Source organism: Abramis brama (assembly GCF_963993115.1).
Source record: "Abramis brama genome assembly, chromosome: 22".
NCBI classification, from domain to species: Eukaryota; Metazoa; Chordata; class Actinopteri; order Cypriniformes; family Leuciscidae; genus Abramis; species Abramis brama.
In genome coordinates, this window is record NC_139984.1 from 14,002,106 (window position 1) to 14,074,194 (window position 72,089).

General features: G+C 37.4%; 3 protein-coding genes across 10 annotated transcripts in view; 1 reads left to right on the plus strand and 2 right to left on the minus strand.

Annotated features, from left to right (window-relative positions):
- tcea2 (transcription elongation factor A (SII), 2) overlaps positions 1–4,585 on the plus strand; it is an 8,933-nt gene extending 4,348 nt beyond the window's left edge. Inside the window, exons 6-10 of the mRNA XM_084098821.1 lie at positions 1,461–1,517; positions 2,049–2,203; positions 2,557–2,703; positions 3,002–3,073; positions 3,931–4,585. Of these exons, the coding sequence (XP_083954947.1) occupies positions 1,461–1,517; positions 2,049–2,203; positions 2,557–2,703; positions 3,002–3,073; positions 3,931–3,939 (440 nt within the window). The 3' untranslated portion in view covers positions 3,940–4,585. The remainder of the gene's footprint in view (positions 1–1,460; positions 1,518–2,048; positions 2,204–2,556; positions 2,704–3,001; positions 3,074–3,930) is intronic.
- A 6,568-nt stretch (positions 4,586–11,153) lies between these two features.
- Positions 11,154–49,112, minus strand: rgs19 (regulator of G protein signaling 19). Of its 8 annotated transcripts, none has more exons than XM_084098004.1 (7): positions 48,940–49,102; positions 40,519–40,555; positions 37,159–37,269; positions 21,017–21,156; positions 19,153–19,236; positions 18,758–18,992; positions 11,154–15,910 (listed from the first exon to the last, which is right to left on the minus strand). In XM_084098004.1, the coding sequence occupies exons 3-7, from the start codon at positions 37,171–37,173 to the stop codon at positions 15,722–15,724; spliced, it is 663 nt and encodes a 220-aa protein (XP_083954130.1). In that variant the 5' UTR covers positions 37,174–37,269; positions 40,519–40,555; positions 48,940–49,102; the 3' UTR covers positions 11,154–15,721. The 8 variants fall into 8 exon arrangements, with proteins under 8 accessions (XP_083954130.1, XP_083954131.1, XP_083954127.1 ...); XM_084098005.1 differs by having other exon boundaries at positions 19,153–19,224; positions 48,940–49,101; XM_084098001.1 differs by lacking the exon at positions 37,159–37,269 and having other exon boundaries at positions 48,940–49,112.
- Positions 49,113–51,830: 2,718 nt separating this feature from the next.
- LOC311073165 (protein LKAAEAR1-like) lies at positions 51,831–55,831 on the minus strand (the record flags this gene model as incomplete). Its single annotated transcript, XM_084098647.1, has 3 exons — positions 51,831–51,941; positions 53,536–53,658; positions 55,556–55,831. The coding sequence occupies 3 exons, from the start codon at positions 55,829–55,831 to the stop codon at positions 51,882–51,884; spliced, it is 459 nt and encodes a 152-aa protein (XP_083954773.1). The 3' UTR covers positions 51,831–51,881.
- Positions 55,832–72,089: the final 16,258 nt, after the last annotated feature.

Sequence of the window (72,089 nt, forward strand, 5' to 3'; positions counted from 1 at the left end):
AGGTCTTTACTATAAATTTATTTATAAGTTATATATAATATGTAATTTTATTATATTAAGTCCTGGTTTTACTGATAGAACCTAGATTAAACCAGGATTATTATGCTTTTTCAAATATGACCTTTTGTGCAGTGTGTAATAAAGTTGTTTGTGAATGTGAAAGATTTGAAAAGTTTTAAAGATCAAAGTGCACGACAAATAAAGTTATTGTGTCCTAATAGAAATAATCGGTTCTGAACTGGTGAAATGAGTCGTCAGCAATTCCAGTCTCACTTCCTGTTCAAACCTACGTAACAATGTAACAAATTAGCATAATACCAGCCTATGGTTTTCATTGGCTGCCCGCGAACGACGTCTACTTTGACCCGCCCTCAAACACTGTAGTTGTAACTGAGGACTGGAAGAGTTTGGTTTGTGTTTCGACCATAGACAGTAAAAGAAATGGACACAGCGACCCCATAGACTTCAACGGAGACCAATGAAGTCGATTAGAAGCACTCTCTTCCTGATGGCTGAGCGTACTGCGCAGACTCAAACTGAGCTTGACGACGTAGATGTGACGTGAGCAACCTGTCTGACAGTTGTAAGTCTTCTAGTAGCTGTGCCGAGAGAAATCTGAATCATTCCCTTCCGAATCTTGTAGAGACGGAGAGTGTGAGTAGGAGTTGTCCATGAGCTAGGAGCAGGAGCAACTTTATGACTCTCTATGGGCTTCTCCCTTGACTTTATCGGACTTTATGCCTCCACGTCCCCCCGACTGCTTGCGAGCTTCTCCTCCTGTCTATACGGTAATTTCTCTACTGTGCGACAGAGAGTCGTGTGGTTATGACGCAATTGTTAGCCTATTTTTACAAAAACGGCTTCTACGGGGCCATAACGTAAGATACAAGGTAATGGAGCCTTTTATACATTGTCGTGTTTCTTTAGAAATAAACAGTGGACAAATGGGGTCTTTAAACGCCTCAGATGTAAAGTTGTTTGCTGTCAAAGTGACGCCAAAATGAATGGGAGTCAATGAAATGCTAACAGCAGGTGATGGCTTGTTAGCCAATGGATGCCCCCATAGAAGGTACACTTTCCGGGTGCTGGATTACCCCCTTGGTTTCGACATGTCGAGAAGATGCTGTTTTCAGCGCTGCAAGTCCACTTTGCTGCTCTTCAAAAGGATGACGATTCCCGTTGGAATTAATATGGAAAAACCAGCGCCACCATAACAGTTTGTATCACTGTGTGTGTATCAAGCGCTGAGGAAGCCTCCGGAGCTGAAATTCAGATAATAGGTGTTTCTTTTCTGACACGCGCTGAAAGCAGTAGACCAATCACAACAGACTGATCTGTAGGAGACCATGAAGGAGACCTCCAAAATAAAATTAGAAACAATTAAAATAGCATAATAGAGGCATGTTCAGCATAAACTGGTTTTACATTTAAGGAAGTTATTCTTTGTATTAATTTCTCAGGTGATCACCAGACAATCGGAGCAGACTGTGAACACCTGGCAGCACAGATTGAAGATTATATCCTTCTCATTACCAAAGTTAGTTGGTAAAACAGTAATGTTCTGAAATATTTGTACAATAAAAAAAAAAAAAGAAGTTTATTTAAATATATTTTTGGAAACCATGATAAATTTTTTGGATGAATAAAGAGCAGCATTTATTTTAAATTGAAATATTTGTTACAATGTAAATGTCTTTACTGTCACTTTTTAATAATGTGTCCTTTCAAAAAAAAAAAAAAGTACTATTTTGAATACACAAAAACTGAATAGATAAAGATGCATTTTGCCTGCATATTGTGTAGTTACATCTACCAGCAGGGGACGTGATTATCAGCCAAACCTTGCCCTATTACCCTAAACAATGTTTTGATAGCACCACAGTGTTTACACTTTCCATTTGAAATTCGCCAACAAATGGTTTACTTGCAGTAGTCTCTGCATATTAAACTGCGAGAGAAGAAAATATTTGAAATATTTGAAAAATGTCTTGCTTTGGAGAATGTAAAATAAAGACTTTGTGCTTCCTTGACTGGACTTCATGGCACACGTATCTACCAGGAGTTCAAATCCACTGACATAAAGTACAAGACCAGACTGAGGAGTCGCATTTCCAACCTCAAGGACCAGAAAAACCCAGACTTACGCCGGAACGTCTTGTGTGGCAACATCTCGCCAGACCGCATCGCCAGTATGACGGCAGAGGTACGTCTGGATCTGATTTTGGCTTGAGAAGTGTTAAAGTCGCCATGAGATTAAAATGACAATTCTTATTTTTTTATGGAATATTGCATCTATTTTCTCTGATGACATGTTTACTGGTGTGAGGGCAGGACAACCTGCCACTCACATGACATCACAGCAATAGCAAACCACAATGATCCAATCAATCCCCAATTGACAAAATCAAGTCCTGCCCTCGATTTTTTTTTCTTTTTTTTTTTTTCTGGTTCGATAGGCCGTTTCACTCCAATATAGCCTAAGTCACAATAGGAAAGAAAAGCCTATCTGCCATTTAAGGGTGTGAAGCGTGTTTGTGTGAATTGCGTGTTTGGCAGGAGATGGCAAGCGCAGAGCTGAAAGAGATCAGGAAAGCGCTGACCAAGGAGTCCATTCGAGAGCATCAGCTCTCCAAAGTGGGCGGCACGGAGACTGACATGTTCATCTGTGGAAAATGCAGGGGCAAGAACTGCACTTACACTCAGGTATGCCGTGAGCAACTTCTAACCAGCCTTTAGGACTGTTTCATAACCAGATGCCATCATTATAAAAAAACAAAACAGCTATCAATCTGAGCTTGACACAGGGTTACACAAGCATTTGTATACTTAAGCCACGCTTTAAAACAAGAAAATGGGGGCGGATCAAGTTTCTGAAACACAAAAAGCCCCACATTTCTGTGCTTTGATCCGTTTGCATGTCTGAAAGGAAGTTTGCAAGTGGGCTAAAGCTGCATTGAAGCGTGAAACAAGCAGGAATGTAACACGCAGTCTCTCCCCGCAGGTCCAGACACGCAGTGCAGATGAACCCATGACCACCTTCGTGCTGTGCAACGAGTGTGGAAACCGGTGGAAGGTAAGAATCTCCCTACACGCCTTGCAGTGCAAAAGCCATTGGTTGACTTGAGTAATCTGGGTTACTGAAGACCTAAAAACTGTCAAATCCATTATGCGACTGATAAACACGTGCGTTTTGAACTAATGTTACAATGTCGCCACATGGTGGCAGTATTTATTCGCTGTAATCTAACCTTAAAGCGGTACTTCATTCAAAGTTTACCAGCATTACTGATCAATTTAAGGAGGTTTATATTTCAAACAATGACAATGGAACAAGATAAAATATAGAGAGGAGAATGGGGTTAGTTGTCACAGGGTTTATGTTTCAGTAACTATTAGATCAGAAGGAAAATTACACATGCTGGTGTTCCCTAGTTAGCAGATGTCAGTTTCAATCTCCTGTTTAAATATTTCAATATTTTATTTTAAATATTTAATTCATATTAAATATTTTATGTATATTTTTTGCTATAGCTGTTGAGCACACAATAAAACCTCACTGGCTTACATTAAAATAAACTATATAATGATATTAAACTATATTAACTGAACCGCGAAAAACACAAAGGAAACTTTTCTTTTTTTAGTACATATTTGTCGTGTAATCGTACCCTAAGAAATTTACAAAGTGATTACTAGCCCCACTGTATGCATAATCGATATTCAACGTATCTGAAAAAAGGTCTTAAACATCTTGCAGTTCTGCTATTTTGTTTTGCAGGTAAATGTTTTAAGGATGTTTTGATATCCTTATTAGAAAACAAGATATTCAATATATTCCACTAGTTATCACTCTTCATTTACAGGGGCGAGGGGGAAACATGTTTTGAATACTGTACTGTATTTATTGTCTTCTGTTTTCTCTTTTCATAGTTTTGCTAAAGACTAACGTGAGCAGGATTCTTCATATGAAGAGATGACCTGAATTCATAGTGAAAGGAACTGTTTTTTTTTTTCTTTTGAGAAAAAAAAATCTGATGTCTTTTTTTGATACATTCATTTTCATAGCTTTGTAATATATGAGTGTTGCTACTTCAAAAACCTGCTCTGTATTATTTTTTATTATTGTTTTATTTTTTACTGCTGTAATATCATTGCCTTTCATGCACGGCCGATAACTTAGACTCAGTAAGTCAGCTGGCTTGTTCATTCTTGCTTTGCCTTTTGATATAGCACGCTTGTGCCTTTTTGCTCTGAGTGCCAAGTAATTGCTGAAAGAATTTGTACCCATTCATACAATTTTGTTTGTTTGTTTGTTTGTTTTGAACGTGTGCTTTTCATATGTATATGCAGTTTATGCACTTAGCAGATGATTTATTTAACCAAATCTTGAAAGGTTGGTTGCTTTTCCAGAGTTTAGGAAGTCTTAAAGGATTATAGTTAATATTTGAGTCTTAATGTAGGCGGTAGTTTGCTTCTTGTAGACAGCCAGACAAAGAGAAAAACAGAATGTGGTACATGATTGAAGGTTCATATGTATTATATGAATAATTTGACTGTTTTGCCTCAGTAAATTTGACTAGAAATATTTTGTGGATTGAGTGTTTTTTTTTTGTTTTTTTACTTCGTTTTTACTGTATGACTCCCTCCATGAATAAAGCTAATGTTTTAGCAGCTCTTCCATACCATAAAATTCAACAGGGAATAGCAACAAACCATAGGGTCAAACTTAAAAAATAAATAAATAAAATAAAATAAAAATTATGATTGCACAGTATTTTTAGTCATTCTCAAGTCATTTGTTTTGTGGAAATCATACTTTTTTTATGAATATAAAGTTAAAAGACCAATTTATTTTATATATATATATATATATATACACTCACCTAAAGGATTATTAGGAACACCATACTAATACTGTGTTTGACCCCCTTTCGCCTTCAGAACTGCCTTAATTCTACGTGGCATTGATTCAACAAGGTGCTGAAAGCATTCTTTAGAAATGTTGGCCCATATTGATTGAATAGCATCTTGCAGTTGATGCAGATTTGTGGGATGCACATCCAGGGCACGAAGCTCCCGTTCCACCACATCCCAAAGATGCTCTATTGGGTTGAGATCTGGTGACTGTGGGGGCCATTTTAGTACAGTGAACTCATTGTCATGTTCAAGAAACCAATTTGAAATGATTCGAGTTTTGTGACATGGTGCATTATCCTGCTGGAAGTAGCCATCAGAGGATGGGTACATGGTGGTCATAAAGGGATGGACATGGTCAGAAACAATGCTCAGGTAGGCCGTGGCATTTAAACGATGCCCAGTTGGCACTAAGGGGCCTAAAGTGTGCCAAGAAAACATCCCCCACACCATTACACCACCACCACCAGCCTGCACAGTGGTAACAAGGCATGATGGATCCATGTTCTCATTCTGTTTACGCCAAATTCTGACTCTACCATTTGAATGTCTCAACAGAAATCGAGACTCATCAGACCAGGAAATATTTTTCCAGTCTTCAACTGTCCAATTTTGGTGAGCTCGTGCAAATTGTAGCCTCTTTTTCCTATTTGTAGTGGAGATGAGTGGTACCCGGTGGGGTCTTCTGCTGTTGTAGCCCATCCGTCTCAAGGTTGTGCGTGTTGTGGCTTCACAAATGCTTTGCTGCATACCTCGGTTGTGACGAGTGGTTATTTCAGTCAAAGTTGCTCTTCTATCAGCTTGAATCAGTCGGCCCATTCTTCTCTGACCTCTAGCATCAACAAGGCATTTTCGCCCACAGGACTGCCGCATACTGGATGTTTTTCCCTTTTCACACCATTCTTTGTAAACCCTAGAAATGGTTGTGCGTGAAAATGCCAGTAACTGAGCAGATTGTGAAATACTCAGACCGGCCTATCTGGCACCAACAACCATGCCACGCTCAAAATTGCTTAAATCACCTTTCTTTCCCATTCTGACATTCAGTTTGGAGTTCAGGAGATTGTCTTGACCAGGACCACACCCCTAAATGCATTGAAGCAACTGCCAAGTGATTGCTTGATTAGATAATTGCATTAATGAGAAATTGAACAGGTGTTCCTAATAATCCTTTAGGTGAGTGTGTATATATATATATATATATATATATATATATATATATATATATATATATATATATATATATATATATATATATATATAAAATATAATATAATATAATATAATTTATTTATTTATTTTTTTTATTTTTTTTGTAGCATTATACATATATTTACGGTCAATTATGATCCAAAAATCCATTTTGATTTAATGCGTTCTTGCTAAATAAAAGTATTAAAGGGACTATGTGTAGCTTTTTAGGTATTTTATTATCTAAAATCAATATTTTTATTAATAAATATGCCCTCAATGGTGTACAAATACCTATGCCAATGATCAGACTAATCCTCGTAAATGAAGAATTTATTATCTTTATATACATGGGACGGGTAGGTCCACGGAGTCTTCCATGTAGTTCCGCCATCTTGAAAAACTATAATAGCAGAGAGGGACAAAAAGTACTAGGCCAACGCGTTTTCACAACGCGTTTTCGTTCAGAACCAGCGTCACGTGACTGAAGCCAGCAGAAACGGAGGAGCAGAGCAGTGAGAGGCGCTTGTCACTGCCGCGGCAAGTTTAAAAGGATGCACTGCACGGTTATTTAAACACCGTTCATTCATACATATGCTGAGTCACAGGATGAGTCCTCGTCGTCGAAAAAGTCCAAAATAGACCGTAAAAGGAAACGTGACCGGAGATTACAAAAACAAGGGCTAATGTCGGGATAGCTAATGCAGGAGAAAGCTTTCAAAAGAGACCCTGAAGTTGCCTGCTTTCTTCTCGACAGGTAAGTCAATGTTACGGTCTTAATTACAAGCTTTTTTTTCATTGCTTGGTTGTGTACTTTATTATATAGACAGAAGAACATTTATAGTTAAAAGTTAAACAGGCTCTTTGATGAATAGCAGCTATTGAGTAAAGTAACGTTAGAGAAGGCTCTGATGATGATGATATCTAACAATGCATGTACTTCAAAAAATATAACGAGTAAAGAAGGCATTACTACTAATTACCATAGTTAATGCTTTTCACAGTCAGTAATTCATACTGTAGCATTCTTTTTTTTTGTTGTTTCAAGTTTCAGTTTGTTTTAAATAACAAACCTGTTCACCCGAAGAAAAACTCGAAGTGCTATTATAAGACATCCTGTCATAGCTTTTTGGTACATAACGGCTACCGTAGATGCAACGCGCATTTGAAAAAGTGAGGCGCTGGAGAGCATTATTCGTTTGAATGCAAAATACAATTTCACCACTAGATGGGAGAAATTCCTACACACAGTCCCTTTAAATATATAAAACTCCTTACTACTGACCCCAATCTTTTGAACAGTAGGGTGTCAATGGTTTTCAAATATGGTGCTGAGACACATCACAACAGGTTTGACATCAATGACAATTGGAACCAATGATGTTTAATATTGTTTTGATGTTGATGTATTGTTAAACCACTTACATTGCGGTATCACTGGTATATGAGTTGCACGGGTCACATTTTGGAGCTCAATTGCCCTCATCTGCATTGACTATATCATTGTATAGAAGACACTATGGAATGTTTTCCATAATATAATCAAATGGTCACATTTGAAAAACATGGATGTGAGTAAATTAATTTTAAGATATTCTATATTTAGTCTGCTACTGCTTTTTATTGTGCTTCAGATGTTTTCCACTAGAGGGAGCAGTCAGACAATACTCAGAACAAACACTCAACAACTGTGTTCCACTGACATCATATGTGTGATGTATTAACAGGAATATGATGTTTTAATCCAGTGTTTGATGTCTTTGATCCTGAGGACTTGCACATAAAACTGGTCCTATATTTTGGGAACTTCTCAACAGTGTCCTCATATCTTAATCAAATCTGAGAATAGAACTGACCCTTTTTGACTTGCATAAGACACAGCTGGTGAAAAATGTCTGGCCTTTGCCCGAGCAGTAATTTGCTAAGAGCTGTCACAACATTTCTTAATTATGTTGACCAAAAATAAATGCTGTGAGATCTGGTTTTGAATTGAAGGGATCATGGAAGGTGCTCCTAAATAACAGCACATATGGGTTTAGTACCTGCCAGAACATTAAGAAAACAAAGCTTTGAACGTGTGATGGGTTGGAGAATACGGTGGGAATCTCCCAAGCAACTGTCTCTCTCCACAGAGGGGCGTTCGAGGGACAAAATAGCCCCGAGTCATGGGGGAATTAAAGGGTCACTAAGCAAGCATTTAGATCTGCTGATTTCAAATGAATGGCTGGGTTATTTAAAATGCGCAGTGTTTGGAGGAAGTTTCCAGGCCTTTCAAGGGAGTAAACCATGAATGTATAGTCTGTAGGACTGAGCCTCAGGTGAAGAAGAAAGGATTGTAACGTAGTCTACATGTTACAATCCTCCTTTCTGAAAAATGAGTTGTTCATCACAAACACTGATCTCAGTCTCCATATCCAAATGTAAACACATTCGTTGAAGACAACAGTGTAAATAATGGGAATGAGCTGATCAGTTCATGCAAAGATTTCAAACCATTTGTTTATTTATGTTTTGCTGTTCAGACTACAAATAACGGAAAGGCTTGAATTATCTTTTATTTTATTTCTAGTTTGTTATTTTTTGTTTATTTTAAGTGATGTTATGTTTTTGTATTAAAAAAATAAATAAATACTGCTATGCATTTTATTTATTTTTTCAGTTTTAGTTTTCCTTTATTTCCAGTTAATAATTGTAGTGCTTTAACTTAAACTTATTTCAGTTTATTGCCAAGGCAACATTTCAAAGTTTTTCAACTAATATTTATATTTTATTTTATTTGTGAAAGTAAAAGTTCTGCAATGTTTTAAAGATCAAAGTGCACTAAAAATAAAGTTATTGTCTCCTAAAAGAAAAGAGTAAAAGAAATACTAACAGTGTAATAAATTAGCATAATGCCAGCCTATGGTTTTCATTGGCTGCCCGCGAACGACGTCTACTTTGACCCGCCCTCAATCACTGTAGATGTAACTGAGAGCTGTAAGAGTTTGGTTTGTGTTTTGACATGTCGAGAAGACGCTGTTTTCAGCGCTGCAAGTCCACTTTGCTGACGATTTTCACTAAAATTGATATGGAAAAACCGACGCCACAATTACCATTGGTATCACTGTGTATCAACTGCTGAGGAAGCCTCCGGAGCTGAAATTCATGGGTGTTTCTTTTCTGAATCACAACAGACTGAGCCATCTGACCAATCAGAGCAGAGTAGACCAATCACAACATACTGGGCCATCTGACCAATCAGAGCAGAGGAAGCTCTCTCTTTGAACAAACTGTTTTCAGACTGTGAGAAATGATGTGATGCTTCAATGTATATTATGAGACAATTAAAGTGATTTTTTGATTCATGTAAACCTGTAGGAGACCTCCAAAACAAAATTAGGAACCTTTAAAAATAGCATAATAGGGACATTAAAAAATAAAAATAAAAGAAACACATGGATGAATCATTTACAATAATTTAAATAGGCTAGGCTACTATGCATTTACAAAATATATGTAAAATTTATTTCGTGTCAACTTAAACCTACACAGAGCAAGTTTCTCATTTATTTGTCTATAAAGGGTCTGTTTCTGTTACCATTATCTGTTATAATGAGTGTTTCTTGAAGAGTTACTCATCTCTGTCCAGATGACGGGTCACTCTCTTTCTCACCGTCAGATTCATGTCGGAATGGCAGCGTGAACTGAGCCTCATGTTCAACTCCAGGAATGTTTGTGGAACTTAAAGGGGGAGGGAAAAATGTCTGTGTTGGTATTTCCGTCTCACGTTTTAAACCATTTGTTTTTTCCCTACTAAATACATTCAAACTTTATGCGACACAGATGTTTGAAGAGTGCTGATATATGTGCAAGAAGCACATTCGCTGTTTCAGTCAGCGGTCACTTACACGGCAGAGTCGCCTGACTGATATCGATGTTTGTTTTGGCAATATGACATATTTCCATACATGCTCTCAGCGATGGCAACAAGAACAACGATAAAGCCAGAGAAAATCCCTGAGCATTTAAGGATACTAACTTGGCATTTCACACTGGTTTCAATAATGTATGCGGTCACGGTTAGCCCAGAGTTGAAAGGATCAAGCCAACACAATAATGAGACATGTGACATGTATAACTAACTGATAGTAACGCGAGGAAGACAGTCTAGAGCTCTTAATGCTCTACAAAAAAAAAAAAAAAAAAAAAAAAAAAAAAAAAATCCCAGTCAACTTCGTTAAAGTAAAACCAGATGTGCAGAAGGGGGTCAAGTTAAGTATAAATACTATTTAGATGGATACTTAGATCATATTACTTTATATGGGCTTTTCACATTTAAAATTAAACACAAGTGATTCTGCAGCCTGGGTTAATGTTATTCTTTTCCATATTTCTCACTAATTTGACTGAAGGTTATGAATACATGTATAATTTGGACTTGATTTTGATTGGATCATTGTGGTTTGCTATTGATGTGATGTCATGTGAGTGACAGGTTGTCCCGCCATCACACCAGTAAACGCATCATCAGAGAAGAGAAGAGAAGAGAAGAGAAGAGAAGAGAAGAGAAGAGAAGAGAAGAGGGGAAGTTATTTTGATTAAATATTACGAGGGCACGTGAATTAAATATTCTGAAAAAAAGAAAAAAAAAGAAATAGTCAGTTTAGATTTTTATAGTGACTTTAAGCAGTTAAGGGTTCAGTACAGTTTGAAAAGCCTTCTGGAGGCTGCAGTAAAATTAAATATCTTGGCAAGCTGTAAATTAATAATAACACAAACATATTTATTATTATCACTATAGTCATATCCTCTCTTTAAAAAAACATTAAAAAAAATCTGAAAAAAAAAAAAAAAATCAAAAGTTATGGAATATTACAGACGGGTCCTTGATTAAATCATCTCCGGCAATGAGCTGGCCTGGGATAAAAGGGATCTCAATTCGGCCCCAACCACAACCTGAAGAGGGCGTCCTGCTACGGCACCCAAGGGCGAGGGGAGGTTACACAGTAATGGTCACAGACTTGAAGAGGAACAAAAAAATAATAAATTGGTCCAGAAATCCATAAACATACTCTTTAAAACATAACTTGATTTATTTTAATACAAAATATAATGATAATGTCAATAAATAAGTGTCCATAGAAGTCCATGAGTCAGGGACCGATCTCACTGCTGTATGTCATGGCACTGCAAATCTCGTGAGAATACACGCCAAAGAGAAAACCTCACAGAGTGACCGGAGAGAACGTAAGAAAGAGTGAGGGAAGGCCGATGAGATGCCAAGACCTTGAGGCTAGCGTGTGTGAGGTGACAACAAAACCAAAACATATTGTAACAAAGTAACCATTTGATGATGGCGTAATGCAGATGATGGAAACAAGCACGCATCAGTTATTGACAGACTCACTCCCTCCACACAAATGTCCTTAGTTTGAGACTGTTAGAAGGCTAGATTCATTTTGGCACCTTAAAGAAATTTATGTAAACATAAGCAGCTCTAGGTCACAGTCTCTGTCTCCAATCAAATACAAGTATGTGAAAGTCTATCTGTTCTGTGCAGCTGTCGAAAGAACACGATGCAACAGATTCAAACATGCATTCATTTTGCGTTTTTTTTCTATATGCATGGAATATTGGAACCATATTGGCAGATATTAGAGAATTTATATTTATATTGTGATGTTCGTTTCCCCTATTTTTACATATACAGACAAACAAATATTTAGGCCTGAATATGCATTAATTGCATGTAAAATATTCATCCATTCGGATTACACAGTTTTAATATAAACTATCAAACTTAGATGTGATGCATATTTCTCAGTCATAAATTAAACAGGTAAGACATCTGTAATAGTAATAATAGTGAATGTGATTTAAATACACAATAACCAGGTTTACACATTCATCGTCAATAAATCCAGTTTGTTTCAATCTGATACATTTGAACTAATTTAATATTGCTTGTTCCACAGCTAGCCATATGTTAACCATGTTCATATTTTTAATGGAATAAATGTAATTGGTTTCACAAGATTCAAAGCAATCTGAATAAATGCATTTTGATAATATGATTATTTAAATTAAATTAAATAGATGCAAATAGCTCAAATCAATTCCTGTTACATTTACTGTATGTATAACTGACAAATATGCGTCACAATAATTATTTTTTTATTTAGTTAAAAATGTGTAATCCAAATGGATGAAAATTTTAAATGCAATTCAATTACATAAATCTTAAAAGTATGCCCTTTTTTGAGTGTAGATTCATCTTTAAAAATACTAATAATTTAATATCACTGATTAATGTAATCTTTGGCATCAAATATCCACAACTCAACATTATACTGTTGTGATGCCTTAGTTCACTTGTATAATTTAACCAATTCATTTTAGTGTTTTATCTTTAATATTTATTTAGACAAAATAGTATCGAATTTTAATATCAGCCATGACATGACAAAGATCAGCTTATCGGTTTTGGGAACGTTTAAATCTGTTGCATCGCATTGGTTACAAAGCGTTCACACTGACAGCGATTTGCAAAGCAATCTGAATTAACTTTCAATGTGACTTGGCAATTTGAGTTGACGTGAGTGACAGTTTAACATTATGCAAAAATGAACAGTGACAACCAGGAGTGAACAGTGGTGCTCATTTGATCAGCTGATACAGTACAGTAAAGTGACCTCTAAATCGCTTTCAGTGTGAACGCAAAGTGCAAGTGATGTGAAATTTTAAGAGGTCCACCAGCAAGCTTCCCTCATTGAGTGTGTCTTTAAAGAGCTTTGTGTAACTGTGAATATCCCTGTGTAATTGAGTGTTTGCTGTCAAAGGCCGCAATGACATTGACATCTCTCTCCTATTGTCTTAAGTAAGTTCACTTAACTTTTACCACACACACACACGCACACACGCACACACACACACACACACACACACACACTCTCTATCTGGCTTAAGTTAGACTGGTCACATCATGTCGGACAATAAGAGCAATACTAAATATATGTTCATATATAACCATATACACACATATTTTACACACATATTCCAAAATGTACATCTTCATGCACAACTGATGGAAGAAAAAAAAAAAGGCATCAGTCATTTTTTTTTTTTTTTGGTACTACAGTACATGAAGTTCCTCTAAATTTACACATGACTCTTGAAATCTCACCACTAGAGTCCTCAATTCAATATACATTTATTTTCTGTACGTATATATTTACAAAGAACCAAATCCTGAAAGTACCAGGCGGATGTGGATGATTTACCTCATTTCAATGTGAAATGAAAGATCTGATATTAAGACTTATTTGCTCAAACCAAAAGAACTACTTAAGGAAGGAGAATATTCAGGGGAAATATGAACACCAGATTTTCAGATCAGTGCTGATATAAAAAGACCAAGTCTATAACAAAACTCTATTATTGTGGACCCACTCGCACAGTACTGGTTGGTTTCATATGCACATTATGAAATATTTAATGATGCATACGTTTGGAGTGGTATCACAGCTCACAGTGTTAACATCAATCAAACCGGTTACTCTCCGATATTCCTATTTTCTTAAAGGGATAGTTCACCCAAAAATGAAAATTCTGTCGTTCCAAACCCGTAAGAGTCTTGTTCATCTTCGGAACACAAATGAAGATCTTTTTGATGAAATCTGAGAGCTTTTTAAACTGCTCAATTCATATGTAACTTTTTAAAGCGTCTAGTTGTGCAGCTGTCAATGGAGGGACAGAAATCTCTCAGATTTCATTAAACAGACCTTCATATGTGTTCCGAAGATGAACGAAAGTCTTACGGGTTTGGAACGACATGAGGGTGAGTAAATGATGACAGAATTCTCATTTTTGGGTGAACTATCCTTTAATATCAAGTGGGTTCAGAGGCTGTTGAAGGCATCTGTAAAAGAAATGAGTTTAAGCATAAGTGCAGATGTAACACCGAGCATTAAACGTGAATAAATGAAGTGTACTGGACCAGTGAAATCAATGAGGGATCGAGAGGATTTTAAAATGGATTTTACAGCAGATAATGGCTTCTATTTTTAAAAGGTTTCTGTACAATACTATAAAATACTTTTTCTTGTTCTGACACATAAGAGATATTCTGCTTAAAATGTACATTGTGTGAAAAACACAGAAAAAACACTGATGACTTGATAATGCAAAAAGCGAGATGTTAAAATAATTTCCAATGGAAGTATAACGCTTAAATTCAAATGCGTTATTCGCTATTAACTTATTATATTATTTATTAACTTTTATTACAACAACATAAATTGGGAATTAAATAAATGTATTTAATTTTGCCAAGTTTTTACATTTACCAAGACAAACTATTTTCTGTGGAATAATGTGCACTGACTATTAAAGTAGTTAAAGTTATTTTGGATTTTATGTCGACTAAGAGCATCTGCTTTTGCCTTTCCGACTGAAGAAAAGGCAGGAACATTGAGAAACAGCTCCGCAGAACTGAAGCGAATCAGCTTGCAGAACTGCAGTACCTGAAACTGCTTTTCAGGAGGCGCCAGAGAGACTTGTGATTTTCACACCATACAACCACATGCTTGAACACAGAGAAACAGCGCGATTGAGCACTCACCACTAACAGTTTGCTCGGTATGGCGTATAAGTTCCAGGTTTCAAATAAAAAAATCAAATCAGGTCATAGTTTAACAAAATAAATAACATTAAAAAACTCTTTTTAAAATGTGAGTGACCAGTCTAATTAAGACCATGGCATTCTCTCACCTCTGTCGTGTTTGTTTTATTTAATATCTCTAAAAATGGTGTTCCTCCTCTCTCTCCTATGTTGTTAAGTTGTTGTTATCTGTTGTTTAAAATAAACAGGCCCAAACGAAATCTGTAATACACAGAAATCTGAAACATAATTTAAGTTGATAATGTTTTCAGCTAACAGTATTAGTACACTTAAAAAAAAAATCATATTTAAATTAATTCCACAGATTTTCCCTCAAAATCAGAGCAGAAAATCCGGAAAGTTCCAGAGATTCCGCCTGGGCCTGGAAATTGATTTGCTTTCGAAACAGTGGGTGGATATTTTTGTACCCATTTGTTTAACACCTGGAAAAAGTGCTGTCCCTCTCTTTTACGATGCCACCAATCACCTCTAGACCCCTCGCCTCAAAGAGCCAATCAGAGCACAGAGACAGTGGACAGGTCAGGGTGAAGAGAGAGGAGCAGATTGGTCAGGCCACTCCAGTGTATGTTATTGCAGAGGCCCTCTCAGCTCTCTTCAACTAGAAACGTCAGGAGATATAAGTGAAGCATGTTTGCTTGAAAAAAAAGAAGAAAAAAAAGAAAGATTGCTATGAAAATCAGTAGTTGATGCTGGAACGAGGGGAGGAAAAAGAGGATTTGAAAAATGAAAACTGCATTTTCAACCCTGTGTCTTCCAGTTTCAGTCTGTGCAGGTTCAGAAGAAATGTGGGATTCCCTCAAAAATGAGAGAGGAACATGGACTGAGCAAAAAACAAAAATGATAATCCAATCGTGATGACACGAAAAAGGAGTACTTTCTCCTCGAGTGGTTGTGCAATGAGCGGGATGGAGAGAAATGGGATGGAGAGAATGAGAGAAAGAGGTGGGGGTCGGGGGTCTATGACTCAGACGAGGAGCGCGACCCCCCCTGCACCAGTGATCTGTAGACGGAGGAGTTGAGGAATCGTGGGTAGGAGTCTCTGTGCATGAGGGTGTAGATCTGCAGCTGTGCATCCTCAAATATGTGAGGGGTGGGATCCTGTAACCTCCTGTTGATCACTTCCCTCACGCGAGAGTCCAGACTCACCTTCAAGACAGAAAGACAGCATTGTGAATATTAAAATACAAGGCTTAAAAAAAAGAAAAAAAAGAGATCACTTCATTGCCGTTTTTATGCTAAAACTCAGGGTTAAGAAAGTCCGATTTTAGGATTTGGGTTAATGTCTTTTTAAGCCTGTGTTAAACAATGTTTCAGACTTTTGAAAGGGGTTATGAAGGTTTGTTTCGAATTTCGTATGCAAGAATACAGTTAACCAATCAGAAACTAAACTAATTAAATATTAGTGCACTTTGTCGCAAGAAACATTTACATTTACAAGTTTACTTTTAGCGGATAAGGAAAACATGAAAAATATGATGAACAGTGACGCTTCTCCTACCACCCTTTTTTGATCAATGAATTTTGATTACTAACTGCATAAGTATTTTTAAAATCATTTCATAGAGAAACAGGTTGCAGTCGTACCTAAATCAAGGAGTATTCAAAGCCAAAGAGAACAAATAAGTCTTCACGGTTTCCACAAAAATATGAAGCAGCACAACTGTTTTCAACACAATAATAAGAAATGTTTCTTGAGCATCAAATCAGCATATTAGAATGATTTCTGAAGGATCATGTGACAAGTATTGATGCTGAAAATTCAGCTTTGCCATCACAGAAAGAAATTAAATTTTAAATGTATTCAAATAGAAAACAGTTATTTTAAATTGTAATGATATTTCACCTCAAATGAATAAAATCAGCCTTGGTGATCATAAGAGACTTCTGCAAATACATTAAAAAGTCTTACCGACCCTAAACGTTTGAATTGTAGTGTACCTCAAAATGTCTTGAACATCTTTAAAAAAAAATCACCGTTAGTCCAATGGCTGACACTACCGCTCTAGTTTACTTTCTTCCATGACTCTATTTAATGATTCCTTTCATTCTCAGACTAGACACTCAAGAGCTCGTACACTCTACTGGAACTAGGAGTTCAGGGCAAAACAAAGCTCATCCATCCGAAGTCACTCACTCCCTCTTGCACTCTACAGCCTATTTATATAACCACTTTACAGTAGAGCGTCCAGCAGGGATCAATTTATAGCTTCCTTTGCTCAACCTTTGCTCATTAATTTACTTACTCAGCTGCCTCTAGAAAGTGGCGGAGTTTGAAGGTGTGAGTTCTGACTCCGATGATGAAAAAGTCACATTTAACACGTCAACACAATTAATTAAAGCGCATACCAGCAGCACACGTGCGCACCGAGAACGCAACAAGCATGTACAATTCATGCACACCCCGCCGTCTCACACCGTCAGGAGGCAAAACATAAACAGCTCATAATAGAAAGCAGGATCGACCGCCACATATGGTGCTAGAGGCCTGTATCTCAGGAAATGAGCCTTATAAAACATTAGGCTTCAATCATACATCTGGCAGAATTCCTTCACAACTCGTTTCTTTGTCACAGATGATCTTTAAATGGTGTGAAGTTCAAGTCAAGCTTCCAAATAAGTTTACTTTAAGATAAGTCCCTAGTTGCTTCTCATTGGTCAGAACACAGCCAATCACAGACCTGCGCAGAGGCTGAAATCTGCATTCCACAAAGAAGAGACAAGACAGAGGTGATAAAGAACAGCCACCAATCTTTCCATTGCAGTTACTGCAAACTGGACTTTTTATGGACAATGTATTCGGTGGCTGATTAGAAAGGATGTACATATATATATTTAAGTTTAATTTAATTTAAAGGTGCATTATGTAATATTGACAGGTAGTGGTTGAAATGGTACTTCAGTCCAAATTCAAAATATTGGAGAGAGTTGTTTCCCCCACCGCCTCCTGCTCAGACTCGACACTCACACTGGTTGCCAGATTGAGGACACGCAACAGGAACGAGCTCGATTTACAATGGAAGGCGACGAGCCTTACACTGTATGTTTATGAGTTGATTTATTTGGGTTTTAATATGCCTCTCATAGAGCTTCTTAGATGGATGCTGAGGCTTTTAGGTTGGGTAGAATCTGCGATCTCTGAACCTGCGAGTTCATTTGCTGGCTTCCGTTGCAACGATACGCTGTGTTTCCCGCCAACTGGCAACCATGGGTGTCGAAATACTACTGGGTAAAACGAATGTGTGGGGGATCACACAGACCAAAACAAAAACAGACATTCCGACACGAACATACATTTCAAAGTAAAATAACTGGCTGTAGCGTTGTTTTTCGGAGAAACAAGTATGTGAACTTGTCATGTTTCCTAAATCTCAAATCCAGTGAGTACTTAAATCCTCAAATCTCAAGTCTGTTGTCAATTCTGATATAAACATATTTTAATTATAATTACTTTAGACAAACCCTAAACCAAACCAACAGAAAACTTTGTGAATTTTCAGAGTAAAGAAAAAAAACCCTCTTAAAATGTAACTTGCTTTTCTTATGAATTTCTCTAAATAAGTACATTCCTAGATTCACTTAAAGGGTTTTGTCAGATTTATAGAACTTCTAATATTTTCGAAATATTAACATTTTTCCACAAACTCCGCATTTAGGTTTTACCTTTACAACCTGACCTGATAACACATGTACATTGACAGCATATCGGAGGGATGTGAGAGTTTTGTCCTTTTCATTGTCATGTGTGATGAGCAGACTTTCTCTCATCTGCAAAACGGCGTTAAACGGTTGTGTGTTTCAAGGGCTGTTTTTGCGATTTTTTGTGGATATTTTTTTACGTTTATCAAAAGTACACAAATAAGAGGTTTAAAAGAACACAATGATTTCCAATTATGCACCCTCTCACAGATGTGCTTACAGGATCAAATTCCTGCTATAAAGACAGCAAAGAAGTTTACTCTGAACCATTGTGCTGGGGTGTGTGTGTGTGTGTACCTCTTTGGGTGAGAGGATCGAGATGTAGTCTTCGTAGATCAAACGTGTCTTCTCCTCGATGGCACTCTTGTTGATCTCCTTCTTCAGGTCTTCGCAGGCCAGCCAGAAGAGCATGTTCTCCTCGCTGTACTCCGTCCGCAGGAACTCACGGAACTTGTTCCGCCCTGCCGGGTTCTTCATCAGCTTATCGAAAGACTGTGCCCACAGTTTGATCTCCTCCATCGTCGGTTTGGGGCTGAGAGACAGAGAGAGAGACATTGGGTACATTCGCATCCCTAATAAACATAATAATCCATGATGACTTGGTTAAGAGAAAGAGCTCAACCCTCATGATAAAAAAAGTATATGGGATTGTATGTCTATGGCAATGTATAACTGTGAGTATGTGTTCTCACCAAGTTTCACATGGAAAGGGCTCCAGCTTTGTCTCCTGGGTTTTCCTCCGCCCACGCTTGTCATCTTCACTCCTAACAGTGAGACTAGAAGGTGGTAAAACGGCATTGAGAAATAACAGCAGTGCCTAAACAAAACAACACAACCTACACGCATACAACACACTCACATTCAACATGCAAGGCCCTTCAACTTCATGGTCAGGTAAATTCATGTGAGCCAAGACAGAGGATGTTTTATTTTCTGACATGATTATGAACTTTGTCTCATGTTTCTCTAGTCACACCATATGGCTTTGAATCACTAAAAAGAACCAGTTCCTAAGAGTCATTTGTTTGGGGAATCGATCGGATTACATTGTCTGATTTAAATGACTAAAAAGAACTGGTTCATAAGAGTAAATTGTTCAGGAACAAGTAAGACTACACCGGTCACACCACATTGTTTTGAATCACTAAATATAACCGCTTAATAAGAGTAATTTAAGGAATGAGTTGGAGTACAAATCATTAAAAAAAGAGCCTGTTCATGAGAGTAATTTGTTTGGGACAACACTGGTCATGGTTTACGGCTTTGAATTACTAATAATAACTGGTTAATAAGAGTCATGCATCTGGTAATCGGTCGGACTACGGTCATTGCACTGTACAGTTAATTAATTAATGTCATTAGTTTGGGAATCAGTTTGACTACACTGGACTCACTGTATGGTTTTGGATCACAAAAACAAAAAAATTATTCTTAAGAGTCATTCATTTGGTAATCGTTGGATTACACTGGTTATATGGCTTTAAATCACTGAAAAGAACCAGTTCAAAAGAGTTGTGCTGTATTCTGAGTCACTAAAAAGCACCGGTTCATTTGAGTAATTCATTCGGGAATCAGTTGGACTGGATTCTTTTGCATCTCTAAAAAGAACTGGTTCATTAGAGTTATTAGTTAATGAATCGATTGGACCACACTGGTTGCACTATGGTTTTGAATCACTGAATCAAGAACTGAAACATAAAAGTTATTTGTTCGGAAATCGACGGACTACACTGGTCGCACTGTATGGCTTTGAAACGCTAAAAAGAACCAGTTCATAAGAATCATTCAATTGGCATCGGTTTCTGAAGTATCTACAGAAGCAGCTCTAATGAAGCTCTGTCATTAAGAGGACATCAGAGTTTGGACCTTGACTGTCTCTACTAACGGCTATGTGAAAATGGCATGCTTGAACAATGAGTGCGATTATTTTCTCCAACCACGTTTATTCTCCTGACTGACAGTACACTTGAATGTGTATATCACATGATCTCAATCACACACTTATAAAAATAACTGAATGTGGTGATGAGGGATCTTCTTGATATGACAGTACGAGGGAGAGCTTTATAACATATTCAACTTAATGGTGCATTATTTCCAAATGAAACTGAATATTTGTCCGGAAATAACAGCATTGATTTTTCACGGGAATTTAATTGTATTGTAAAAAGTAGACTATGATATTATTATACTATTATTAAGCTTAATGGTGGTGACACTGAAGTAATGCGGTTGTAGTGTAGTTTGTTTATAGCCTATGTTTAGTTTTTTACTTCTGGTGATTCAAAAAGTTGTGTTCATTTTTGAAGACGGTGAACATGTGAAATGTGTAAAAATTCTAAACTTTTGTTGGTCACAGAGCTTGTTTTCTGCAATAATCCAAAAGCCAATGGAAAAATCCTATTGGGTTTTTGTTGAGGGAAGCAGGGTGATGCTAACTTCCAGTTAGCCTACAAAATTGCGTCCTGAAGGAGAATATAATCTCCGTGAAGGACGTGGAATGTAAGACTAGCTGCGCTGATGAGTGGAATGTACCATGTGGAGAGTGGGTCGTACCATGAGCAGCTACAGCAGCAGCACCAGCAGAAGCAGCAGGTGTTGGGTTTCTGTGAGGGGGAGGGATGCTGGGCACGGCTGGGGGACGTCTCGCTCCGCGTCATCGGAGACTCGCGGTCTGCCGGGACAGGGCCTGTGTACTGAGACATATTAGAGTAAATACCAAACCCTGTGCAGAAACACACACACACAATGGAAACCCTCTACATCGGATGACTTGAGTTTGGAAATTATCATGCACGTGGTCATGAGGTCATAATCGGTCCATCTAAACAACCCCACATAATCATAATCTTCTAACAAACAGAGGTGAGTGGTGAAGCATTTACATTTTTTTTTTTTAAATGTACTTGTAAGAATAGGCTTTACTGGCCATACTTGTACTCAAGTTAATTTTTAATTACAGAAATGTACTTTTACTTAGCTACATTCAGTGATGTTCCTCCCATTAATGTTAAATAATAATGAATGTATAATTTTAATAGTTTATATTACGTACAGGCTACGCTGCATGTTCTGAATGCTCACTTTTGAACGGGCTCAGTTCTGGAAGATAGGGCCAAGGAGAGGAAAAAAGAGTTTGTATCGATGGAGGCAAGGCACCCATGGCCTTACATTCAATCAATCGATCTTCTCACTCCAAGTAGCTATTTAATGCAATGCCTGCTATGTGCACCAAAACAAGTTATCTCTGCGTACAAGAATTCCAGCTCTAACTTAAAAAAACACATGGCGGTAAGTGTCACGACGATGCCTATTATAGTAGGGGTGTGAATTGTCACTAGTCTCACGATTCAATACCATTACCATTATCATGTCAACGATTCGATTTGAAATCACAAAGCATTACGATGCGTTGCAATATTACTGGACATGGCTACATTTTCATTAATGAATACAAGCAGCGTATGTGGCGAATGACGTCAGAGAAATGTCAGTAAGCTATAACGGCTATAGTCGATTATGGTCTATTACTGCATCTATGCAGAATCGGCCATGTCCGCATCGCAATGCATCATAGAAACAATTAATTTAATATTATATTATAATTTTGTAGCTATGGGCACTTTATTTTAATTAATATATATATATATATATACAAAAAAACATTTGTTTTTTCTTCTGTTTTTACATGTAATCGATTTCTCACGTTTTTGTTTTGTTTTCTTATATATGATCTAGCACCAGCGATAATAAATATGTCAGCTCTAGAAACAACATACATTTAAATGTTTATTCCAAACGGTCAGCATTTGCAAAATGTGTAGTAAAACAAGCAGGTAACTGGCTGGTCTGCACTGCAGCACGTGCAACGAGACGGAATAGGAACTCCGAATATTCTTTATTTAAACTTTATAACACTCAGGAACACACAGGGAAACGTAGGAGAAATCGCAAACCATTAAACACATACAAGAACCGACAAGGGACTGAACATAACAGGAGGTTTAAATACAAGACGAGCATAATGACTACCAGGTGATTATTATTCATAACCATAGAATCAAATGAAGAGATAATCAGTAACCAAGGAAACCGGGAACTAAACAGAGCGGGACAACAGGAACTAAGGAAGCAGAACAGAATATCAAAATAGAAGACCACAATTGTGACAGTCAGCCTTGGCTTTTGAACCCTGAGTGTAAATTTCAGTTCCTGCATCAGACCCGCTGGAACTCACTGGTCCTTGCTGTAGAAAGGGTGGTGTGCATCCAGAAGGAACAAGGAGAACAAGGAATTTGAAATGCATGCACAGCATTAAAGATAAAAATGTAAGTTGTAAGACATGTTAGCATTTAAAAGATATTCTAATGTTTATAGTGTTAGTGTGTGTGTGTGTACTCTATAATTACACAGCTAAACTACAATACCATTATTGTTGTTATTATTATTATTAGCTATTTGTGGTTTTTTGTGCAGACTGAGTACACTGCTGTAATGAAGCCTGTTGCAATGGCCCTCAAATACTCCAAGGGGAATCATCTGTCCTGCTGCCAACTCTTTACTAACTGCTGAACAAGCTGAAGAGGCTGGAGTCAACCTGTAAAGTCTGTAAACCCCTCCTTAAGGCCCTAAAAGAAGGAATCCTGAAACGCCTTGGAAAGGTCATGGAGGAACCAGAGCTGATTGCTGCAGATATACTGCTTCCAAAAATTCAGAACCTCCTGGATAATAGAGCATCTTGAGAACTGGTAATACTGCTATGTGTGTCAATTCGAAAGTCTTTTTTGTTTGTTTGTTTCCTTCAGAACACCAAGCACAACCCAGGCAGTGTCATTCATTCGGGAGGAGAGCAGAAGGTACAGGGAAGGCTTCCTTTATTGACCAGGTCTGTACATTTCGAAAGGAGCACGAGAAAATGCTGGCTGATGTGGGCAAACAACTCAGTAAATTGTCAGTAAAGACCAGACCTGGTATTGTGGTTCAGCACCCTGCACACTGTGTATTTCATTGAATAGACTACACTGGGAGGATGCTACTGAGGAAGCAAATAAGAGGAAGAGGTTTCGGTACACGGAGATGGCAGCGGATGCTCAGCAAAAAGGATGGAAAGCATTGGTCCTTCCGGTAGAGATTGGCTGCAGGGGCTTTGTGGCAACATCGACCATCAGGCTGTGGAAAGAGCTGGGAATCCACGGCCAAGCCCTGCACCAGACCATCAAAGAAACAGCAACTACTGTAGAACGCTGCAGTCAGTGGCTTTTGGATCAGGCGTAAAGACCCCAGTTGGGCCCCAAGATGATGGGGACACATACCCGGGCCTGATCTTTTCAGTCATGCAGGACTCCTGCTCACAGCTAAAAGATCAATACTGAAATGTATATACAGTACCTTGCGAGCCAATTATGGTTGAAATTCAACAATAAAATTCAGTAAGACTAACAAACATGCTACACTCTCTCTCTCTCTCTCTCTCTCTCTCTCTCTCTCTCTCTCTCTCTCTCTCTCTCTCTCTCTTTACACATACTTTCTCTTCTGTTCTGTTCTTTTGTTGCCCTGTTTAAAGGAGAACTCCGGTCAATTTTAACATTGAGCTCATTTTTTTGTAAATTTGGAGTGCTGTCAATACAGAGAACAACGACAAAAATCGGTGTTGCCTACACCGTGTTATCCTCTTTTTAAAATTTGCACCCTGTTGACTTCAATGGGGCAAGTTTTAAACCTGCTTTTAGGCCTCTTAACATCCTTGATGTGTCATTACAAGTGCACAGCCAATGTGAGTGATTCCTTCAGAGTGAACGCGGGTGAATCTGACTGCAGTAGATGTGAAAGATATGAATAAAAATTATAATAATTCAGCCAGCGCTCATACCTGTATTTACATCCTGTTTTCGGTCGAAGTCCACAGTAATCGATTGTCGAGTTCACGCGCATATGTTTAGTTACCTATGATCACGCGCGTGAACTCGACAATCGATTACTATGGACTTCGACCGAAAACAGGATGTAAATAAACCTGAGAGAAACCCCAGTATAAACCAACCACAGTTTAAGGCCTTGTCCACACTAATGCGTTTTCAAACGAAAATCTTTTTCTCTCCGTTTTGGCCTTCCGTCCACACTGAGACAGCATTTTTATTAACGAAAACAAAGCTTTTTGAAAACACTCTCCAAAGTGGATAGAAGTAAAAGTAGTGTGGGTTACACTTTATTTTAAGGTGTCATTGTTACAGTGTAATTATATATTTAAGTACTGAGTAATATTAAGTAACTGCATGTACTTACTATAGGGTTAGGGTAGGATTAGGGTTTGGTTTAGGGTTAATTGCATGTAATTATGCATAATTTACTGTTATTACTACAGTAATTACATGTAACATACAATGACACTGTAAAATAAAGTGTTACCGTAGTGTGGACTGTGAAAACAGAGGTATTTGAAAACGATGACACATGTCTAGTCATGTGACGCATATTGTACCGATATGTTTATACCGGTATTGTGCCTGTTATAGCCTAAGTGTGCTTCTACATTACTGTATAACTATGAACTGTGACTGTGACTATGAACTGTGTATACTGTGAACTTCTAAACTCATAAAAACACACTTTTTACACTCATTAGTTTAATCTGTTGACTAACAGGGTGGATGTACATATATTGCACATCAGAGAACTTTTTTTTTTTTGAAAGTCATGAAAATGACCACCATATCTCAACTGATGTATTGAGTTTACCAGCAGTCTGTGGTACAAATTACATTGTATGGTTTGATTGGAAAAAAATGGGGGCAGTTGTGGCCACGGTTTGCAGTGTGTGTGTTCATTACTCACTACTCCTAATGTGTGTGCACTAACCTGGATGGGTTAAATGCAGAGGACAAATTCTGAGTATGGGTTACCATACTTGGCCTTCACATTTCAAGCAAGCAAGCAAGAATGTTTTTTTGTTTGTTTTTTTTGTAAAAAATGCCAGAGAGACCATTAGACCATTTACTTTATTTTGGAAATTTCCTAAGGTACATTTGTTTTGAGAGAAAACAGAATGTTATTTACATAAAGAAGCTAGGATTGCAGTAAATCTTGTAGAAGCTGATGTGATTTTTAGATGTTTCTTGATGAATCCAGTCTTTATTGGATTTGATTGTTAATTATATGAATTATTGGATTTAATTATTGTATTATATTCATTAAGTCAATTGGAACTAATTTGTTTTATTTTTTATTTTTATGTTTGAACAATTTAAATGTTAAACATATTTGGAATTTATATTAAAACATATTTGGAAATCTAAAATTAAAATCTTGAAAGCAATACAAACCAAAAGCAAAGTTTTTATGTGATTATTTTTGTTGATTTCTAATATTTCTAGATATCCCTGACATGTTAGGTTATATGCACACTTCTGTGTACAATACACATGGTTCTAAAAAAATTGGATTAAAACAGATGACTTTGTCAGACTAATGTCATTGCTAACTGTTTATGCATCCTAAATATAGGAAATTATATATATATATATTCTCACAGTTTTCAGTACTTAACAAAGTTTGCCTGGAAATGGCACAAGAGTGCATTACAATAAATGTGATTTCTCTGCTTTTATCAAACTGAGAGACAAGTCAATGGTTTTCTGTGGTAATCGACAGCATGAACCAGTATCGAACCCGGAACATTCCTTTAAAGTGGAACAGAGAGTGGGGTGGTGTGTTTAAACTCTCCTCTCCTCCCCCATATGACCTTCTCAATTCAGAGGTTATTTTTAATTCACTAAAAGGACTAAGCCATAATTCTTTTCCAATTACATTTGGGCCAGCTGTCCTAAATAGAGAGGCCCTATCCCACTGCATACCGAACATCTCTAATGCCATCACAATAGACACACAAACATACTGTACATGTGTGTATGTGTGTGTTGAGAAAGAGAACCACACAGCATTAAAACAAAAGGCTTTTGTGTTGTTTGATGACAACTTCAGAGAGCACGGTCATATTCACATGCATGGAGAGCATTTTAAAATCAAAACTTCCATACACACAGACACACAACCACTCCACAGTTTCAGAAACTTCCACAGCCTCTGGCAAAACCAACAACAAACCCCTGAGTGTCTCTACAAGACTGAGTGCCAGCCTGGGAGTGAAGAAAAACTGTTCACTGTAATGAGGAAACCAAAGTTACAGCAACAAGAGGAAGTGTGCATGAGGGTGACAGCGAAGTAGAACTTCATACCCAAAATGGCAGCAAATGTCTACACCTTGATGGAAGAAACCAGGAGTATGGAGCCTTTTGAGGCAGGTTGTCATGATATCAACCATGTCGAGATGCAACTGTCCCATTTGAGACATTTTCATTTTATAAATCAATCACAAATGCACCTGCGAATAAAGTATTTCTAAAATGGCATCTAGTAAATAAAAACATTAGGTTTGGTAAAAAAAAATAAAGGCTCCAAAGGGGTTTTCGCAGCAATGCCATAGAAAAAAAATGTTGTGTCCCCCCCCCAAAAAAATCTTTCAGTGAACAGTTCTTAAAAGGAACATTTTTTTTTTATTTTTCCTTAGTGTTAAAAGAACATCTTAATAATCTAAACAACCTTGTTCTACTATAAATAACCTTTTGTGCAATGAAAAGGTTCTATGGATGTAAACGGTTCTTCATGGAATCACAGATTCCAAAAATAACCGTTATTTTTAAGAGTGTGTAATGTCTCATCCACGCTACTAGGTGTCAGTATACAAAACTACCGTTACAAATAAGTGACAGAGGAACTGAATCCTATTCTAAATATTACAATTCTGGCAGATAACTGATAAATGGTTGAAATTAAAGTTGTGATGAAACGGTAGCAGCAGCAAATCTTTTCTTCCGTATTATGACATACCGTATATTAGAGTATAACAGATTATCAAAAAAGAAACTTGGTTCAATCCATCAGTCGTTGATTATAAGCTTGCAGACGACTGGAGAAGTCCGACATATGTTACCAGAGACAAGTTTCACTGGAAGCTCGAATTATGACAATTTGATTAAAATTTACATGGACATTTAAAAAACACATTAAAATTGTTCACTATACGATCAATAACATGCATTTAGGAAATAGATCGGACGAACCGAATTTAAAATTCTTCACTATTTTTGTCTAAATAAACAAAAACAAAAAAACACGATAAACTTGAATAAATTATTTGAAATGCAAGTAAATTTAGGCATTATAATGTACAGTGTGAAAATAATTATACATTTTTCGATCTGCTGAAGGGTAATAATTTTATATGTAATAAAGATTAACTTTAGATGAACATCAGAGGTCGGAAAAGGTAATCTAAATGTAAATTCTAATATCGACCAACTTGGTACCAGTATTCCATGTATCCATGTAATGCACATTTAAGATATTTGTCAAATGTGTTACCTTTATTAGTCCACCGAGCAAAACAAGTTACCAGGCAGCTACAATGAACTATATCTTGTGTTTTCTCTTCCCTCAGCCTTTAACAGGCTGTGAAAGAGGCAGGAGGAGACGTCCCCTCAACACCTACTTGCTCACTGTTTTACTTTCCTGACTTTCATTTTATTTTCCACAAAGTTTTCACAACTTCTCTCCTCATTCCCTCTCGTGCGTGAAATTCTCTCTACTGTAAAGATGGTTGCAGCCTCTTGAGGTATTTTTAGCTATTGGCAGACCCCCATTCACCCTCCCCTCTCAAGCTTTCTTTTTCTTTGCTGGCGAGCTATTTTCTGCACTGGGGTCAATGGTGGCCAGAAATTTTGACAACACACTCCACACTTCACAAATACTGTCGAAAGCAAACAAGGTATAAATCCTCCCCCGTCCCTGCATTCTCACAGCGCGTGGTGTTGTACTTCCCTCCGGAGATTCTGTCTGTATTAAACGCCTCTCCTGTTTGCTTTTTTTTGCATTGCACAATGACAGTCTCAAATGAGGTCCTGTGAACATTTGTGTTTTTGTTTAGTCTGCGTCTTTTTTCTTTTCTTCTTCTTCTTTTTTTAAAAAAAAAAAGGCTTGAAAAATTACACAGGGTTTTAACACATATACACAACTGTGTTAAGCACCGCAGAATGAACGGCATGTTAACCATGACATGCTTCGAAGGGGTCTACTTTATGAATCTGCAAAATATGAAGAGGCAAATGTGTGTGTGGGTCCAGAGCTGAGACAAAGTGGAAGCTCAGTCCTTTCTAATCTTGTTAACCCTCCCTCCAATCCTGTTAGGAGGGATTTGGTAAAGTTTTGGCAACCCCAAATACTGTCCCATTTGACCCACAGTGAGAGGGAGCACAACGCAAGAAAGACAGCGAGTAGATGTGAGAGAAGAACGTATCTTCTGGGTGTCTCTTGAAATACAAATCCCAATGCAGACATCACAAAACATGTTGCAAAAATATTCCTCCTGGGTAACTGGATGCCAATTCTTGTCGATGGCTGTGCTAAAGCATTTTAATAAATACAGAACAAGCACATGGGGGAAAATGTGTTCAGTCATGTGATCCAACCAAAATTCAGTAAAACATGTATAAAAAACATAAAACATATAATCGAGAGGACCCCTGCAGAGCCTTATGACTGTGTGTTGAGGTCTTAAAGTACTCTTAAAGAACGATAGCTTGTTATAAAATATGGTGCAATTAGCTAAAAACCTAATTTTATTTTTGAAATAATTTTCAAAATACTCATTAAAAAAATTTAGCTTGAAAAATATATTCCAAAAACATTTTTGGAAATAATGATCGACATGTACAAATTAATTAAAAAGTGCTTTATGTTTCTCAGGTAAGTCTTACAGTATTCAGGTACAGAAACTGAATTATCAATTATTATGTAAAATTACACTGCATTGTCTTCACTGTATAAATTAGATATAATGAATATTTTTTACAGCTACAAAAGTGATTTTCTCTTTGTATTTTGTTGTTTGATTTACATTAATGACACAGCAGGTATATTAGGCTGCTGTCACTTTAAGACCAAATGCACGGATCCAATAATGATATGCATCCGTTTCTTTCCCAATTGTTTATGTTCACATAAGCCATAAGTGACTGTGTTTACAAGCATTCTCGCCGAGATGAGTATTTTTTACATAATTATGCGTGGATGTGTCCGTTCAAACACAAACAGATGCAGAAGAGAGCAGATTCAGTGTTTGCGTGCAGCTCAGTGTGCGTGCAAGTTCAGAATTGAGTTCTCTTTTGCCTCTTCTTAAACTCAAATGGTTTAAAATCACTTGAATGTTTAAACTGACAGCACTTTAAAACACGTGCAAATGAAAAAAAAAAACAACTTTTGCTTTATGATAAAACTTTGCAATTAATTGGCGAATCACTTGCATTCCGAACCATGGTGCCTGGTCCTTACGGATCAACTACGATCCCAGTACTTGACATTGCAACCCAGTGAGAATGTATTTCTGCAGATGAGAACTAGAGAAGAGGCTAAATGTGTGAGTGAGAGACAGGACATGGTGTAAAAGTAAAAGAGGCCCCTGGGAGCTCCAGTGTCACCAGGGCCCTTGTGAAGCACATGGCAGAGGGTGAAACTCAGAGAGTGAGAACCGAAATGGAGGCATGCTGGGACGTGTCTCTCTGGGTGGCGTTGCTCTGGTGCTGAAGGGCTGAATAAAGCTCTGCTGTTCATGCCCGGGGGCTTAAATCAATTAAGAGTTCATTTGAGAATTAATCTGTGTGATTATTCCCTCATAATATCAAACACAGATCAGCGCTAGAGGACCGAGTCAGAGAGAGAGAGGCTTGTTCAAATAACGCCAGGCACTGTGCCCATGATTACACAACAGCAAAAGAGAAAAGTTGGGATCGCGCTCCCATCACTGGGCGGAAAGGTGTTTTTTTTTTTTTAATGCAGTCGATTCAATGTAACAAATGTTTTTTTCTTTAATTACAAATTGTCATTGTCACAACCAGACATGAGCCATAATTAAGATCGTCTGTAATGGCTTTGAACGAACCGTTGGCGTTGAGTCTGATTTAATGATGTTGAGGCTCTATTTAGTCTTTTGGACAGATTCCTTAATAGGAACCAGTTCATAAAACAAATTTGTTTGCATTGTGTCTCGTTGTAAGGGGGAGGGGAAGTTCAAATTAGTTGATTAAAGATAATGAGGGCAAATGGATCTTAAATAAATAATGATGTGTGCATGGATAAATCATTTATGATAAACACTGCAATATATATATATATATATATATTTTTATATATATATATATATATTTATATATATATATATATATATATATATATATATATATATATATATATATATATATATATATATATATATATGTTGAGTTTTCGAATGAATGATGCTCAGCAGTTTGCACTAAAATGTGCAATGCTGGCATGATTCCACAGACAGGCAGAGACGTGTAGTTTACATACAAAACAAGTGAAAACAAACGCACTCTGATATCTGAGACTGGAATTTCACTTTGACATAAAAGCGGTACTCTTAAAAGCGGTGCCTGCCCTTATGGTGTGAGTCATCCCTGCCGCACCTTACGGGGGAATTTGGTGTCCAGTACAAAGGAGGTCAAAGGTTAAAGGTACGAGGGTAAACGTCAGACAGCTATAGACCTTATGCGCCAGAGAAACAAGTGCGCAGCAATCTTTAGAATATTGTCTTTGAACTTCCGTTTTTTTTTTTGGTCGCTCTATGCATGTCTATGGCATCGCTGTCGAGGAGTAAATTAGCTGGTGAAATGGATTTACTTATTGTAGAGTTAACGAAAGTTAGCACGAGCATTGTAATGTTAAAAGCAGGTGTCTTAACAAATGTAAACAGAAACATTTTAAAATGGCCATTACATTCATAAATACATAAGATCGCTGTGGAAATACAAACCGGAAGAAAAAAAGACAACGAGGGCAGCGCTGAAAAGGGGCGGGGCTACATAAGGTCTATTCCACTGGTGCAAAATGCTTTGGAATTAATTGTAATCAATGTGATGAGGAATTTCCTCTTAGTCTATGTTCTTTAATGGAGAGGAAATTCACCCCAAAAAAATAAAATAAAATTGCCTAGTTAGAAAAAACTTACATAAATATATTACTAGTATGAATAAGTCTAAAAATAGGTTCTGTCCAGCAACGTTTAATGCTCATGAAAGCAACGTCAGGCAGAATGAGTACTCAAAGCTCCAACCAAAACAAAAGAAGAAGAAAAAAACAAAACAAGACAAAAAAAACCCCCACAACAACACAAAACAAGACCAAAAAAAAAAAACACAACACAAAACAAGACAAAACAAAACAAAAAAATACAAAACAAACCAAAACAAAAGACAAAAAAAAAAAAAACTAAACGAAAGAAGACAAACACAACAACCCAAGAAAAAGACAAAACAAAAAACAACCCAAGACAAGACAAAACAAAAAAACAACACAAGGCAAGACAAGACAAAAAAACAACACAAGACAAGACAAAAAAAAAGACAAAAAAAAAAAAAAGACAAAAAACAACATAACACAAGACAGGACAAGACCAAAAAACACAATACAAGACAAAGAAAACAAGACAAAAAAACAACACAAGTTAAGACAAACAAAAACACACACGACAAGACAAGACAAAAAAAAAAAAAACACAAGACAAAACAAAAACATCACAACACAAGACAAGACAAGACAAAGAAAAACAACAACACAAGACAAGACAAAAAAACAACAACAACAAAATACCCAAGACAAGACAAGAAACAACAAAAAACAACAGAGGACAAGACAAAATAAAAAAACACACCACAAAACACACTGCAGAAAATTTCACAGAAGAGAAGAGCATTTGCTAACACTGGTCTTGTTCTAACAGGCTCTGAAACTCAAGCTCCCAGTGAAACAAAGAGAACGAGTTTTCAGATCTTCACACACACTAACCTACGCCAGCATCAAGATTTGTGAGCTAAGAGTGCATTAACATTCTCCCTTAAATCATCAACTCACCCTGGAAAAGCCGGAAACCTTGTGTGAAATAACAGCCACATAGTATTATAACACTAATAGTTTATTTGGCCAATAGATATTTTTAATACTGTCAGGATTTGTAGTTTGATGTCCATGTAAGGAGATCCCACTGTAAATTTCGGCTCATTTCGTACAGTCACACGGGAAACGAAGACCTCAACTATGAAAACTATCATGAGCACCCTAAGGCTTTGTACATTGTACTTGATCATGGATTAAACTATTAAATGCTTATTTCAATATTAATAAATTAAATTAGTTAATTATTTTGTTAAATATTTCTGGGCACTTTGTAAATTCTTTGCTGTCCAGTACTAAAAACATTAATCCACTCCAGGGTTCACACATTTGCAATGTGAAATAGTGTACAACCCAGTGTTATGTTTACAGTTTACCGTGACATTGTGCTAACAGTTTCAAGTGTAAAGAGTACAGATAAAGGAACAGGAGAGGAAAGGAAGTGTTGTAACTCTTCAGATGTTGTAAGTGGCACACGGCGCTTGAAATCTAATGAGTCAGCCGCAACCTCTTCCTCTTTCTAGACGCTCACCTCTCACCAGATCAAACCAGATGTCCTGACAAACAATGAGTCCACAACACCACATCTAAAGCTAACATCCGTGCACAACTCCAAATACCCTCTTTATCAACGAGCACACATCTCAGCACAACACAGCTCAACGAGTTCGGTTAGCTAATTCATCTAACACATCCTATTTATTACACAGCAGCGTGAAGATGCAGATTTGGTCATTTCAGCAAATACACAGAAACAAAATTGGTGTAGGATTTACTTGAAACCACTTTCACACAAAAATGCTGGTAAATTTCAGAAATATAAACAGAAACGACAAGTAACAATGAATTAAAAGTGAAATTTGTAGTAGAAAGACTGAAATAGCATTTTCTAGTCAAATGTAATAATCTGTTATATTTATTAACTTCAAAAAAATCATTTTTACAATGTAATTTACTTTATTATATTATATTAGCCTATATTATATTATATTCGATATTACGTTCAAACATTCGGAAAGAAATGTTATTGTTTTTTTAAACAATTCTCTAAGGCTGCATTCATTTGATCAAAAACACAGTAATTTTCTGAAATATTATTACAATTTAAAATAACTGCTTTCTATTTGAATATATTTTAAAAAGTAATTTATTCCTGTGATGGAAAAGCTTCATTTTCAGCCTTCAGTGTCACATGATCCTTCAGAAATCATTCTAATATGCTGATCTGATGCTCAAGAAGACACATTTATTATTATTATCAATGCTTAATATTTTTGTGGAAACCATGATTTTTTTCTGGATTATTTGATAAAGTTCACAAGAACAACATTTATTTGAAATAGAAATAATTTGTAAAATTATAAATGTGTGTATGTATACAATACAATACAATACAATCTTTATTTATAGAGCACAATTTAAAAACAACCGAGGTTGACCAAAGTGCTTTACAACACTATAAATACTACAAATAAATACACAGTAAGAAAGACACAAAATTACAAAACATAATAACATACAAGCTGTAAACACAGGCGAGGTTCCTAAGGCCAGAAACACAGAGCAATAGTTCAAGGGATGTTAAACGCCAAGGAAAACAGATGGGTTTTAAGAGTGGACTTAAAAACAGACAAGGTTGGAGCAGTTCTGATGTAAAGCGGGAGATCGTTCCATAACTTTGGACCAACAACAGAAAAGGCACGGTCACCTCTGGTTTTTAGTCTTGTCCTAGGCATGTATATATATATATATGTATGTGTATATATCATAAGCATGTCAGAATGACAATTTGATCTGAAAAAAGAGTTTGAAAAACTTTCCGCAATTTACATGACGAGAAGCTGAGGTTTCTGTCATGCCAGTGTTTGCTAATAACATTGACACATGACACTTGAGTGACTTCTGAGCGAACACGTGCCATATCAAGAGCTGGCATTAAAAAGCAGAAGCATCCCGTGCCCGCGGTCACAGCCAGCCTCACAAAGCAGCTTCCTCTGAGAGTCAATACAACAGCTCCTATCCTGCAGATTATGGGGGAGCAAAAGGTCACAACCTCTGGAGATAACAGGGCAAATGTGAACTGTAACTGTTACAGTCCAAACTAGCGATTGAATACAGAAAATTATTTTATTAAGTTAGGAAGACTAAAGGGGCCATTCCCGGATCCACCAATTTTGAACAAGACTGACAGTGTTTCAACTTCCTGCTGAGAGTTGGGAAACAGTGGCCATGTTGGCCTCTTTTCCCATTAATAGTGCATGAACTCCTCACATGCCATCCCATGATCATCAGTACACTGTGTGATTCTAGTCATCATTAACTGTACTAGTCCTGAAGCTTCAGGATGTCTTTTTACGGTGCTTATATATAGGATCAACATGTGAAGAGAATTGAATTCAATTTAGCCAGTGGCAATGTTGTAACCGCTACACATTTAACAGGTAAAAACAAAACAAAACAAAACAAAACAAGGACTTAAGATGTACAAAAGAAGCATTAGTGGTCTATGAAAGTAAGAGTTTCAAATAAGAGGGAGCTGCCTCAAAGAACCAATGAGAAAAGGAAGTGGTTTTACTGAAGAGCAACCGCAGCAGAGCAGCGGCCCACCAGGAACTGGCTACGCTTTGGTCTTAAATCACTGCAAACACACATAACAGCCCTTTAAAGCAACACAGAGCCGCACTTGTAACTTCTATTCCACTCGGTCACATGACTAAACTATCACGTTTGTTTAGAGGTTACAGCATGAGCCTGAGCAGAAACACTCACACTCACACTGCAACTCAACAAATCAACTCAAACAACTCAACTGTTGGGGTTGGGTGCCATCAATTGGGTGACATCAATTCACTTTTCAAAATCCAACCAAATTCCATTGTAGATTCCATTGAATTATTTATTTCTTATTTGTTATCTGTTATCATATTATTTTAATTTCTTTATCAGAATTATAAACACATACTGGTTTGTAGCACAAACAGTTTTACCGTTTACTGCACTTTGATATTCTTCAACTTGTTTACCTTTAGCGGCTAATGAATCAGATATCTCACACATCACGAGAAAATATCTAACTTCCTGCGTTTTGCAAAATAAGGTGGATACTGTACTGCACAATATGCATTCTGTTGCAAACACAGCCCATGTTTCTGCAACGTTCATGCACGATCGCTACAGCATGAATCAATCCTTGTTGGACTGAAAGCTTGAGCTTTCTGGAAACCAGCCCAGATCCACTATAGGCTGCACCACCTCCATCCCTTATACAAAAGACGTAGCGCTTGTTTTCTAAAAGGAGTATCAAAACCAACAGGCTTGAGAGCACTAGCACAGAGAACCCCCAACCTGGCATCAGGCGTGAGAAACTCGGAGATCTCCTGAGGGCAAGAAACTTAACCCAGGAGAGGGGGAGGGAGAGAGAGAATGTTTGCTTTATATTCAAATATGTGAGCCAAACTTTAGTCTATGGAGTTGGGAGGTGCTCTGCAGAAAGACATGCAACTAAATAAACTGCTGGAGATATGAGTAAACTGCTCTGTGCTACTAAAGACGAGAGGAAAACTCCCTTACACACACACACACACACACACACACAAATAGAATGAATGTCTGTCTGCTTGTCTGTTTTTAGATCTAAATCTTGCTTTCCTCTAACTTTATCCAGATGCCATGGCGGACTGGCCATGAATCATGTGACTTATCACTCCCTCCCTCTTCTTCAGACTTCTCCTTTCTGTCTCTCGTGGTGTCTTCCTAGCTTCCCTGCAGTCTTTGTCTCTTAATGAACATCTCTGGATCTCTTGTTTTCCATCCATCTCTGCTGTTCTGTGAGCTTTGGTGGACCGAAACTAGCCAGGGCGGAAGCGTGAGTGTGTGTGTGTGTGTGCACGCTTTTGAGGGGTGACACCTTTCTGAAAATACCAGAAATGTAGTCAAACATCTTCAAATCGTGATGAAGACATACTGGCTTAATAAACATGTCAAAGAATGATTTGTGGGACATAATAATTATAATTAACTTAATTTAGGCTCATTAAAAAAAAAAAAGTTTATGGGCGGTTTTATAAATTGGTGTGTTTGTGTGTGTGGAACAGGGAAAGGACAGGAGACAAGAGGTGGAAAAAAGGAGAGGAGAACAGATGAGATGTGAGGAGAAAAGAGAAGACTCAAGGAGAGGAGAGCAGACCGAGAAAGACTTCACATGCTGTAAAGTAAAAAAAAATCCAGCAACGACCAGAATGATTCTCTCAAGTATCAAACACAAAAAGCATCGTCAGTGAAGAAAAGAAAACACACTACATCATGATATATGGGTATAACCAGGACCAGACGGAGTCCACATTTTCTAGATCACAAAATAATTGACTTCTATTGCATGTTCTCAAAATATCTTCTTTTCTGTTCCACAGATGGTTCGGAACGACATATGGGTAAATGTTGTCAATAAATGGTGACAGAATTCACCAAAAAGGGAACTTTGTGAATTATGGAGTTTCTAATTAATTTCCGCCTGGTCCTGGATACAACAAACAATATCCATCAGTATCTATCAGGACATCACTTGAAGAAACCAAAATGAACAAACCACATCAGAACACTCTTCATTCCATTAATACGCAAATAAACCACCACAAAAACACCCCAAACACAAACAGCAATGAGAGAAAAGGGCCAGTTACCAGAATGTCCATCATGGCTTGGCGGAGGGCAGCCTACTAGTCTTAAAATCCTCAATGATGTTAAATGCCTGGACACATGCATGTCATCCCCCCGCAGGCCGCGGACCTCTCCTTCACACGCAAACACATATAGCACAGGCCGGAATGCACAGGAACACACAAACAGGGCAACAGTAAGACACAGACACACACACAAATAGGGAGAGAGAGAACGGTGAGGGAGAAAAAGAGAGAAAGACTTTATATTAGTCACATCAAGCAAATGCTCACAATTAAATCTATGGCTTTGTGTTTTACGAATTAAGCTAATTTAGTCAGGCATGTTCATTTTAATTGTCTACTGAAATGAGCATATGGTGGCAGAAACGTTAGGTTTTTAAATAATATTGTTGAGGGAGAGATTAAAATGAAAACATCTGCAAACAAATTCACCATTGTATGAGATTTAACAGAGAAAATGACACATCCATCCTTCCATTCCATTTCAAACTGCTCGTCCATGTCCATTCCCACCACCTCCACATTTACACTACTGTTCAAAAGACTGGGATCGGCAAGATTTGTTAATGTTTTTGAGAGAAGTCTCTCTTGATAAAATACAGTAAAACAGTTTTACCAGCATTAAACGAACTGTTTATTTCTTCTAGAACTTCTATATGAATATGTCACAAAAATATGTCATCATTACTTAAGTCTTCAGTGTCACATGATCCTTCAGAAATCATTCTAATATGATGATTTGCTGCACAATTTTTTTTTTTTAGCAATGTTGAAATCAGTTGTAATGCTTAATATTTCTGTGGAAACCATCATACATTTTTCAGGATTCTTGGAAGAATAGAAAATATTTGTACTGTAAATGGTTTTACTGTCACTTTTCATTTAATTAAATGCATCCTTGCTGAATAAAAGCATTACAAACATCTTACAGACCCCAGACTTTTGTATTGTTAGGATTAGTCTGTATTTAATTGACACAATGAACACTAATCAGTGTTGTTTTACATTGGATTAATTTAATCAATTTCTCTAGCATTTCTGCACCTGAACACTACTGTTAGACCTACCTGAAAAACTTAAAGCACTGCTTATGTCATTTATATCTTCTCGTATATCTTGTCATTTATATTATATTGTATTTATTTGTGCTACTATTTGCAATTTGACTGCTTGACTTCTTTTTTTTTTTTAAATCAAGCTTCCTTGTGCCATGTGTAAGCTATTCCGCAACAAAATTACCCCATTGTAAAAACAAAAAACAATGAGTAAGCAAACATTTAGCTGATAAATGTAATAATAATAATAAAAAAGCATGTCTAAAAAAATCCCTCCGCCCACAAGAGTCACCTAAGGGGGGAATTTCCCCCCAAACCCCATTTTCCAAAACAAAATTCAGGCCCTGCCAGTGAATGTTTATACAATTTTTTTAGTTTAGTATAGTTTATATAGACATTTAGATCAAAATTAAATGTCTTCAATACATTTTGGCTTTAATAAAATTTCCCCAATAAATAGGCAAGAATAAACCTGATGTCCTCCATCCTATTCTTTCCAACAAAGTACCTGAACGCGACGTAATCACGACTTCAGAAGTGGGAAGTAAGACATTTCCGACAGCAGGTGAAGGCAGCATGTCTTGACCCTCACTGTTATCTGATTATCAGTTCATTTGCCCCACCTGCTCTCCCTCTCTACCCTCCTTATTTCCTTCCCTATTTATTCTCTGTTTGCTCTCTCTTGTGCCAGATTGTGATCATGTCTTCGCTGTTGTATTGAGCCTTGCCTTGCTGTTAGACAGTTTTTCCCATACGGGGTAATTTTTGATTGTTTGTTTTCTTTTTACTAAAAAGCCCATTAAACTCTGCGACTGAGTCCTTGCCTCATCCCTCATCCCTCAACCACTTCTGACAGTTCAATATCATCGTCTCAGGTTATTTAGCTTATGTATATATCTTAATTTGACATGAATGGATGCAAGTGTTCTTGCATCTTCTGACCAGTGAATGTCCATTATTTCCCATAATTATGTTAACTAAAGACATTTCCATGACCTTTCAACCACCTTTTTATGATTTCATTAATTTCCACGACTTTTCCATGCCTGTAAATTACACTTTTGAATTTCTCTGGTATTTCCAGGTTTTCCAGGGCCAATATGAACCCTGGGAATGAAGTACAGTCTGTTCAATAGGTTGTATCTTAATGTCACAGGTCAGGTCTGTTTTTCACAACCAGCGTTTCTTGGAGTTTCTCTTCCACTGAACTTCATTTGAAAAACTCTGGCAAAATGTGTTTTCAATGTTTTGTAGGCTAAACTATTTACATCAGCCTATTCACATTAAATCAAATGTGGCGCATACTAATCTAATCCATAATGTACAGAAAAATCACACAAATGACATGAAATTAAATATATTATTCTAAAAATCCAAGTCTAATACCTTTTGAGAACTCTGTCTTGACCAAAATCAAACTTTACTAAATCACCACATATAACTTATGACCTGTCGTCTGACGTTAAATAAAAATCTACCGAGAATCACCCACAAATCATGAAAAAAAATCAGCCCCAGATGTTCAGCCAGCTGCCAAGATCCTGTGCCACCCTCAGATGCACACAGATGTGAGCTAAGAAGGTCAATGAGTTCATAACCCAGTGAGAAACTGCCATGCGATCCCAAATAGGACCAAATATGAAAACGCTCTGCTTTTATTAATACGTATTACCATATTTAATTAATATTAACGCCACTACTTCCACAAACATTACTGTTAATGCCATTCTAAGAAGGACAAATGTAATCTCACTGCCCTCAATATACCAATATGCGTATTAAAACTATGAACTTTTAATAGAACTATAGATCAGGTCGACTGATACTTACATGGCTCCAGGTTTTAGGGGTTAGATAATATCTCTGGACTGTCAGCTAACCTCCACTAGATTTTCCGAAGAGGGGTTTGTGACTACGCAGGGAACTAAAGACACTGCTGAGTCTGCTATGGCCACAATCTCCTACTTCCCTTTTAACTCTGTGAAGGAGAGAGGAGGAAGGGGAGCTACACATGAAAAGAGGAAACGTTCAACAGAAGACTGGGGAAGAAAAGCGGACATTGGCGAGGACATGCGTAAGAAAAAACAGAGATGGAAGGCGAAAACATAAGCGCTAAAAGTATGAGGGAGGGTGTGGACTCTGTTAGCCAGCCTCTCTACGGACAAAATGTGATATTTCAGTGATGTATGTGTCATGAAATGGCATTTGGACACTTGAAAAATGACCAAACTAAACTGGTTTTCCGTAGCAAAGAGTTAAAAGAACTGTTTGACCCAAAATTAATATTCTGTCATCATTTACTCACCCGCATGTTGTTCCAAACCTGTATGACTTTCGTTCCTCTGTGGAATATAAAAGAAGATATTTTGAAGACAGTGCTGGTTGCTCTTTTCAATGCAGTTACATAGAATAGCTTTCCATTTTCAAAAACAACACAAAAGCACCGTTAAAGTTTCGTAACAGTTGTTTATATTAATCTAAGTCTACATATAAAAGATTTGTGAGAGGAACAGACTAAAATGATCATTATTTGAGATAATTAAGATTATAATCTCCCCCACAGAAGGCTGTTAACTTGAGTCAATTTGTAAATTAATCATTTAGACTTATTTTGTAAACCAAACCAACTGATTCAATGAAATTATCTGTTTAAAATGAACGGCTGGTTCATGAATTACAATTCACATGAATGCGCTAAGAAAAACGGAGTGAGCTTTTCATTGAATAATGACTTAAAATTTGAGTCCATTTCCTTCACAAAAGTCCTTCAAAAAAAGCCATCATTTGACTTCAGAACACTTGAAATATTTGTATGAACCACTTTATGGCACTTTTATGGAGTTTTTGACCTTTTTTCTGAAGCTTGAAAGCTGCATGGAAAATAGCTTCCAGTATGAAGTCATATAGTTTTAGAAAGACTTGAGGTGGGTGAGTAAATATTTTGCGAGACATGATGAATTGGAATGGAGAATGTGATAATCATAGCCATGTAAAATTAGTGTAAAGAGAGAAATAGAAACAGGAAGTATAAGAAAAGTGACAGAGAAGAGTGTGAAAGAGTGTGATTGTGAAAGAGAGAAGACAAGAGGAAAGTAGAGTGTGATGAAAGAAAGAGAGAGAGCGAAAGAAAGAAAGAAAGAAAGAAAGAAAGAAAGAAAGAAAGAAAGAAAGAAAGAAAGAAAGAAAGAAAGAAAGAAAGAAAGAAAGAAAGAGAGAGAAATGACTCAAGCTTCATCCTTAAACTCAGTTTTTTCTTACAGCGACACCAGGCTAATGCTGGGAACTTGCACTCCAAACTTTTCCTCAGACCAACACATGAAAACTGACAAAACAACAATGGCGCAATGAACTCAAGTTGTTTACACTTGAATTCTTCGGCTTTCAACTGTTGGGTCGTGACCCCAAAATTTGTCAGGGTTATGGACAGCAGGGATATAAACAATTCTAAATGCAAATAGTAAAGTGCTACAAAATCATGCATAGTTAGATACAGCACAATACATATGCCTATGCTTGTTGTCACAACTCAATTGTATTTTGCCGCATATTCATCTTTTATTTGCTAGAGTCAAAAGATGCCATGACCTCATCTTTGAAAACCACGAACAAAAGTACTTTGTCAGGGATGGGTCCTGATTCAACTCCTCACTGAAAGACTGTAAAACTATTTATCAAGTTTTACTCCAGCATATGATGTGAAAACAATGCCTATCGAAATTATTTTGACAAGCAAGGCGTTCAAGTCGGGGCTTGGGTTTTCCGAGCATTGATACCAGCATCGTGTTTCATCATAAAACAAGCAGTATCATGAAAAACATTTTTGGACTTTCCTGGACAGCATTTGTCCCTTTATCAACTTTCTGACAGTTTAACAACCCAATCCTTCCCTTTTCAACCATTTTAGTGTGCAATTTGAACCTACAACACTTCGGCGTGCCCGTCATTCACAAAGTTCAACACATCAGAAGAGTCATTCACTGAATTTAGTATAGAAAGACGTGTTTACTGTCTGTTTATCTAGTACACTTAGCAACACATTTTATCGTATTTGATTTCAAAATCAAAGTAAAAAAAAAAGTAACGTTTAGGTCATGACTGCACTACAAAGATTTTCATCCAATCAAATGTTCTCAAGGATGAGAATGTTCTGCCCCCTAATACCACCAGCAAAATAATGAGTGAATGAATGAATGAATGAATGAATCAATCAATCAATCAATCAATCAATCAATCAATCAATCAATCAATCAATCCCCTATAGCAACAACAACTCACAGAAGCTAGACGTTTAACTTTAGCTTACTATACATAATGTAAAAATGCCACCTTTGCAATTTGCAATGGCGAAACACTTTTTGTTTTAAAAGGAGCTGTGTTTGCTAAGCGGTGTTCTGGGTGAATTAGTGCTTCAGAGAGGACGACTAGCCCCTTATGAACCCTGCACAACCCTGAAGGCCCTGAATAAGGGAATCATTTATTCAGGATTCTGCTCCAGTGACTGGTCACATTGCTTTTCTATTTTCTCTGGTTTTGTTCATTCAGTAACTGTTGTTCAATAATGCCTATACAGCAGACAGAATGAGTTTTTTTTTTTTTTTTTTTTTTCTTGCAATAGGATGTGGTTTCAGATATCTTATCTGCAAACCATACTGACGGAACTCATCATATTTACAAAAAATATGTAAATGCAAAAACAATGCAAAAACTTGTCAGACCATGACTTCCTGTCTACTTTACACACTCTTTTAAAATAAAAAAGTGACAGAAGCACTACCCCCCTGAAAAAGAACAGCGTAACAATCTCATAAAAAGTATAGTGGCTTTTACTCCATGTCTATAAACTTTGAAGTTAATACAAATAATTAATGTTTAATGCAGTGTTTCCTGCATCACTTTCAATGCCTGCAGTTCGAACTGAATGTGGTAAAACACAGGGCTGTACGTTAACTTTTTTTGAACATAGCACTGGTGCTACAGATGTTGAAAGTTTTGTCGCACAGGCCACACAATTCTAGCATAAAACGGCTGAAACCTTTTCTGAAAACAACCATAAATAGTGCAGTTCATCATGCATGCTATACAGTATGTACTGTATGCTAATTATGTTATCATTCACATCAATAACCTTTCGTTTAGGGGTGGGCGATGTGACCAATTATTTTTTTTTTGATCTGACATTATTCCACCAAACTACTTCTCACCACTACTTTCCGTTGGTTTAAAGGATTTTTATCTCCAAACATCCCCCTATCGTTTCAGAAAGTAAAATGACGAGTGTGTCAACTATAAATACATCTGAGGTGTAAGTCAGCGGTGCTAGATGAAAATAAAAACAAGGCTTGAGTCAGTGTGTCTGTGAGTATTAAATTCTTTTTCGCAGCTTATTGTGCTTAATAGTGTTTCATCACTCTAATATGTCAATCGATTTTTAAGCAGTAGCTACTTTGCTGTGTGAATAGGCCTATATTTACATAATGCCATATCATGCACGAATGAAATCACCAAGAAATCTGCAGCGCATGAGAGGGAAAAAAAGTTTGTCTTTAGGGAGTGGAAGTGCAACGGATCACAAAACTCATGCTTCGGATCATATTACGTTTTTTTAAGTCACGGATCGGTTCAGCAAAAGTTCAAACATTATTAAAGACAAGTGAACAGTCAGTAAAGAAATAAGAACAAATACACTAATTACAAGCATAGATAAATATAATATAACAAAGTTACGAATAAAGTAAGGTCTAACAGTAGTATTTAGGTAATTAAATGTAAAATAACACTACATAGTGTTCACTGTATAAATTAAATATAGTGTAATCTTTGTTAAAGCTGTCTTTTGTGGATTAACATTAATGATAAACATCAGCGGGTATTTATAGGCTGCTGTCACTTTAAGAGCTAATGCACGGATCCAACACATTTACACATTTCTTTCTCAACTGTTTAAGTTCACTTAAGACATAACCACCTGTGTTTACATGAATAGCCAATACGGGCATTTTGACATATTTTTTGGCGTATGTGTCTGTTCAAGCACAACAACGTGCAAAAGAGGAATCAGTTTGGTTTTTGCATGCTATCCGAAACGCCCATCTCTGTGTGTGTGGCTGTGTGCAAAGATAACAGCGCGCGAGTACCGAGTTCTCTTTCGCCTCCTCCTTTCGCGCTGGAATGGTTTACAATTGCTTGAATGTGTAAATTGGCAAGGAAAAAAAACGTGCAAATGATCAACTTTCACTCTATGATGGTTCAAATTTACAATTAATCTGACACATGCGTTCCGGATCACGGTTCTGTTCCTGGTCCACGGATCTGTTACACCCCTACAACAAAATCTCACTTCACACAAACTGCTTACAGAAACTGTCACATGCGTTCTACAGTGGTGAATTTATTCATCGCACAGACATAGGCTATATGTCGCACTGTACAGCCCTGAATGTACTGTGAAATATGTCAGGAAAATGCATCTTTCTATTCAGTTGTTTTTCGGGCTGCACACAATAACCATAAAACACGACCAGAGTAGTCCGATTCATCAACAAATGACACTTATGAACAGATTCTTTTATTTAAAGCAACACTAAGGAACTTTTCCTCTTCGGTCCCCCTACAGGTTGGAAGCGGAATTGTCCATTACCGCTGTCGTAAATAATTTTGCCGCCCGCAGCCTACTGTCGCACGAACTGGACTATAGACAGATCTATTCTTCAGTATTGTGACATACATTCGAGTGTAACAGATTATCGGAAAAGAAAAAATGTAGGGTGGGGACTTAGTTTAATGCATCAGTTGTTCTGCATCCGTCACCAGAGAGAAGTCTGTCGTTTCACTGATGAGTTATAACGCTTTAATTAAACATTACGATGTTAAAAAAATATATGAAAAAAATGAACTTGTATTGTTCGCAATGAAATCTATAATATGCATTTAGAAAATAGTGTGAATTTTTGTTTCAGGACAACTTTAATGAATCATAAAAAATGACTTAAGGCTAAAGTATACTTGACTTTTTACACGTACGCAAGGGTTAGCTAGCATACAGTGCGCTTGACGCGAATTCCGTCATCAGAAGAGTATGTGCGTATTGTACGCGCACCGCCATATTTTTGTAACCGGTCACACGTGCGTTTTTCTTTTTTTTCCCCAGTAATTCACAAGTTCACACTTACGTCAAATTAAACAGAGTAAAGATTGTGCGTATTTGGCGTGCTCTTCAGGGGGAGGGCTCCGAGCTCGGAATTTTTTGCCCGAACCCAGAGTACTCCCCCCGGTTGTTGTAAGAGTAGCTAGGACTAGAAGTGAGGAGATTGGGTGGTGGAGGGATGCTGTTAAACTGTCGACGAACGGAGGTAAGTCTTCTATACATATACCTCTTAATTTGTTGATTTGTTAACTGAATGCGCTCCACAGGTGTTTAATTAGGTTTAATTATCTGAACGTGCTCCTCCCAAACTTTGTTAATAAAAAATCATTTAGTTTATCCACAAGGTGCCCTGGGGGCGTCGATTCACAAGGTAGTCGAAGAAAAACTACATAAACAGAACAGACCGGAACGCATTCAAGCTACAGCGAAAATGAAGGCCTACATAGGCGAGAGATTGTGCGAAGAGGTTAGAAAGTACCCTCATTTGTACAACTCCAGCATGAAAGAATACAAAGATATTTACATGGGTTGCAACTCGTGGCGAGAGATTGCTCAAAACTGTGTATGCGTCGAACGCCTGTGTACATACGAGTCAATGAAGTATACTTTGCAAGGCTGTGCGAGTGTGTGCTCGACTGTGCACGTAGCCAGAGACAATTTATATAAGAGACATGCCACTTCCTCAATCCTCAATACAACTATATAAGGAAAACCCGTAACGGCAAAGATGGCGGTTGTATGCACATGTCCCGCCCCTCCCGCTGGAAAGCCAATCATCTGCTTTTAACAGTCAAGCCGGGAAACATTTAAGCCTATCGTCTGGTTCCACTGACGCATGCGCACAGTTGAGGTTTTGTGACAGCGGAGACGATTTAGAGCGCATGCGTAGTAAAAGTATAACCTGTGGGGAAAAAGGCATTTTAAACCTTATTTTGGGGCAAAGTCATCAAACTTTTTCAGCGATTTTTATCATATTTTACTGCTGTTTCTATACATGCAGTTTTTATGTCCCGGTGACCAGTGAAAGTGCGGTTCTGACTCTCCACCCATTCATTTAGATAGGAGCCTGGTCTTGTTTGTCCGAAATAGCTGCCCGGAGGCGTTGCCAAGATGGCGGCCGAGTGGCACGACTTGCCTAAAAGGACTTTGACATAGCGTAAGAAAAAAGAAGTATACTTTCTGCTTTAAGAACCCAGAGGTTACCAGTTTGAATCGAATCCATCATTGAATGAACTTACTGAAATTACATTGAGATAAATCTTTGTTCAATATGTAGATAATTTAATAAAAAATAAAACATTTATATACATTAAAGGGGTAAGGGGCCTCCTCTGTTGAAGAAATAATAATTCTATAGAGGAAACCGGACAAAAAAAAGTTCAAAATGACTCATCCTGCACTACAGATTTTTGTCCAATCAAATACCACCTGCAACTGCCGAGTATATTGCAAATCATGGTTCATGGCTGTGACATAACTAAAGTCTATTGACTATTTTAAAGAGAGAGAGACAGAGACAGAGAGAAAGACAAAGAGAGATAATTACTTTGCTCAAACTAGCTTTTTCAATGGGAAATACATCAGCACAATAAAGAATGGGGTCCTTAAAGCACCACTAACAATAATCTCTAGTTCTTGGTTGCTGATTTAAATTTGATTTAGGCTAGCTAGTTTTCAAGGTTCTTTATTCCCTGACTAGATTGGTCATGAACACTTTATCTCTTCTCTGGTAATATATGGTTTAATTAATGCCAAATGCACCATTACAATAAAGACAATGCAAACACAATGTCCTCTGTGAATGTAAAGGTGATGATACACTGGGCAACTTTTTGAGCAATGTTGCTGGGCAATGTTGCCGTCAACGGGCAACCAGATGAGACACAGGGCCCACGACCGATCTAAATCATCCAGATAGAAATGTATTGCCCATTTTCAATGGGAAAGTGCCCAAGCAACAATCGCTCGGCAAGATTGCCCAGCAACATTGCTCAAAAAGTTGCCCTGTGTATCATCGCCTTAAGAGTGTGACTTTAAGGAACAAATGAAGTAAGCTTACTAAACCTGAGTCCTGGTTCAGCAGAGATGCTGAAGATATCAAAGCAGCTGAGCTTCGACTGGCATGCCCACGTGGAAGCTTACTTGGTGTTTCAAAGCATGTCATTCTTTTCGCTAAATTTAGACCGTGTTGTTGTCACCACAAACTAAGAAGGCTACATACACTATGATGATTAGGGTGAATTCAGGTTGATTGGGACACTTTTTGCCATTGAGATGACTGGAACCATGTGTCCCAAATCAAGTCAAGTCACCTTCATTTATATAGCGCTTTTTACAATACAGATTGTTTCAAAGCAGCTTTACAGTGATAACAGGAAATGAATGCAACAAAGATTGTTTTGGAAATCAACCTGAATTCACCCATTTAATTTCGTCAAGCAACAGACATGCCTGTGGTGTGGTCAACAAATAAAAACCCAGGCTTGACGTCCTCAGGGAAACCAAAAGGTCACGTATAGACAGTCATTGATTGGACAAAAATATCTCTTAACCTCGGGAATTCTCTTTCTGACGTCAGAGCTGCGCGAGCTCTGTGTCTCCCCTCCATTTCTGCAGGGACACGCGCGAACGCGTTCAAAGCGTTGTACCGCCACGCGACACCGCGGGCCCCGCCCCCCGATCGCGACGAGAACGCGCAAACAGAATTCATTCACCCGAAGGTTTCGCGCGTGCATCGCGAACGCGCTTTACTATACAGCCAGCTAAAGGGAAAAAGATAAGAACATCTTTCGAGACGAAAAAGATACGCGAGCACGCACAAAAAAAAAAAAAAAAAAAAGCGTTCGGGGTTTATTCTCATTGGTTACGTAAAACATGCGGTTAATTGATAGAAATACAGACGTAGATATATGTCAGTGACAAATGATAACCTGAGCTTTATCCTCCCCCACTTCCTAGATGTTTGAATTGAAAATATCCCCCTTCATACAACGCTATAATCCGTGCATTAGCTTTCACTCTCCGATGAACTGAAATGCCCCAAACCAACATTGTATCAGCTCACACTGCTTTACGGATAGAGATTTAAAGCATCGGCTGTGGTGAAACCATAATGTGTTATGCAAATATTGTTTTTGTGAGGAAAATTCAAACCCGTAATGCCCGTGACACACACACACACACACACCGGGCGCACGACTACTGCATGGGGCTCACAAAATACATGTTACAGCAGATGACAACTCAGTTTAGCATTCCAACCAGATATCTATCCCATTCTGATGAAGCGAAACGGGAGACGCGAAAATAAGCGGCATTCCCTCATCGACTGCGAATAAGCGCTGTATAGTCTATCTCGGATACATTCAACCGCTCCATTTCTAGGAAAGCTTCGTTTACACCAAGCCATATAAGTAAGTTCCTGCCCATAAGACTGTACAAAAAACAAATGTAGAGACAGAAGGTTGGGGTTTACAGAGGACGACTCATTCTTCGGGGGGGAAAAAACGGAAAAGGACCCACCATCCACTGGCAAACTCAACGTTTATGCTATTGAAAAACGCTAACGATGACAATACTTACAATTTTGGCATTAAAATGATCTGGAGGGCGGTAGCCGTTTCGTTTTCTGAAGCACATCCGTTTGTTTTTGCCTGTTTTGTGTGTAAAATACAGTATCTTTTTTTCCTCCAATGTTCCAGCTTGAGAATCGACACCCTTACGGAGGCAGGCTGAGGATGAATTGCGCATGCGCTGATTTAGACAGTTCTACTCAGTCGATTGACGAAAGACTTCCTCAGTAATTGTCATTTCCAGCGGAACTTTTCAAGTTGATCTGCCCATAATATTAATAATAGTAGCATACACATTGTGTTGCATTGTCAAGTAACAAAATAGGGGGTTATAGGCTACTAAATGTTTGGGACTTCAGTCATAGAATAATTAGGCCTTGCATTAACAGACGTTTATGTAGCCTACCTATGCAATAATTTCCCTTTCATGTATTCTCTCTTATATATATTAACTCAAACATTCACATAACTTCTACCCTTCTACCTTTCATTACATGTATATAACAGTTTATTGACCACAAAGCAGACATGAGGATTTAAATTATATAGAATTTCAATTAATTGAATCATCATTGTTTCATAGATTATAATCATGTCTTCACAGAAACCTTGTAAATATCCAGCAGGGGGCGCCAAACACTAAAAGAACAAAACAAATCCCCCAACAGCATTTCTGCAAGATTCCTGAAGATAAAAAAAACAAAAAAAAACAAACAAAAAATAATTCAATATCAGATAGATGCAACTCAACTGGCTTGACATGCAAGTTTTATTGCTTTGACTGATCTAGATTCGTTTTATTGCCAGATTCGATGTGCTTTATAACAGAGTGCAGTATTGTGAACCATCTGTCTCTCTCTTGCTAAAACTCCACTGTTCGACATTTAAAGTGTGAGCCTATAGGAAATGGCTGAGGGTTACGAGGGGACACCTATGCGGCGACCACTTGGTGTCAGTAAAGCTCTCTGCCTCGTTGTAGGGCTGAACCCCCTCCTACACCATTAAGAAGTCCGCAGTTTGGTTTATCGTGATTAAACGCGTATCCCTGCTAAAAGCACCTATTTTGCTGAGCATTTAGTTAGGCACAATAAGAATGTCTTTAAAAAGCAATTCCTTTTAGGTATAATTAACGATAGTCTATGTTGTTAGAGTTATTTTCTCTCCTCACCTTTCTAGCAGCTCAGCTAATTGTGTTATCTGCTTCCTGTCATCTTCATCACCCCCGTCTTTAATTTAAGAGACATGAAATTGACCAATCTTTCTCCCTCCCTCCCCTCTAATTACAAAGCTGACATTATGACTTTAAGCCAATTAGGTTGAATTCTGACTTTGTTTACCTCTCTGATGCAGAGAACCAACATGTTCGCTCAGGGTGAAGACATGAGTGTAATTCTCAATAACATCACACTTAAAGCACTTTGCTTTGTCATTAGCCATTTCTGTCTAACGTCAGCAATCTGAAAGGTGATTAGAGGGCAGTTTTATTACTCAGACACTATACTCATGCACACCTTACAGACTCATCATCTGCTCACAGTCCGACCCCCTGCTGCCAGATTCACCCCCTGATGCTTTACAGATACTTCACACACACACACACAAAATCTGTGTTTGATTGCTACTGACATTGCAAGCTGCCCTGTTCTTTACTCTCACTTATTTGCCAGTAATGTCAGTCTGGGCTTTTTTCTTTTCACCCTGAAAACCTCTGTGCTTGAGCTGGAGACTTTCATTTTGTCTTTTGGTTTTTGTTCTCGATAATAATCTGCTGAGATGGGATTACTGAACATCCAGTCTCCACTTTGGCATCCCCCTTTGGTTTCCAAAACCCAGTTTGGAGATATAGCAGAAACCATGAAATATGATACAATAAGATCAGAGGTGCAAGAGCTGCACAGTGGATTTTATACAACAGTTAGTCCTAGTCTATATAGGCTATTGCTCAAAATGAATGTTGCTAAAAATGAACAGAATTAAATACATTCCTATATCGGTACCATATTGTTTACCAGTCAATTTTGCATTCAATATATTTTACATTTAGATTACCTTTGCTGTCATATAACCAGTGTTGTTATCATTTACTAAAAATATTAAAAATTGTTTGCTTTAATTGAAATAAAGCTGAAATACAATAGCCTATAAATATTAGATGAAAAACTTAAAAATGGAAAGGAAAATTATAAATGATGCCTAACTGAAATTAGTTTAAGTAGGCTATACAAAAATTTCTAAAGCTAAAACTGAAATAAAAATAACATTAAAGCTTATGTAAATGTAAAAAAAAAATACATAAAAATACAATTACTAAAACTAAAATTACAATGAAAACTATAAAAAATATTAATAAACACAATAATAGTATATAAATAATACAAAATAACACTGCACTTCAAGTTAATATTTAAAGCACTAATAAAAAATAAAAAATAAATCATAAATGTTGTATTTCACTTGTACTTTATTTCTACATAAATTATATAATTTATCAATTACCATCCATAACATTAAAATAATTTTCGGTAAATAATTGGTATCAGCCGGCATTTTAAAATCAGGTACATCCCTAAACATAAATGCTTTATTGGTCTGTGGTAGTACGGTAATATATTTCTTGAAATTTGCAACATATATGCACATTTTGGACATTGCATAAAATACCTCTGGATGGAAACACAAAGATGCGCATAAATTCTAAAAATGTGCATAAAAATCTTACGCGTTCAATTGAGACAGATACATTATTTATCCCATAAGAAAACATGCACATAAACGACGATGGAAACACATTTAGCCTACTGTTCATATCATGTATGCTCAGAAAACAAGGTTCGTTGACTAGATTTTTAAGAAAGTCCAATCAAACACATGCATAAAGATTTGGCATGCAAGGCCAATAGTCTGCATTTTCATTCTCAGAGCATTCAGGAAATATTTTCTTTTTGTCTTCAGTTATCTGCGGTTGAGGGTCAGGCCCTTCTCATCCTCCAGGATCTCTTCAACTCTTCGTCTCTAAATAGAGCATAAAAACAGATAAGCTACAGAAATGTTGAATGTTCTTAAATATGCCCTTTCAAGTTTATTTATATGAACATCTATGTAGCAGACGCTTTATCCAAAGCGACTTACAAATGAGGAACGCTAGCATAAACATTTCATAAGCAGTCAAGTTAAAGGGATAGTTCATCCAACAATGAAATTTCTGCAGAATTTTGCAGAACACAAAAATATATTGAAGCATGTTTCTGGTTTTGTATGTACAATGAGTCAGTGAGGTCCACTTTGATTCAGCGTCATTGTCATTAACTATAACTATAACTAAACATTTTTGTTAATTGCAATAAAATAAAATATAAAAATTAGATGAAAACAAAAACAAATTTATAAATGTTGCTTTGGCAACTCACTAAAAATAAATATCTAGTTCAGTCATGAAACTCTAGTGGGCGCAGGTCCTTTACATGCAGTCTGCAAGCAATCACATCATTGCACGGCACAAGCTGATTGGCCCCTGCTGATCCTGCAGCCAATGAGTTTATATAATACTAAAACAACACTGCTTTCATTGTTTGGGCATCAAAACCCACAAAGACATTCTTCAAAATATCTACTTTTGTGTTCCGCAAGAAAAAAACAGAGAGTCAGGTTTGGAACGTGGAACATGAGGATGAGTGCATGACGACATAATTTTCAAACGACAAACTTTTTGGGTAAACTATTCCTTTAAGTAAAAAAAAAAAAGAACCTTTATGCGCTTACAGAGGCCTATAGCATTAAAAAAAAACACATACAATCTCTTGAACTGAACAGTTTTAAGTTTTATATTTACTTGAGAAGCCCACGACTAACGAAGACCATGTATCGATCTATAGATCAATAAATCATGCATATTTGCTTTGAGCGTGCTCTTTTTTTTTTTTTAAACAGCTCAGTCTGAGTCCCTGTGCACTCTGAATGTCATGATTCAATAATGTTAATTCCATCAATGCAGGGTCTCGCATGGCAGCAGTTTGACCAAGCCTGCCGATGTTACACCGATGACACTTGGCACCGCATTGACATTTTACTTCTAAAGATAACATGAAAGGACAGTCAGATTGGGACCCCTGTTGTCATGATTCTTTTTTTAAACGAAGAAGAATAAGCAGAACCTTTTAGGGTAAAATGAAGGCTGAGACAAAACAAGCAGTCACTTCAATATCTGTCTGCTGAGGGGAGATAATTGGAATGTGTCCCTCCACCTGTTAGAATATGTGGAGATCTGGAGCTCTCTCTCTCTCTCTCTCTCTCTCTCTCTCTCTCTCTCTCTCTCTCTCTCTCTCTCTCTCTCTCTCTCTCTCATTTAAGAGATAGCATCAGGACTGTGACGGTCAATGAGAAATTGTCAGCTGGGGGATGCTTCATGTTATTCCGTCATTTCAGCAGTGGGAAAAGGGGAAATGAAGCAAAGATCAGACTCCCTCTGCTCTTACTTCCGTTGTAGAGCAGGCATTGAAGAACATTTTGGGACCTGACTCACATTTCCCTGAGCTACATTTATACTGATAACAAAAGAAAAGTATTGGGAATCTATGAGATTTGCTAAGTTTTAAGTAAAAATATCCACCTGTAATTGGTCCATGCAGTCAGTGTGGGTTATCTTGCTCTGTCTCACAGTGAGTAAATGCTCCAGGCGTACAGCCCTCTGCGCGTTAGACTGGCATGAAATCATTAAGTTAATTTCCTGCTCCTGGAAATTTGCAAAGGAGAGAGATTAGACTTTTAGGCAAGCGTCAAGGAGGCAAATACTCTATTGAGAATCCTTCTAAAGAACTGGGTAAGATTATTTTACTTGTGTAAATCCAGAGGTTCGCGTAATGCTTTTTGATTAAAGGAAATTTACTAGCAATTTCGGAGTGGAAATGGTTTCAAGCTAACACCATTTTTTTATTTATTTTTTTCAGCTTGCAGGGGTGTGTTTAAGTGGACTAAATGTTTGGAGAAGTCCTGCATATGTCTGTCTGTCTTTTCACCAGATTACATTTTGATTCAAAATTATGAGCAACGTAAAAAAAAAAAAAAAAAAAACATGCATGCACGAATCGTGTACAGTAAGATCAATAACATGCATTAAGAAAATAGGTGACGTTTCATTTCATGGCAACTTTAAGTGAGATGAAGTTTCCAGTCATGTAAGTAACCTAATATAGTTTTATTTTATATGCTTGTGGCTTCACAGCGGTATAAATGTTAAAAATACGACCATGCTAAATATGCCAAAATAAATGAATTAATCACAGATGACTATGTACAGCCATGGCCAAGAGTAATTGCACTGACAATTGCAGTAATTGCAGTTTGCTGCTTCAGTATTTGTAGATAATTTTTTTCAGATGGGTTTTCAGAAGTTTTAAAGGCTTTATTGGAAAAAAAATAAGACAGTGTCAATATTTACAGTGTTGACCGTTCTTCTTCATAACCTCTGCAATTCGCTCTGGCATGCAGGATGTCAGCTTCTGGGCCAAATCTTGACTGATGGTGATCCATTCCTGCCTTATTAGTGTTCGGCACAATTTGTGGACTTCTGCTTGTTCACTCGCCTTATGAGGATTAACCACAGGTTCTCATATGAGATCCGGGGAGTTGCCTGCCATGAACATTTCAATGATCTCCGAGCCACATCATTATCACTATTGCTTTGTCACATACTGCTCCATCATGCTGGAAAATACAGAGATCATCATCAAATTGCTCCTGGTTCTTTGGGAGAAATTGTTCTAACAGGACGTTTTGATAGCATTCTTTATTCATGGCAGTGTTTTGGGCAGAGAGCCCACTCCCTTGGATGAAAAGCAACCCCACATTGATGGTCTCAGGATGCTTCACTGTTGGTACGACACAGGACTCATGGCAGCGTTCATCTTTTCTTCTCCAGACAATCGATTTTTCAAAGTTCTCAAATAGTCTAAAGAGGGCTTCAACAAAGAAAATAACTTTGCACCAGTCTTCTACTGTCCAATCCTTGTACTTCCTTCAGAATCTCATTCAGTCCTTATGCTTTTCTTGGACAGAAGTGGCTTCTTTGCTGCCCTTCTAGACACCAGGCCGTTGTCCAAAAGTCTTGGACTCCCTGTGTGTGCAGATGTACTCACACCTCCATGCTGCCAATGCTGAGCAGCTCAGCACCGGGGATGATCCGATGACTGGAAGAGACAGTCCTGGCGCTTGCTGGACACTCTGGGACATCCTGAAGCCTTCTTCACTGCAGTTGAACCTCTCTCCTTGAAGTTCTTGATGATCCGGTAAATGGTTCTTTCAGGCATAATATTTTTTGCAGCAATTTCCTTACATGTAAGGCCATTATGGTGTAGAGTGATGATGGCTGCACATCTTTCTTTGGAGGTTTGCTGACACAAGAACAAAGCTTGTCTTCTCTCCTTTTATAGAATTCAGAATGACTGAGTGATTTCACCTGACTAATAGGCTACTTGTTCACAGTCTCACACTTTCCTATGCGCTGATTATAATATGATTAGTGAAATTATGTTAAGTGGTCACTTTGTGGCCAAGGCCAAGGCCAAAAAAAAAAAAACAGTGCATTTTTCAACCAATCAATCAATCAATCAATCAATCAATCAATCCCCTACCTTCAGATCTTGGTAGTGTAGTCTCAGTTGTCTAACACGATTCCTGGCCTCGGCGGCTTTTAATTGTGCGGTGAGTTGATTTTGACGCTCGGCAGCAGCAGTGGAGGTGCAGACCTGACAGGATTTTTGATGATTTAGATGCGCACACACGCGCTGTCTCGCCTCTGCCATCCATCTCTGTGTTTGTTTAGACGGCTCGTTGTAGGCTTCGTGACGAGCTCTCTGCTGAGGGCACATCTTCACAGAAATACTGTTCCGTGATTTCCGTCCTGCCATCTTTCACTTCCACAACAGGGCACAATTATAAGCTATAGGCCTAAAACAATTTTTTTTAATGTTAAATTAGCTTTTCAAGTTGACAAGAACATAATGGACTACTTTTTGTTTTATACAAAACAATACATTTGTACATTGTAGAGAAGAAAGTCAAATTTTTAATATGCTATGAGGATTTCCTAAACCAATAGCCTACTTTTCAAATAGCCATATTGCACTACGCATTTTTATTTTCCATGTTGCCAGTAGTGGTACATTTTTCGCTCTCGTTCACTAACTCAACTCACACTTTAAACACTATTTCTTAAAATATTTATGAAAAAAATAGTTTTTTAATATAGTAAAATAAAACTGCAATGAATCGTTTTTAACATTTACTTATTAAAAACGAATGTTGGTTGAATGAGAGAGTGATTTGATTTGATAGTCAATCATAACTCTCAAAAGATGATTTTGTCGCCACCTGTTGGCGTAACGATGTAACATGCAGAAATGATCAGTGAAGGAATCTGATTGAATCGTTTTGTTGAACGAATTCAAATGTTTAGATTAACCGAGATAAATGAATAAAAAGTCATTATAACATCAAAGTCAAAACATAACCCTCTGCGGATTATTCTAGATCTATAACCCTCTTGGATCTGGCTATCAAACATAAAACTATACATGCAACATATTTGAGAGACTATAATTTAAAACGTTTTACCTCACAAAACTCAAACGAGTAACTGCCTTCTGCCGTAAAAGAAGTGAACACACGCTGTTTACTAAAGTCGTCATGGCGACTTGATCTTTGTCTTGTACACAAAAGCAATGAACCAGTTCTGCAGGCAGCAAGGCTATACCAAGAAATTGTTAATTTGTGAAATGACATTACAGTAGCCTTTTCATATCCTATTACAGTTAGTCTGAAACATGCGTCAGTGAATAAATTAATAACATAAAAGAAATACTGACATGTTATTTTTTGTAACACACCACTAGAATGTTTTTGAACATGTTATGGTAATATGATCATGGTATTCTTCGAAGAATGGAGTAGGATAGGCTACACCCAGAGGTCTACATTGTAGGACTATGAAAATGCTAATTGTGTTGTCTACTCCCATGGTATTGTCATTTGATACCACAGTATCAAAGCAATACATTTTTAAGTGAACCTATGGCATATTTTGAGGTAAACAGAGTTCTGAAACAGATGAAGTGAACAATAACTGCAATAAAGCATTACAAAATGTGCATGTGTGTAAGATACTTGGCTGCTTAATAGGCTATGTTTCTGTGTAAAGGGAGGAGTGGGCGATTATTGATTACTGAGTCCCAGCTCCTCCACAAGACAGGTGCTGAGCAGATGAGAGATGAGATACATGCTGCCTGTTCGCATCCTGTTCTGCAATGAGTAAACAAACAAGGACAGGAATTCAAACATGCACGCACTTCCTGAAAATGAACTTCTGTACACAAACCTGCAAGGTTTTTTTTTTCTCTCATCTTTGCTGGGCTATAACTGATGCACTGTTGGCGCTGCTGGGGGGAAATTGGACTGGCTGCACATGTCACCATGTAATTAACATTGATCTCAGAGTGCTGTGCAAAGTTCAATGTTCTCCATCACTATGGATCCCACAGTAGCACACTCAACTCCTGCTGTGATCTATGAACTATATAATGTGGAAAAAATTGAAAGTGAAATCATAACTTGTTTCCATGAAAATACTAGCAAAACCTTAAAAGAAACGGATCATTGAATAGTTTATTAAATATCTGCAACTATTTGATTTTATTTAAATTTTTAAAACTCATTGGAATGAGCATAAATCTGTTAATTGTGAAAACAATGAGCATTACAAATATGAACATGGTTCAAGTGAGGCAGTCTGTGGAACAAGCGATCTTCATTTAGTTAAATGTATGAGATTGGTTTACATATAATAAATTGGATTTATTGATGATAAATAAACCTGCTTATTGTGTATTTAAAACACATTCTGTTACATAAATGTCATTCTTACTTGTTTCATTTATGACTAACAAATAGCCTATGCATCATATTAAGTTTATTATTTTTTGAGCGTTGTTTTAATACAATTTTATCAAAGATAAATTCCTGTTTGTAGCCATATAAATATCAAAAGTTTTTTTTTTTTTTTTTTTTTACAAATGTCTCCATTTACTTGTCGGTTTTAAAGAAAAGGAGTGAAATTAACAACGTGTCATAAATGCTGTCAATTGAACTTAACTAGTTCTGAACCCAGAATATTTGTTTAACAACCCAATGAAACCATTGCATCCTTAGTTTGTACAGTGAGGAGAAATTGTCCATCACCTCCAGAAGATCATATTTGAAAAATGAGTCTCTAAGAGCTCTCTCTGTTTGGCTCTGAGCCCATAAAGGCCCTAGAAGCTCTTGAAGGGGATGATTCACAGTCTCTCTGCGGGTGCTTTTATTAATCTTTAGAAACACCATACCACACTAGAAAAGAAAGAAAAGTTGACTTTCAGTATTGTAGAAATGTGTAGTTGTGTGTGTGGGTTTCATACAGGCTGCTAAACTTATGTAAGAGAGAGAGAGAGAGAGAGAGAGATCCAGATCTAGTATATATTTCTCTTTAGCAACAGGACAGTTATTTATGCCCTTCTGAGTGTGTCTTAGTGATTAAAACCCCCATGAAATAGTTTAATCAACAGCTTTCTTTCCTGTGTTGACATATTTTCAATTCAAACTAAAATTTGAGATGGCAAATACTGACGTTTTACAGAAGAAAACCTTTAGCCTTTAGTTAACAGCCATTAGCCATCACAGCTAGGCACGTTTGTCACATTAAAAGCAATGGAGATATTTAACATTCAGGTGTGGAATATTTCTCTCCGCCACCTTCATCTTGCAGACCGGCCAGTGTCAGAGAGCGATGAAGAAGGAATTTAATATTAGAATATATTGGAAATATTAGAACCTAAAATCTGAGGGTGACCGTTCTGATGAAGAGGTTCACGGTCATCAATAGAAGGATGATCAAATTATTTCTTTATTTAAAAAATGTGAGATACTGTGTTGTTGCCTCACATATTGATGGCAGATGGTATTTAAGAGTCAATCAACTCTCTGAATAGTTTTGGCATGTTATTAGCTGCGTTTCCATTACAGATTTTTGCAAAACTTTTGCAATATTCTCTAAATGTCGATAAAAAAACTACGGCGTTTCCATTAACCAATGTTATGCGTGACTAAAACATATTTTTTTCCTCTCGCGATACGTCATTTAAAAAATCATGGCGATGGATGTTGGTAGGTTTATGTAGGCCTATATCCCTGTCAGCGCACTAGCCATTATTTTTAATCGAAGTAGACGTAGGCGAGTTATCCAAGCATTAATGGCAAGGAAAGCCCCTTATACTTGGGAGCAGCACATGAGGTGTTTCTCCCTCATATCTGCTTCAAGTTCTTGAAAAAATTGTGGCATTTCTTTGTTTAGAATCCAGTATTCCTGTAATACTTTTGTCTTTTATGAGTTTAATGAAGAACTATGTCTCGTCTTCTGTCGAAACATACCGCGCCATCTACGTCAGGTGACCTGTAAATGTGCAAAAACTGTTTCTATTGCAGTTCTGCAAAATATTCATTTTTCGAATTGCCTGAAAAATCACCTCATGCGAGCGTAAAACCTTTTTTGCGATATATGGGAGTTTTTGCAAAATTGACGTGTTTCCATTGGGTGTAATTTCAATTTGCGCAATTTGAAGGATAATGGAAACGCGGCTATTGAATATGGCAATGTTAACTGTCTTGGCGGACTAGATCTGCTGCTGCTGCAGAGCAAGTATATGGACTTGCTACTGCTAATAGATACACAGACGGCCTGCTGTGAGCATGTAAGATATGCTGCTGCTGCTGCTGCTGCTGCATAAGACATACATCAATCCCCTTGCAGATCTAGGCAGGTGGAGGGTTTTACCCCGGATTTCCACCAACTGTGGAACGGCTGCGGATCGGCTCCGCTGCGTGTCGGCTCTGTGCTCCGCCGTCCTTCAATATCCACCAGGTCCGGATTTGTTGCGGAACGGCTGCGGCCATGACTGACAGCTGAAGTCACGAGGACCCACGAGATCTCGCAAATTCATGTATGATCGTGTGATATACATGCTGAATTGCTGCGGAGCTCTCTGGCATCCGGCAAAAATAGAAGCTCTGCTATCTACTCCGGAGGGCTGCGGATCGCCGGAGCTGGGACGGAGTCGGAACGCAGCCGTTCCGCAGTCAGTGAAAATACACACATTGACTTTAATGGAAACCTATTGACTCCGCTGCCATTCCGGAGCAAATCCGCAGCCGTTCCGCAGTTGGTGGAAATCCGGGGTAAGACGAAGTAGCAGGATTAGATTATAGCAAACAATGAACCAGACTGTTTTTGCATAAATAGACATACATCATTATATATAATAAATAAATTGAATAAAATAAATTGATTATATAAATTAATAAATTGATTACATATAAATTGAATAAAAATAATTAATTTATATATATTATATATATATATATATATATATATATATATAGATAGATATATATATATATATATATATATATATATATATATATATATATATATATATATATATATATATATAGATAGATAGATAGATAGATAAAGATATAGATAGAAGTGCTAGCAAGATGCATTGGATCAAAAGTGACAGTAAAGATTTTACAAAAGATTTCTATTTCAAATAAACGCTGTTGTTTTCAACTTGAATGTATCATAGTTTCCAAAAAATTAAAAACAATTTTAGTCAGCAGTTTTCAACATTGCTAATTATAAGAAATGTTTCTTGAGCAGCAAATCAGCATATTAGAATGATTTCTGAAGGATCACGTGACACTGTTCACTGATCATGTGACAATTACATTTTAAAACAGAAAACATATAATTTAAATTGCAATAATATTTCAGAATATTCATGTTTTTATTGTATTTTTTATCCAATAAATGCAGAAATTACTAGCATAAAAATCTTACAGACCCCCCCCCCCTTTTTTTTTTTTACTTTATCGGTAATATTACATACTGACCTGCTACACTAACACGTCTTAAACTTATTTTACCTATAGGATACCAAATGAGCCTGGACAGCCTCCTCAATAAAAATAGGTGCATGTGCATCCTGTGTCACAGTGTGGTGCAGGCAGAAGAAGATGAAGGAGAATCAAAAGTTCCAATGCAAACTTTTACTAACAATATGATTCATACAGGTACAGACCGGCAAAAGGTTCATACATACTTAATAAGACGGAGATCAGACAATAAACAAGGTAATACACAGGGCTTAAATACATCAGGAAACAGATCAGGGAAACGAGACACAGCCGACAAGACTAACGAGGTAACAGGTGTGACAGATGAACTAATAAGGGTTACCGTGGGAGCAAAGGAGTGGCGGGAAAACAGAACAAAGGAAGATATGTGACTAAGGGAAACAAGATTCAGACAGAAACACAATTGTGACTCCCTGAACATGGACAAGTCACAAAACTCCAATTTAGTTTTAATGGGGTCTTTAAGACAAGAGATTACTCAGACTGTGCCTATACACAACCCCTGACAGGTAATCAGTGTATTTTTGTGTACATGTGCATGTGAAACACAGAGCTGAACAGGGAATCAGGTCCTGGTAATGGGTATTGACAATTACACATTGCGACTTTTCTGTCCTAACAACCTCTTGGAGTGAAGATATAATTTGATGTGTATGTAGGAGAATCAGATGATGGCAGGAGAATAATGCCGTTAATGGGCTTCCTCCAGAAAAGACCATTGACCTCTACGAAGAGAACAGAGATGGATAATGATGTACAGACTATAGGATGAAGAAAATATGAAATGATGGAGGTGGAAGATAGCGCACAGATTGACATGCGTTTAGTTGCATATCATATTTTTCGTAGATTTCACTCATCTTTCAAGCAGCAGCACGCCACAACTGATGTAAAATATAAATGTAAAATTTTCTAATTGGTGAAATGTGACCCTGAAAAGGAGTTCCTACCCCTGAGTGTTTAGAGATGAGAGAAAACTGAGCTGACAGAAGTGACAAGTGGCTTTTTACACAGTAACTCTGTTCTCTGGCTTATTCCTGCAGGCCGTGGACTCCAAATGACAAGCCTGCCAAAGATGGAAAAATGGAGTGGAAAGGACACAATTAAAATCATAGCCAACTGCTTTTTGGCCTTGGCAGTCAAAAGCTAGAAGTTGTCCAGTTTTTGTGTTTCATTTGCTGCTGAAAGCAAGTGAAGATAAATATAAGGACAGACAAGGTCTGCAGTTACTCAAGTGAGTGCAGACACACCACACAATAACTCTGCGCTTTCTCTAATTAACAGAGACAATGACTTAATCAGTCCCCACAAGTAATGAGAGTTCCTCAAGCTTGAGTAATGCTTGAATCGTTCAGTAGCTTTTCTGAAGAAAACTTCTGTTGCACTTGCTAGGCATGATTCTAGGGTGTTTTGAATGGTTGCCAGGGTGTTGCTATGCAGTCTTCTGGGTGATTTTAGCACATTGCTATGCAGTGAAATTAATCATGATTATTTTATTCTATTTACAGGTGTTTAGTTGTAAGCACGGTGAACCCATCTGCTGGGTATTTCTGCCTGACGCACCACCTCCGGTGCCACAGATTTGGCTGTAGGGTCATCAGCCGGGGACCACCCTTCACTGATGTTTCACTCCTTTAATCCCGGAACATCTCAAGATGGCGGAGCAGCAAGAAGGGATGTGTCCTAGCTTTCTACATAGATATCCATATAAGGCTAGATGTCTTAAGGCGGAGTCTTGAACGGCATCACCGGTGGCCATCTTGTCACAGGGAAGCTTTCTGGTGAGCTCTGTAGTATCTGAAGTAAGGTGAGTGATCAGCACGAACACAAATCCTCTTACCTCGCTGAAATCTTGACGGATTTACAAACGGTTTGGTTTCTTACAAACGTTATTAACGTGGCTATAATTCACATGTTGAAATTGCAGATTTTCTTAATTATTCATATGTATGCAGTGTCATAACTACATCTCTGACGTTTATAACAAACCAAACCGTTTGAAAATTGGTAGAAAATTGAGCAAGTTATGGTTATTTAAAAGTACATGCACCATTAAAACACAATGTTACGAGTGAGCGAGCTCCCTGTGGCAAGATGGCCGCCATGTGCGGACGTCGACCTCCATTGGCCAGCAGCGCGGACGAGACATCTAGCCTTTATTATATGATGGCTTTCTATTTCCTTCAAAGCCAAAAGCTCCCTTGTTCTGCCTCCTCTGCCAGGCCTTTGAGAGCCTTCCTCTGGATTCCAAGTGACTTTAGAAATCGCTGGGTTGATGTTCTAGTCTAGCCTCTACACCCCATTTTCACTGGACAGATGAATGCCCTCCACCCCTCTGCGAGCACGCTGATGATAGCTCTGTGTTCTTTTCCTTCTTCCTTTCAAATGCAACCTCCATTCCCTCCTCCCAGGGGACGGTCCCCAGACGGCAACAATTCTGCCAACATCTGTTACTTGTGGAATCCACATGTACCAGATGTGGGCCGGATCTGGGCCGGCACTATGTTGCTGTCTGGGTCAGCTCAACCATCATGACCGTCTTAGCGTGGGTGGACCAGAGCACGATGTCTGGCAGCAAGAAGGTCAGGGCAATCTCTTGTGGAAACCTCTGCTGCATTATTGCTCTGGACTTGACAGTAAGTTAGTTAGCAGTAAGACATAAAAATATGCCTATAGATTTGTGAAAAAACATTGCAAACTTTTAAGAATCTTTGTAGAATCTTCATTTTAAAATAAAGTAAACATCTGACTTTCATACAATGCCAATATAAAAGGCAATTATTTATTGTTACAAACAACATGTTGTCTTTATAATATAACTTATATAACTTTTTTTTTCATGGAATATACATGTCTCAAGCTATACAAGCTCAAATGTTTGGGGTCAGTAAGATTTTTTTTAAAAGAAATAAATACTTTTTTTCAGCAAGGATGCATTCAATTGATTAAAGTGACTAAAGAAAGGTATACTGTTACAAAATATTTACAGCATTATTCAAATAAATGCTGGTCTTTTACATTTTCTATTCATTGAAGAATCCTGAAAAAAAAAAATAATAATCAAGGTTTCCACAAAAAATAAGCAGCACAACTTTTTTCCAACATTGAAACATTTTTTTGAGCATCAAATCAGCATTTAGAATGATTTCTGAAGGATCATGTGACACTGAAGTCTGGAGGAATGATACTGAAAATTCAGCTTTGACATCACAGGAATAAATTACATTTTAAAATATATTAAAATAATAACTGTTATTTTAAACTGTAACAATATTCCACAATGTTACTATTTTTACTCTATTGTTTTGATCAAATAAAAGTAGCCTTTTTGAGCACAAGAGACTTCTTTCAAAAACATAAAGTTACCCCAAAATTTTGAATTTTGATTTTTATACAGTATAGCTACCTTGAAAGCATTTTTGCTTGCATTTTTTTCATTCATGCATTTTTTTTGCATGATCATCACACTCTAAATGAATGATACTTCAAATCAACCCCTCAAATCTGCACTCTAAAAAAAATGCTGGGTTGTTTCGACTCAAATTTGGACAAACCCAGCCGTTGTTTTTTTTTAACCCAATGGGTTCGTCCATATTTGACCCAAATTTGGTTTAAAACAACCCTGCATTTTTTTTTAGAGTGCAGATTTGAGGGATTGATTTGAAGTATCATTCATGCCTGTAGCAAACATGGCACAGGATGAGTTATTTGCCACAATATATTTTCCTCTCTCTATATATTCATAAAGATAGCTGGATTTCGAATAAACGTGGTCAAGAAGGTCAACTGGCACTCGTCTGAGCCCGGGGGCATCTCTTTGCATTGTGTCTTGCACTCACTGCATCACACTCAGATTTACTGTAATTGCAGATGCCCTTTTGAGCAGCTATTTATGTGGATTCATAGATCAGACAAGTGGGAGCATTTGAAAGAAGAAATAAAGGCAAAAATAGCATGATGTCTCAGTGGCACGCAAAGGTATTTAAAGCTTGAAATTCAAGATTTCTTGGAAAAGATGATACGCTATGTCCTCTTTCACCCTGTACTGTCTGGACTTTAGATCTCTTTCCATCTGCCAGCTGCTCCTTGTGTATCTTATAGCTTGTATATGTGTGTGTGTTTGTCAGAGTGATGTGATTAATAGAGTGAGATTATTACACCAAGATTAGAATGAGTTTCTGGTGCTGTTATCAGTGTGGCCCCAGACCAAATAATAGGTTTACAACCTTTCAGATAAATATAAAACAGAGGTCATGTAATAATAGTTATTTGTCTAAAACAGGCTATATAATGACAGGGTGTGCTGTGATTAATTGGCTGTACCCCGCATGGATGAGCAAAGTGCAAATTTTGCTGAGGTGATTCGCTGTGCTGCAAGATACTATTGTTAGAGTATCATTGTACGCAGCATCTACCCATGTTGTTGGCCTCCCAATTTTATTGCTCGAAAGTTTGAAGCCTTAAAATACTGTTACAGAAGCTTTAAAATACAGTTACGCATATACGGAACAAAGTGTAACTGTATTTTAAGGCTTATAACTTTCAAGCTTATTACTTACTATAGCCAAGGCCGATGAGAAAGTGGGTGAACACTATATGGTCAAATATATGGTAGTTGAATAAATGTTATGTTCAAGTTGTTATTTTAACTGCATTGAAATACATGCGTACAAAACACTGTTGAATAATTTACATTAGGCTAGCCTAAAACATAACATTATTAGTACATATGATCACAGTGAAAAAATGTACAAGTCGAATTGTTGTATGCACACATACCTTCAAAAGGCATAAATCTTTATTCAGATTTCAGAATGAGCGCTACACTTGCAGTAGGATATTTTGAGGCGTCTCTTCATTTGCTTATCTGATGTTGATCTGTACTAGGCATGTTTACATGCTTTAATTTTCGTCAATCGGAATGACTCCAATACGATTTCAGATTTTAAAAACGTTCTGTTTATATGAACCCTAAATGTTGTTCACGTGTATTACAAAACAAAATGTACCGTAAGTACATATAAAGTGTGCCATTTGAGACCGGGCCAATGAAAGTCTGTTCACTCGGCGGCCATCCCAGATAGCAACATGGTGTCGGCCCAGATTCGGCCATCTGGTTGAATTCACGTGTACCAGATGTGGGCCTGATCTGGGCCGACACTATGTTGCTGTCTGGGATATTTGCAACGCCTCTGAGCAGCTATTTCGGGCATCCAAGACCAAGTTCTATCTATTTGAATGGGGAATCCTGAAATCTCAAAAAACTGCTTGACAAACTTGCAATTAAATAACATATTTCAAATCAGCAACAAAATATGACATGAACTGTGGCATAAATGTTGTTTCTTATGCTCAAATAGTGTTGAAAAACTTTGGCGAGACCCACCAATGCGCATGTGCTGTCATAAGGCGCAAGTCTCAGGTTTCCAGAAACTGGTGCTTCTAACAGCAGCTGCAGTGATGCAATGACTTTACCAATCAGCGATTGGCTCTTTTATTTAGAAGGCGTATTCTGTGTGTTGCAGTTTTTCCTCAAGTCACTTTCATTATATCGAAAAGTGACCAGGACATTCCTAAAAAAATGCATTTTTTTGTATCCAACATTTGCAAAAAGAACAACACATGGCTTTGGATCGACACAAGGGTGAGTAGCCTAAATAATAACAGAACTGTAATTTTTGATGAATTAAAGACTTCTCTAGTTGACAGATATGTCATCTTGCTGTGGGCTATAGACTGATTTAAATGTCACGCGCCACACCATCCCTTTCTGATTCAATACTAGGAAACATTTCAAGGTTATAATCCTTCAGTGTGGTCTATCACTATGGATAGACAGAGATAGCACACTATACAGCTAGCTAGTTCTTCCACAGGTAAAGAACCCGAGTTGGAACCATGTTGTCTTTGGGGTTTTTTCCCCCTTGTGTGTATGTTTTATGATTTTACTCTAAGGATCAAGGGTCAAGTGTGGTTCCTGCATAGAGCGTTGGATCACAGTTGAGCTGGTCTCTGGTCCTCCCACGTGTTTACCATTTGTGGCTAGTTGTTTGCTTTTAATGATTTATATTACCTCCAAATCCTTCACCAGGCTTCAGGCTGAGGTATTGATCTAGTGGTGATTTGCTTGTCTGGTTTGTTCAACCTTAGAGTTCCCAGGGGTTGAGCGCTACACAGTCTGCAGTGGCTCTCAACACACACATTAGCTCTGTGATCCAACCTAATTTATGATCTAGATCAAGGGTGCTCAACCCAGGTCCTGGAGACCTTCTTTCCTGCAGAGCAAAGGTTTAACCTGCCTCTATTAAAGAAAACCCAAAGACCAGATTAGCTGGTTCATGTGTGTTTAAATAGATATGGGTTTAAACTGTAGTAAGCAGGCAATTAGATCTCCAAGAGCAAAATGAGCATCCCTGATGTAGCAAGACATTAAATGTGTTGGAATTATAATTTTTTTTCTTTCTATCAGCTAAATATGCTGGGATAATGATACGTAAGGTGTGTTCACATTAATGAAATGCATGAGGGACCTCTCACACAGAAGTCTTTCAAAGCAAACAGCTTTTTGTTAGATGAATTGAATGCGATCCAAATCTGTGTGGGGAACTTTTTTGTCCTTGCGTGAAAACTTCCAATCCTGTTGAACTGTATTTCACCCACAAAAATTTGTGACATCAGTAAATGTGAATGCACATTAAAACATTTAATGTTTTGACTCTGTTCCTGAAAACTGTTTCTGTTGCAATCAAAACATTATTCTGTTTGTTTGAGCCATCCATCCAGAGTATGTGATTGGAGAGGAGTTCCAATTTTTTTTCTGAGTTGTAAAACGTTTTTCAGCTGAAGCTGAAGAGCTAAATGACCACCAGGAAACTGAGGCGATTTGTTAGCGGGTTAATTAACTCACCGGAACCTAGATCACATTTAATCATATAATTTATGCAACATAAACATAATATTACAACTTATATCTGCACAAAATGACGCAAATGCACAAGTGATCTTGAACTAAGTTACGTGCTAGTCAGAATAACTCGCTAAAACACAGGCGAACAAAGAATTCACAACATTCTTTTACAGTAGTGTTCTCATTATTTTATGTAGCCTAAATGACAGATTTGTACTGCAAATGTTGCACTTAACTGTGTTTTCCTTTTCAAAGTAATTCCAATCATATTTCAAGCAACCATCATGGCCAACAGTACACATCTGAAGTGTCTCAGCTGAAGGAAATAACACATTATCTATCAACTTTAATATATCAGCCTAATTTACTTATCAGGTCGATAACGATAACATTAAAAATGAACATATATCGGCCGATACATCGTGCATCCCTAGTTTTAGTGAACATTAATGATAGAAAATGCAGGTATAACCAAATATTAATAGTGGATTTGTTTGTTGACCAAAGGCAGACTGAGTGTTTGTGAAACCGGTTTGAAAACAGTCATTGGGATGGTTCATGAAATGCGAGCAGAGAAAAAAATATGCAATGTAAAATTGCACATAAAACCTGTGAAACTATCACTGTTGTATTCAATTCAAAATTACACCAAAATTTCCTCTGATTGTGTTTCATGAATACTTTAGCAAATTGCACGCTTTAAAATGTGTAGCTGTGCATGGATTACCAAAATGAGAAGAGGCCAGTTTCAGGGAACGTGAAAACAATGCCTAAAACGAGATACGCCAAGCAATCAGACTGCTGATGGATTCATTGTGCTGGAGATCTAGCATTGTGAGTGATAATTGTGTGTGATGTGTGGGTTATTTTGTTCTAGAGAAAAAAAAATGAAAATAGCTGAAGTGAAACATTGCCAAATGGGTGTTTAAAGAGAAGTCTCCTGTGGAGTGCACAGGAGGCTAAAGAACACTACAGCCAGAGAGAGAAGCCATTGGCTGGGAAAAGGCTAAACCGAATAAATCGATGCCAAATCTGCAATTAAATGTTGCTTTTTTTATGTAATGTGGTAGGTTATACAGTTGCAATGGAAAAATGTGACAGTTCTAGCTATGAATGGTGCACACTGATAAAACAAATAGGCATATAGTGCAATTTCTCCATTGAAGACGAGACAGAACTCCATTAACACCAAACATTTTCTTTATCAAAACAAAATTGCTTTGCATTGCTGGCTTCAATTGGCACTAATAATCTTTTCATTCTGACAATCAGCCATCTGCCTACATTACCGTTTCCATTTAGCTTCCTCACTGCGTTCCTTCCCTCTGTCTTGTCTTAATTCATTCTTTCCATCCATCAGATTTGCAGTGTAGAGTTGTATGAATACAAGCTAATTGTCAGTGACAAGCCTTTCCACCTGCACTATGTTTGATTTCATGGCACGACTGGAGTTTTTTTCCGGCTCACGTTCTCTTAAATGATTTATGCCTCACAAATGCATGAAACAATCTGCATGAAAATGGTTTTATATTTTAAATGGAATGATTGTTTTAAATAAAGAGCCTCATGCACATCATGGAGTTTTTACAATTAAGAGGATCACAGTGATTTATTATTTCTCTTGACCTTAATCGTCACGTTTTTGCTTGGTTTCTCTTAGGGTTGCCTGATATATTATAAAATTTCAAATGGAACAAAAATCTATTCTATTCTATTCTATTCTATTCTATTCTATTCTATTCTATTATTATATTACGTTTGCCTTTATCTAAAACTCACATCAAGTTAATTTTTAAAACAAAATTTAACACCGTTAAGTGTAATCTTTAGCAAATCTCAAAATGAATGTCCATTTTTCATATTGTGCAATATGATGTTGTGATGCCTAAATTGAATTGAAGCATTTAGTAACCATTGATTTTGGTTTTTAATGTTGATTAGTTGTTTTTTTGTTTTGTTTTTTAGACAAAATAAAATCAACTTTTAATATTGCCCAATTGGTTATCAGCTGTAACTGGAAAATGAGGCTTATTGAAATAAATCGGTAATCGGTAGGTGTGGTAGTCAAAGGCAGGGTATAGCTGATTTGCTCCAGAATTTTTTTTTTTTTTTTTTTTTGGTATGCTGGTTGAAAGTTTCTTCACATCCTGATAGCAATCACAAAGTTAAATGGTCTAAATTAATTTATATGCATATATCGTCTGTGGATGCCATAACTACTGTAATTTGTAAGAGATGGAAACCCGTGATGTTATAATCGGAGCGGTTCGTGACTCGAATTTATGGGTTTCAATGGCAACACTTTCAATGCCGAAATGAATCTGCAGCAGTCCAGTGGTACAGGTCAGTGATCTTTAAGTTGTTTAAGTTCATTATTATTGTAATGTTATGTGCTTTAGGACATGAGGATGTTTAAGGCCGTCTCTTGTGACGCTTTTGTTTACTCCCTGCTGTATGCGTTCATGTTTTTTGGAGGAGGTGTGGCTTTGGTGATGCTCTGAAGGGAATTGTAGTAATTGTGGTTAAACTAGATTGCACAACATTATAAAGTTGTTGTTATGTCCCATTTGCTCGGATTCGTGTCTTGGTTACTCGATAGACTAAAGAAAGGATTTGGTTTTGCGCTAGTCTGATGAGATCCTCAAGCATATGTCCTGTCATCGTTGTAATCGTATCGATCTATCTAATTTTCAGTCTTCCTCTGCACCTTGTACCCTTGATCTTTCCAATCATAATATCCTTTTCCTTTGACCTTTCCATCCAAACTGTGTGACCAAAGTACGACAATTGCAGTTTCATCATTTGTGCTTTGAGGGACATTTCTGGCTTGATTTTCTCTATGATTGACTTGTTAGTCTGTCTCGCTGCCCATGGCACATGCAGGATTCTTCTCCAGCACCATATTTCGAATTAGTCTGTTACGGTCCCTAATATAAATGTCTAGGATTCAAGGGACACATAACATAAGAGATGGACAACGACTAGTGTGATCCAAATAAAGTATTTATTACAACACAAACAACTCACAAAAGTAACCAAAAATGAGAGACGGGGAACTCAGCAACCGAGGAAAAAGAAAGATAACCCAACTAATAAAGTCAAGCTGAGACTCCCCGCTCCTAACTAAAGTTACAAACTAAGAATAAAAGGTAAACATGACGAAATGGCGTTGAACAAGCTGGCTGCCGGCCAAGAGCCGCCTCCTTCCGCTTTATAGCCTGACTTCCCCAGCTCAGCCAATAGGAAACTACGGAAGACAGACATAAAACAACATTACTACAAACAATCATTGGAGGACTCTGGGCCGGGGCGTTCGTGAGACACGCGTAACATAGTCAATCTTCCTTCGGTCATGTTTCTGGATAATCCAGCTTTCACAACCGTAGTTGACAAAACTATAAAAACTAGTCTTATCTTCGTCTGCAATCTGATGTCTTTGCTTTTGAATATTTTGAGATTACATAGCCGTCTTGCCCAGGGCCAAATTACTATTTCTTGAGTACTAGTCGAATCACAAAGGTCACAAAGGCAACTAAAAGGCTCAACAATCTCAAATTCTTCTATATCGAGCTCTAATTTATCAAAGTTATCAGTTGACATGATCTTGGTTTTCTTCATGTTTAGTTCTAGTCCCATCCTACAACTTTATTCTTTGACTTTCCTCAGCAGATATTCCATATCTTCCTTTGTTTCTGTCATCGTGTTGTGTTGTCAGCATACCTCAGATTGTTTATCGTTCTTCCACCTAGTCTTATTCCAATGTTATCCTCCTCTAGAGTGGCTTTTTGGAATATGGCTTTGTCGTACAAATTGAACAGGTATGGTGAAAACATACAGCACAGTCATACACCTTTTCGAACCGTAAACCAGCTTGTGTCCCCGTATTCCATTAGAACTGTAGCTTCTTGGCCTGTCATAAAGATTTCTTGTTAGCTGAATGATGATATTCCCATTTTTCACAATTGACAGTCAAATATTTAGCTATCAGCCATAACATGAAAATAATTATTGGATTATTGTAGCAAGGTTTTAATATCAATACATATCAATACATCAATACCCTAATTTATGTTGGTCTAAATATTGGTGTAATAATTGATCTAAACTCATGTCACTTCAAGTTAACGGACACATTTTTTCTTGTGTTTAGACAACTGAGGAGCGAGTTGCCCATATATACCCCCCCCCCCCCCATGTCATCCACTAGTGTCGGACTGAGGGTGAACTTGCGAGAGAAGGAAAGTCACCAGTCAAGG

Excerpts from the sequence above, each read along its gene's own strand:
- rgs19 (XM_084097999.1), bottom strand. The coding sequence starts at position 48,996 with ATGTGCTTCAGAAAACGAAACGGCTACCGCCCTCCAGATCATTTTAAT. Across the intron at positions 21,157-48,939 it reads ATCATTTTAATGCCAAAATT|TACACAGGCCCTGTCCCGGC; the intron begins GTAAGTATTGTC and ends AATATGTCTCAG. Across the intron at positions 18,993-19,152 it reads CCCTTTCCATGTGAAACTTG|CCCCAAACCGACGATGGAGG; the intron begins GTGAGAACACAT and ends TCTGTCTCTCAG.